Below are 72,089 nucleotides of genomic sequence, written 5' to 3' on the forward strand. Positions count from 1 at the left end.
ATGTCTCCCAGTTAGGCTACTCAGGGGTCAGGGACCCACTTGAGCAGGGAGTCTGTCCCTTCTCAGATCTCAACCTCCGTGTTGGGAGATCCACTGCTCTCTTCAAAGCTGTCAGACAGAGTCGTTTGCGTCTGCTGAGCTGCTGCGTTTGTTATTGTTTACTGTGCCCTGTCCCCAGAGGTGGAGTCTACAGAGACAGGCAGGTTTCCTTGAGCTGCTGTGAGCTCCACCCAGTTCGAGCTTCCCAGCAGCTTTGTTTACCTACTTAAGCCTCAGCAATGGCGGGCGCCCCTCCCCCAGCCTCGCTGCTGCCTTGCCGGTAGATCACAGACTGCTGTGCTAGCAATGAGGGAGGCTCCGTGGGTGTGGGACCCTCCCGGCCAGGTGTGGGATATGATCTCCTGGTGTGCCGGTTTGCTTAAAGCGCAGTATTGGGGTGGGAGTTACCCGATTTTCCAGGTGTTGTGTGTCTCAGTTCCCCTGGCTAGGAAAAGGGATTCCCTTCCCCCTTGCGCTTTCCAGGTGAGGCAATGCCTCGCCCTGCTTCAGCTCTCGCTGGTCGGGCTGCAGCAGCTGACCAGCACCGATCGTCTGGCACTCCCCAGTGAGATGAACCCAGTACCTCAGTTGAAAATGCAGAAATCACCGGTCTTCTGTGTCGCTCACGCTGGGAGTTGGAGACTGGAGCTGTTCCTATTCGGCCATCTTGCTCCGCCCCCGAAGAAAAAATATTTAACCTACTTTAACACACATTCATTATTTTTTTTTTTAATCTCAGAAATACAGGAATAGATAATATCTTTCTTTACTTGATAAAGATCATCTACAAAAATCCTATGGCTAACATACTTGATTGTGAATGACCACATAGTTTCTACCTACAATCAGGAACAAGGCAAGAATGTCCACTCTCACCACTCTTATTCACAGTGGTGGAAGTTCTAGACAGTGCAATAGGCATGAAAAAGGAGATTAAAGGCATACAGATTGTGAAGTAAGAAATAAACAGTTCCCATTTGTAAGTGACATGATTGTCTATGTAGAAAATCACAAGGAATCTACAGAAAAACTTCTAGAATATGTGATTTCAGCAAATTAACAGAATACAGGACAAACAAACCAGTATCAATTATATTTCTACATACTCACAATGAACAGGTAATACCAAAAATATTGTTATTTTTATTATTATTATTTTGAGATGGAGTCTCGCTCTGTCACCCAGGCTGGAGTGCAGTGGCATGATCTCGGCTCACTGCAAGCTCCACCTCCTGGGTTCATGCCATTCTCCTGCCTCAGCCTTCCCAGTAGCTGGGACTATGGGCGCCCGCCACCACGCTCAGCTAATTTTTTGTATTTTTAGTAGAGATGGGGTTTCACCGTGTTAGCCAGGAAGGTCTCGATCTCCTGACCTCGTGATCAGCCCGCTTCGGCCTCCAAAAGTGCTGGGATTACAGGCATTAGCCACTGTGCCTGGCCCAAAAATATAAATATATTATTTCCAATTACTCAAATACATGAAACACTTATGCGTAAATCTAACAAAACATGCAAGACTTGCAAGCTAAAAACTATGTAATGCGGGTGAATGACATCAAAGAAGATCTACTTAGTCTCTATCTACATAGAGAGCAATATTGTTCATGGATTGGAAGACTCAACATACTAAATATGTCAATTCTCCCCAAACTGATATACAAGTTTAACACAATTCCAATCAAAATTTTTGCAAGATTTGTTGATTATAGGTAGGATTATTCTAAAATTTACATGGAAAGGCAAAGGAACTAGAATATCTAAAATATTCTTTTTTCATATTATTATATTTTATTGCAGTATGTGTAGTGTATACTAACTTAAAGGGAAAAAATATAAACAAAATGAAAGACATGGAGGAAATGGCATCTTGCTTTAATCTCCAACTTAAAGTTACCCTTAACAATTCATTTACACCATTATGCCAAATTGTAGTCATCCCTGCAGATCCATCTCTAGAGGAAAATCTAACTTGAATCATATGGTTCATATTTTGACTAGTTCATAGCATATCAATTAGCAACTTATGACTTGAAAATACTTTTTCTCAGTTGCATTTGACTACCTAAAATTCTACCGAGCATGCTGTTTAGCATGTCTTACTCCTCTGAAATCATCATCTACTTTCTAAAAATCAGAAAATTAGTTTGCTTGTGATTTGAAATTCAAAAAAGTTTGTAGAAAACACAAAAATAATAAACTATGTAAAGTCTTATCCTTTTCTTCTCTCTAAAACAGCTACTTCTACAAAAAGAAGAGTAAGTGGATACTTTCTAACAACTCAAAAACAAGAAAACCAAAATCAGAGGGTGCATGAATATATATATGTGCACAGGTATGTACAGACTTAATCTCTATATTCCCCAAAACAGGCTTAAACAGGTAATCCCAGCATTCTAAATTCAGAAAGCAAAAATAAACAGTTTTGTTTCTAAATCAATGGTATTACTAGCTGAAATGTTTAGTAGAATACTGCACCTATAGATCGGCAGTACTTTGATTATATACCATTTAAGAAATCAAAATAATAAGCACATTCTTCTAACAGCAAAGAATTCTCCCACTTGTTATTTATTTTGACATATTGATATTTCCATAAACTTGCAAGTGGAAGATAAGCTGTTCAATAAAAGACTTCTTACATATATAATATACAGAAATTATTTTAGAAGTGTGTTCATATAACAGATTATTTTGGCACTGACAGAAATTGTATACAATCCATCAGTTGTATGGCTAGAAATGAAACCATCACAAAACCAAGACACACAGGGCTTTCCTGCACTTAGTTTCAGGAAAAAGTTCCCAAGTAATTCTTTACTGTGTTAGAAGAATAAAGTACATTTGTCATAGTATACATTATCGTATTCCCTCATAGTAGGGATTAAAGTTTTTAAATTAAACAGTGTTCCCAGGTTTACTTCTGTCTGTACCTTCAGGAATAATCATATCACTGGTTACATACAATTCTCTCCTCATGCAAAAAAAAAAAAAAAAAAAAAAACTGAAAAAACAAAAACCGTCAGTTAGTTGTTTTCTTAAGTCTAATTAAGCCAAGCAAACTAATAATAGCAATTTAATTAGCAAGCTGTAAATCAGAGAGGTATAGAAATCCAGCAGTTAAACTGTATTTCCTGCCTATAGGGTACTGCTGCTACTCAACCTATTTTCTTCATGTATTAGAAGAATTAATAGACATTGATGGTCAAAATAAGAATTTCAATATTGCCGCAAATGACATGAGAGAAAGACTTCCTAATGTGTGACAATCTTAATGATCCTTTAAAAGGTAAAGGATTGTGTGTATATGTGTGGAAAGGAGTAGGAAATAAAAGCAGGAGGTTAAGACAGGTATTTAAAGGGAATGCCGAGATAGCTACATTACAATATTTATTTTTTAAAAAACTGAAGTCTGCCCAGCGTACCAAAAACATTACAAAAAAAAAAAGAGCAAACATCAGTGCAAGTTTAGCCTAATAATTTGTGAGAAAAAAAGCTAGTTTTGACGAGAAAAAGTCCAGTCCTTTCCTTGCAAACACAAAGAAACGCAACAAGAATTTTAAAGGTAGTAGGCCAGAAAATGCAACAGTAACTCTTACAATCCTTTCAATTAAACAGACAAATCAAGTTGAAGACAAGTGTTCAAATACTATTCAGCCTGAAGATTTATCAACTTATATATCCTGTTATTCAATTGGCTTTTGATTTTAAAAAAATCAACAAACTTTATAAGAGCTACCACCACATTTAGAATGATGAAAATAAATTAGTTCCCCCCCAAAGATATTGTTGAACCTCTAAAGCATAAAAAGCTATATAATATACAAGTTAACCAATGTTTTTACAAAAGCAATACAGTTTCGGACTGATGGTATTACACTGTATTTGTAGTAAAGTACTAGGCACAAGTATATATATATATACACACACACACACACATATATACACACATGTCAGGCATTTTCATTTCAGTCTAATCAGTCTCTAAGGTTATCATTTAATTACTGGCAATATATAATAACTGGTATGCATTTTAGTACTTAAGTCATGATTTGCGGAGAACAAGAAGCAATGTATTATAGCAACTGGGTTCATATCTAACAAACAATTGCAGTGTTGAACAAATCTCTTCTATGAACTTCGTGATTTGTTTTGCTGTTGGTCACTTACAGCAGATCCTTGATTTGATTCTTCCATATTCATGCTTTCTCCACCTGCAGGCTCTAACATTTCTTCATCTCCATCATCATCATGTAGGCCTTTTGAAATTGTCCAGCTAGTTCGATATTGAGTCCTTCATTGTAGTGGCGCTTCCTTTTCATTTAAATTGTCTCTTTTTTTCTCGTTCTTCAGATGAGAGGTCACTATCCTCCTCTCCACTGCTTTGTTGTTCCTGAACCCGATACTTTGGCTCCAAGTCTTCAGCAGCAGCCAATTTCTTAGCCAAAATATCTGGTGCCATGGCTTCGGTGGTTTCTGTATCACTACATGCACCTTCATCATCACCCATCATACTATGGTAAGGAGGGCTTGGTTCATCTATTTTCATTAACCATCGTCTTCGTCTGTTGGATGATATGTCGCCAGGATGTTCATTTCATCCCACTTCTGGGATTTTTTGCTCAGCTCCTCGTGGACACTCCCGCGGGGCGGTTCGGCCGACGCCACCATAGAGGGGGTCGTAGAGGTCTTGTCCTTCAGGATCCCCTTGACGGGCCGTTGCGAGGCCATCGAGGCTGCCACTGCCAGGCGCTCCAGCTGTCGGCTCCGGGTCGCTGCTTGGCGTGGGGTCCGCGAAGGGAAGGGTCGGCATTAGCAAGACCAGCAGACAGACGCGGAGCCGGCTCAGGGCTAAAGCGGCTGCACCTGCTGCCTCGGAAATGGGTACGTCAGTGGTTGTCAGGACACAACGACCCCGACGCCAGGCCCAGCGCAGAACGGGTGGAGGCTCCTCGCGCACCCTTAGCGGCCGGCGCTTGACCCACGGCTCGCGGGGAAACGCGGGCCTAGAGCTCCAGGGCGGGAGCGACGCCGACGCCTAAAACATTCTTGAAAAAGAAGAATAAAGTGATTGAAAATCAGTCTGCCCTATTTCAAGTGTTGTTATATACCTACAGTAATCAAGACTGTGTGGTACTAGCAGAGGAATGGACACACAAATCAGCGGAACAAAATAGAGAACGTAGAAAAAGACCCACACAGTCTGCCCAAATGATTTTTGAAAGAGGTGCAAAAAGAAGTCAATGGAAGAAAAATAGCCTTTTTAACAAATAGTGAATTGAACAATGGTGAAATGGAACAATTGGGCATCCATAGGCAAGACAATAAAATAAAAATGAACCTTGACATAAGTCTCACGCCTTATGCAAAAGTTAATTCAAACTGGATTGGATTGCTTGAGTCCAGGAGTTCAAGACCAACCTGGGTAAGACAGCAAGACCCTGTCTATACACAAAAATGAAAAATTATGTTGGTGTGGTGGCTCCTGCCTGTAGTCCCAGCTACTTGGGATGCTGAGGCAGGAGGACTGCTTGAGCCCGGGAGTTCAAGGCTGTCATAAGCTGTGACAGCACCATTGTACTCTACCCTGAGTGAGTAAGCAAGACTCTGTCTCAAAAAAAAAAAAAAAAAATTGTCAGAGAAATGCAATACCTTAACCTTTACCAGATACAATTAAGTAATTAAAATAAATAAAAGATTATGGAGTAAATGTAAAGCATAAAACTACTAAAAGTTTAGAAAAATAGGAGAAAATATTTGAGATATAGGTGTAGGCAAATAATTCTTAGGCTTGACATCGAAAGCATGATCTATGAAAGGAAAAACTGATAAACTGGATTTCATCAAAATGTAAAACTGTTGCTTTGTGAAGATCTGGTAAGTGAATGAAAAAATGAGCTACACAATAGGAGAAAATATTTGCAAACCATACATTGAACAAAGGACTAGTATCTAGAATATACAAAGAACTCTCAAAACTCAACAACAACAACAAAAAAAACACATTAAAAATCCAATTAGGAAACAGGCAAAAGACTTAAGGTGATATTTCACCAAGGAGGATATAAAAATGGCAAATTAGCACATGAAAAGTTGTTCAACATCATTAGCCATTAGGGAAATGCAAATTAAAACCACAATGAAATCTCACTCCACATCTATCAGGATGACTAAAATAAAAGTAGTGACAATGGGTCAGGCACGGTGGCACACACCTGTAATCCCAGCACTTTGGGAGGCCAAGGTGAGTGGATCACCTGAGTTCAGGAGTTTGAGACCAGCCTGGCCAACATGAAGAAACCCTGTCTCTACTAAAAATACAAAAGTAGCTGGGCATGGTGGCACATGCCTGTAATCTCAGCTACTCAGGAGGCTGAGGCAGGAGAATCACTTGAACCCGGGAGGTGGAGGTTGCGGTGAGCAGAGATCGTGCCATTGTACTCTAGCTTAGGCAACAAGAGTGAAACTCCATCTCAAAAAAAAAAAAAAAAAAAAGTAACAATGCTAAATGCTGGCAAGGAAGAGGAGATAGTGGATCACTCATAATTTCTGGTGGGAATATAAAATGGTACAACCACTCTGGAAGATGATTTGGTAGTTTCTTAAAAACAAAACAAAACCAACGACAACAACAACAAATCCAAGAACTAAGCATACTACTACCATCCTGCCCAGCAACTGCATTCCTGGGTATTTAGCCCCAAGAAATGAAAACTTGCACACACAACTACACACGCACACACGATGCCTTCACACAAAACCTTATATGCAAATGTTTGTCTAACTGCTTACTCATTGTAGCCAAAGATAACCCAGATATCCTTTAACAGGTAAATGGTTAAACCAACTATTGTACACTTATGCCATGAAATAATACTCAGCAATAAAAAAGAATGACTGATACACACAACAACCTGCATGAATCTCCAGAGAGTTATACTGAGTGAAAAATGCCAATCCCAAAAGGTTACATACTACAACTGTGATCATGTCACTTCACTCCAGCCTGAGCAATATAGCAAGACCCCATCTCTAAAAATAGATAAACAAACAAAAAAGATGGATTACAGAGTAAATGTAAAGTGTAAAACTATTAAAATTTTAGAAAAATAGGAGAAAATCTTTGAGATGTAGGGCCAGGCAAAGAATTCATAGGCTTGACATCAAAAGCACAATCCAGGCTGGGCATGGTGGCTCACGCCTGTAACCCCAGCACTTTGGGAGGCCGAGGCAGGCGGATCACTTGAGGTCAGGAGTTCGAGACCAGCCTGGCCAACATAGTGAAGCCCGTCTCTACTAAAAATACAAAAATTAGCTGAGCCAGATGGCACATGCTTGTAATCCCAGCTACTTGGAAGGCTGAGGCATGAAAATCACTCGAACCTAGGAGGCGGAGGTTGCAGTGAGCTGAGATCATGCCAGTGGACTCCAGCCTGGGTGACAGAGTGAGACTCTGTCTCAAAAAAAAAAAAAAATAAATAAAATAAACTTTATTGAAAAGCAAAAAAAAAGCACAATCCCTTTGTATAACATTTTGTATTAACAAGCTTGAAATCACAAAAGTACAGAAATAGAGAAAAAAATCATGGTTGCCAGTGGTTAAGGAAGTGATGGGGGTGGGAATGAGGTGAACTGACCATAAAAGGGCAAGATAAGGGATACTTGGAGTGACAAAAATACTGTCTTGACTGTAATAATCGACATTGATACAAATGTCAGTATCCTGATTGCAATACTGTACTGAAGTGTTATAAGATGTTACCATCGGGGAAACTGGATTAAAGGGTAAAAGGTTCTGTCTGTATTATTTCTTACAACTGCATGTCACTCTCTAATTATCTCAAAATAAAAAAGTTAAATTTAAAAAACACGTATGAGGATGTGCATAGTTTTTCAAAATATATTTAAGAAGTTCATGAGTGGAAAGTTTGAGTGAAAAAAATTGTATCTGGAATTCTGGTTTGCAGATTAGCCTGGGAAATGTGGCCTGACTCAGTGTGACTCAGTTCTATACCATTGTTCTCAGCTCTGCTGTTGCTCACTGCTAATGTTGAAGCCAGGTAGCTCTCGAGTTTCAGGGCAACCAAGATCCCATGATCCAATGTTGCTCTCACTCCTCTTGACCTTTGAGAGAGAACAGGAAAGAAGATGGAGGAGAATTTTCCCTTTGCCCCATTTTCCTCTTTTTGGGCTGAACCGTGTCCCCCTATAAATTCATAATGTTGAATAAACCCAGTACCTCAGAATGTGAATTTTTTTTGGAGTTAAGAGTCTTTAAAAAGATAATTAAGTTAAAATGAGGTTATGAAAGTAGGTCCTAATATAGCTAGTATCCATATAAAGAAGAGATGAGGACATACATACACAGGGGACAGTCCATATGAAGATGCAGGGAAAAGACAGCCATCCGCCAGCCAAGGATAGAGACCTCAGAAGAAACCAACCCTGCTGACACCTTCATCTCCCATTTCTAGCCCCCAGAGCCATGAGGCAATAAGTTTATGTTGTTTAAGCCATTCAGTCTGTGGTATTTCTTATGGTAGCCCTAGCAAACTAATACATCCTCCTATATTTGGACATAGGCCTGTCCTTCTTGATTAAAAGAACGTAAAAATAAGACTGTTGTCAAAGTTTTAACAAGACTTTATGAAGACTTGGGCAAAATTGGAAAAAAAAGAAAATAGAAAATTCTTCCATTCTGATCACAGATATTATAGATGTAAGAGATCACAGGCTCCAGCCCATCTAAGGGTTCTCCAACTAGAAACAGACCTGGTGTGGCTGATGCTACTAATACCTGCCATGTTCCTTGGGCCTTACCACTGTAGTGCACACTGGCTGGACATTTGCATCATTCCTGAAGGCTTCCTCAAAGCCAAGAAGGGCCACTCTGCCCGACTCACAGCAGACTAGAAGGGCTGAAGAGTTCACATGTCAGGCAGCAGCCTTCAGCCAATGGGAATTGATGTACAATTGCCCAACTCCCTCCTTACGTGGCTGGGTTAACTCTGAAGCATGTGCTTTCCCAGAATTTCCCCAGGGGATTAAGTTCCAGTCATTCATCCTTCGTTGGCTGTTTTCCCTTCCCAATCTATCTTTCACTCAGCTGATACTGAAGTTTCATGCACCTCCAAAATAAATTACTTTCACTCATGTCCTTGTGTCAGGGACTGCTTCTGGAAGAAACCAAACTAAGGCACCCCAGGCTAGCTTCTAATTTGCTTCACAGCAGTAAAGGTCAACTTTTCTTTGCATTACCCAAGAGAAAACTTAGCCATGACCTCATCGTGATGCTTGGATCCCCAGAACCCTGTCTCTCATGAAACCCTGATTCCTTCCTTTCCTTGTCAAGATCTCTCCTTACCCAGCCTGGATGACAGTCCATTCTATTGAGTACTTAGCAAAGAGAGTGTAGAAACTGTCAGAAATATTTGTATTTTGTTCAATTTTCCGTAGACCAGAAACAGCACACTCTTTGATCCCACCCTTGTATGCCCAAAATATCTGAGTTGGAGGAGGCACTGCCCCTCTGTCACACAGTTTAACTAGATTACAGAGTGCAAGACCCCCAAACCAGTTCCTGACACTCATTCCTCTCTTCAGCCTGTGGATTCTTATCACTTCCACAGCAAGAAAATTGGCTCTAAGATTATCCAGACTTCTTTTCAAATCTATTATTTATGGAACAAGTGCTGACTCCAGATATCTAGTAATCTAAGATTTTTCATCTCCAAAGACCTTTCTTTCATTTTGCCTCTACTGGGTTTTCTATTTATTTATTTTTTTGAGACGGGGTCTCACTCTGTCACCCAGGCTGGAGTACAGTGACCCGAACACAACTCGCTATATCCCCAACCTCCTGTGCCCAAGCGATCCTCCTGCCCCAGCCTCCTGAGTAGCTGAAACCACAACTGAGCGCCACCATGCCCAGCTAATTTTTTTTTCTTTTTCTTTTTCTTTTTTTTTTAGAGACTGAGTCTCATCATCTTGTCCAGGCTGGTGTTGAACTCCTGGGCTCAAGGAGTCTTCCTGCCTTAGCCTCCTAAATGGTTAAAGGCATGTGACCATCACACCTGGCTTACCATGGTTTTCAAATGTAAATTTTTAAATGAAAAATCTTAATATTTTGGTCATTGCTGTTTTCCTGTGATCTGTCCCCCACTGCATGAGGGGAAATGTGTTATCTGCCTTTATTGTAGAAAGACGCAGTTGTAGAAATCTTCAGTTGATGTCTCAGGATGTTTCCTGCCATACACTTGGAATGTGTAAAAGCACAGGAAATATCCTAGCATAACACAAACTACACACAGTTACCTTTGGGACCTAGAATGGAATGGGGAGGAGGGAGAAACAAAGTAGACCTTTTTACTCCATACCCTTCTGTATGGTTTGAACCTTTTTTTTTTTTTTTTTTTTTTGAGACAGAGTCTCTCTCTGTAGCCCAAGCTGGAGTGCAGTGGCGCGATCTAGGCTCACTGCAAGCTCCGCCTCCCCGGTTCATGCCATTCTCCTGCCTCAGCCTCCCGAGTAGCTGGGACTACAGGCGCCCACCACCACGCCTGGCTAATTTTTTTTTTATTTTTAGTAGAGACAGGGTTTCACTGTGTTAGCCAGCATGGTCTCCGTCTCCTGACCTCGTGATCCGCCCGCCTTGGCCTCCCAAAGTGCTGGGATTACAGGTGTGAGCCACCGCGCCCGGCCAGTTTGAACCTTTTACAACAAGAGTGAATCCAGATATTCTCTATGTAATTTTCTATGTAATTTTTAAGAAGAAACACGACTTAAAAAGAAATGAATGAATTTCCACTAGGGGGTGGTAGAGAATCACAATCCGTATCACAGTCTGAAACTGAAGGGCAAAAGGAAATAGTCAAGTTCAGAATCACATGCTGCAGCCCATTTGTAGTTATAAATCTTTATTAACTAGTTCAGTGTGAAATCTAATTTCTTCATAAATGCCAAACAATATATAATATGCTCTTTTGAGCAACGCTTTTCAGATTATGTTCTCATATAGCCTTTTACAGCCCTTTACAGCTTTTCTGTAAACTGGCCTGAGATGTACCACTAAATGAAATTGAATGATAGGGGTCCATTGTGGTTGGAATAGATACACACAGTGATTGATTTAGGTAGATTAGAAGGTGGATGGATGGATAGATAGACATACACACACACATTCCTCTCTTTGAGTCCCCCTGGGTAAGCTGATGGATGAGTACTCTGAAGGAAAAGCAGCCACGAGTGAGCTGCAGCATCCTTACTTAACCTCCAAACTTAACCTTTGCTGTAATATATATAGAAAAATGAATTCTGAACTGAATTCCCTCCTTAACCTCCAACATGCAGGCACTATGCCTCTGCCCAGTTTCTTTACCCATGCCTTTTATTATATCCCATCCCCAACTGAACCCTATCTCTGACCTGGTCAATAGGTGTGAGACCCAGATATTCTCACCCGGGAGATGCTGTTTCTTTTTTTCCAGAGGCCAGAGGTGGTTTCTAGTAAACACCTGTATCATTTTGCAGGGATTTCTTAAAATGGGTGGCCAGACTCACCTCACTGTGCCTAGGTGCCAATATGGCCTCTCAGTTTTATTCCCCTTGCAATCCAAAATCTGCCAGAACTGGACAGCAGTTTGATCCTTGAATTAGACCCTGGTTCATGATGCTTGCTTCGCACCCTCCCACCAGCTGTGCTTTATTTTTCTTTGATTCTAACTATTACAGAAAAGACAAGTCAGACTCCTTCATCGCTAGGCAAAGTTCCAAGTAAACTGCATTGGGAATCCTTGGCATTTTAACAATGGCTCACCGCTCCCCTTGTGACTAATGGGCAACACAGGCCTGTTTATGAATTCAAGTCTCTGTCCCTGAATCACGTAATTTTAATTGTTCTGTTACTTCATTTCGATCCTCGTCACCTCAGCATTTTTCTCACTGTTCATTTTCAAATTTGGTGTCCAACCTATTCCTGTGTGCTTTCCTTAATGCCTAGACCAAGGACTCTCTGGCTTGCTCATTCTCCCACTTGGGCACCCTGGACCCCAGCCAGTGGTGGCCCTTACCACTTGGCTCCTTCCTCAGTGCCCTTGGACCTCTTTGGCTCGCAACTGCTTCTGCTGAAGGTCTTCCTTTTGGCTCCATGATCTTCATGGCTGAGGCTGCTTCATTACTTCTGGAGGGAAATCTTGCTGCTTTCTGTAAACATTATTTTCTTATGACATATTTATGTGGAACTGTGCCATTTCTTTTCCTACTTATTCTGAATGAATTGAGCATTCCTGGATCAGGTATTAGTGGAAGGTTCCTGTTGGATGGGGGTGGGATGATGAGGTGGTGAGAGAAGACATGGGCGATAGTAACCTCCCAGGTTTTACAACCGAAGGATCAATCCTTTATTACTACCACAGTGAACTTTATCTTAAAATATGCTGCATCCATGTTTCTTCCAACTTTGAGAATCTAATCTATTTCAGCAAGGATCCTACCACAGTGTTATAGCTCCCTGCATTCCAGAGGGATCCTTTGTTATCTGCCACCTTGGAACTTCCAAAACAATGTCTGCTCCCCCAACATGTGGGCCTTCTTCTGCCTCCCCCAGCATCTGGGCCTCACTGTAGCTCAGGCCAACTGCCAACAGCTCCAACCTAGGCTGGCTTCTACTCTTACAGAGAGAATATTTTCGGGCCCTTTCCGAGATCCCGCATAACTAGTTTCCTCCACACTTTGATCTGTTGCCACAGCAACATTTTGGCTTCCTGTGCCCAGTTCTGCTGCTCTCCGTTGCTTTAAGCACAAATGGCATGCAATTTGGGATGTAACCATACTTTCTGTTTCCTAGTTTCACTAAAAATGAAGTTCTTGTGTGGTTTTCTTTTTCATTCTCTTTGCTGTACTATACAGAGAAATTAATTCTGAATTCCCTCCATATTCCTAGCAAAAACATGACTCCCTTGAACTGCAATTTTGATTTCCTTTTCAACCCAAAAATTAGTGAGATGTTTTTAAGTTTCCAAGTGGAGGCTTTCTTGTTAGTATTGTTTTGGTGAGGTTTTGTTTTATTTTCGTTTTGTTTTGTTTTTCTATGTATGTATTTTATACTGGTGAGAGAATATAGCCCGTGTAGTTTCTAATTTCTATTTAATTTTACTTTGTAGTTTAATGCGTTATGTTTAGAAAAATATGTATTCACTATTTTTTGAGTACATAATTTTATAAATATTTGACAACTTAAGATCATTATTTGCTTTAGTAAAATATCTTACATTCATATTATTTTAAAATTTGATACAACAGTTTAGTTTAAAAGTATGCTAAAAGCTCTTAAATGTGTCAATTTATCCTTCCTAACAAACCACATTTTTTTCCCTAAATTTCAAAGACTTGTTTAGGATACAAAGGCTTATAACTTATGGGCAGTTGGTGAATTGTACATTTTAGCATAATAAAGTATCCTTCTTTGACACTGAAAAATTTCTTCATAATTTATTCTACTTTGTTCAATATTAGTATTTGCAATGGTTGGAATGTGTCCCCAAAAAAGCATATGTTGGAAATGTAATATTCTATGCAACAGTGTTGGTAGCTGAGGCTTAATGATGACAGGTGTTTAGGTCACAACAACTCCATCCTCATAAATGAATTAGTGCCAATACAAAAAGGCTAAAAGCCTGTGAATTCAACCTATTGCACTTGGGCACGCTCTCTCTCTTTCTCTTTCTCTCTCTCCACTCTCTCTTTTTATCCCTTTTGCCTCCCACCATAGTATGAGACAGCCAGAAGATTTTTGCAAGATGTAGTCCTCTCATCCTTGGACTTGCTAGCCTCTAGGACTGTAATAAATCAATCTGTTCTTTGTAAATTATCCAGTTGGATATTCTGTTATAGCAGCACAAAATGGAGTAAGACGGTATTTCTATCCATAATTAATTTTTGTTAGCAGTTGCCTGAGTTTATCATTGTCCATTGGTTTATTTTAATCACTTGGTGTCATTTTATTTTAGGTCCTTCTTGTTTTTGTTTTTGTTTTGAGACAGGGCCTCACTCTGCCGCTCAGGCTGGAGTGCAGTGGTGTGACTATGGCTTACTGCAACCTCAATCTTCCAGGCTCAAGCAATCCTTGCACCTGTTTCCTGAGTAGGTAGGACTACAGGCAAGCACGACCACGCCCAGCTAATTTTTTTATTTTTGTAGAGATAGGGTCTCGCTATGTTACCCAGGCTGATCTCAAACTCCTGGGCTCAAGTGATCCTCCCTCCTTGGCCTCCCAAAGTGCTGGGACTACAGGTATAAGCCATTGCCACCAGCACTTTTTGAACAGCAAATACACACACACACACACACACACACACACACACACACCATCTTCACTGAGAAGCAGAAAAATTTAGATTTAATGCAGTGATATAAATGGGCATTACAAATGCATATATATCTACCCTTAACATTAAAGTTTCCTGTGTTTGTCTTCCCTTAGAATCTCCCTTCCTCTCTGCAAAATGCAACTATTATTCCAAATTTGGAGTTGATCATTATCTTGCTTTCATCATAGTAAATATTGTCTTTGTTTCTGACAACAAATTAACATCATAATTAATATCACAATGTATTTTTCTGTTACTTGTTTTCTTCATTCAACATGATTTTAAGAATTATGCAAGTTTATTACTGTATCTGTATTCCACTGATCTTGATGTTGCATAGAATTCCACATTATTATTATATCAAAATCTGTGTATCAGTTTACCTGCAAATGGACACTGGGTTGTTTCCAGCTTTTTGCAATTACAAAGAATGCTCTCGTGACTTTTCCTGCACATTGCTCTTGGTGCCTTATTCAATAATTTCCCTAAGGTGCATATATACTTAAGGGTAGAGCTGCTGTGCTTTAGGATATACTCAGCTTCAACTTTACAAAATGCCAATTTTTTTTCCAAGCAGATTATTTCAGTTGGAAGTCCACCATCAGAGTATGAGTTCCCCTCACCCTATATCCTCATCGATTTTTGATAATATTAGACTTTTCAGTGTTTGTCTATTTAGTGATTTTAAAATGTTATTTCAAGGACTGTTCTAATTCACAATTCTGATAACTATTGTGAGTGAGCTTAACTTTTGTATATTTATTGGTCATTTATATATCCCTTTTTGTGAACTGCCCTTTCACATCTTTTGATCATTTTCTTCTGGGGCTATTCTTAGATGTTCTGGATATTGGTCCTATGTAAATTATGTGTGATATAAGTTTAGTTTGTGGCTTTTTTTTCTTTAGAGTATATTTTGATAAAAGTTCCTAATTTTAATGTGGTCAAATTTATTCATTTTTTCTTATACATTTTTGTTTTTAAAATGTGTATCTTTTTAATAAATATTTTTCTACTTTGAAGTCACACAAATATTTCTTTCGCATTTGCATTTAAAAGTTTTACAGTTTTGCCTTCAATATGTTGGTCCTTAGTTCATCTGGAATTTATTATGATGTATATATATCCATTAATCCAGTGTCATAAATTCAAACTTACTGAATTATACGTCCTTTACCCACTGGTCTTTAATGACCATTCTTCATATACAAGGGGTCCTGACGCTCTTTCCATTCTATTCTATTGGCCCAGTCGTCTACTTCCCCTCTCACCAATAACAGCACATGGTCTTAAATCCAGTGGTGTATATATCTTCTCATGTAGTCAGAAAATTCCCCAACTTCCTCTTTATTTTCAATGGTATTTTGGCTCTTCTTGAACTTGTGTTCCTTCGTTTCATTTTAATATCATTGTGCCCAATTCTATAAAACATTTTGTTGAAATTTTTCTGGAAACAGCATGAAACTATAGATCACATTGGGGAAAACTGGCATTTTTATGATATTGATGCTTTCTAACCATGAATATATCTCTCCATCTGTGCAGTACTTCTTCAACTTCTTTTAATGATTTTAATTTTCCCCACTAAGATCTTGCATGCCTTTCCTTTTTGAGAATTTATTCCTGATTACAGTGGACCCTTCAACAATGCGAGGGCTAGCAGTGCTGACCACCTGTGCAGTCAAAAATCTGCACATAATTTTTGACTCCTCCAAAACTTTACCAATAGCCTACTGTTGATCAGAAGTCTTACCAATAACATAAAGTTATTTAACATATATTTTATATCTATATGTGTTATATACTGTACTCTTACAATAAAGTAAGCCAGAGAAAAGAAAATGTTGGCCAGGTGCGGTGGCCCATGGTTGTAATTCCAGCACTTTGGGAGGCTGAGGCGGGAGAACTGCTTGAGACAAGGAGTTTGAGACCAGCCTCAGCAACATAGCGAGACCCCATCTCTCAAAAAAATTAAAAATTTAACCAGGTACAGTGGCATGCACCTACTGTAGTCCCAGCTACTTGGGAGGCTGAGGTGGAGAATCGCTTGAGCCCAGGAGGTTGAAGTTACAGTGAGCCATGATCACACCACTGCACTCCAGCCTGGGCAACAGAGCAAGACCTTGTCTCAGAAAAGTAAAGAAAATGTTATTTAAAAAATCATAAAGAAGAGAAAATATACTTACTATTCATTAAGTGGAAGTGGAGCATCATAAAGGTCTTCATCCTCGTGTCTTCATGGTGAATATGCTGAGGAGGAGGAAGGGGAGGAGGGGAGTTGGTCTTGCTGTCTCAAGGGTGGCAGAGGCAGAAGAAAATCATATATAAGTGGACCTGCACAGTTCAAGCCCATGTTGTTCAAAGGTCAACTGTACTGTAAATTTGTTATATTTTATTAACCAGTTAATCACATTTCCACTTCTTTGTTTTTATAGAAAATGCAATATTTTATATATTTAGCCAACTGTGCCAAACTCTTAATTCTTATGTTTTAGATTATTTTTCTCTGTAGACAATTGTGTCATCTCTGAATAATGAAAGTTTGCTTTATTTCACTCCTATCCTTTCAACTTTTTTTTTATCTGTTGTTAAAAGCCCCCCTATACCATGCCTAAGTAATAAGTAATCTCAATATTATATTCCATCTCATATAATAAAATTTGACTTCCTAAAAGGGCTTGCTTCTTTTTAATTCAATGTCAATGCTGGAATTTCAGTTCTTAGCCTTGAAACCCTGGTGAAAAACTTCTCAGCAAGAAGGAAAAAAATGTTCTCACCTTCCCCTGAAGCTGGGGAGAACAATAAACGAAACCTGTTGTCATAAATGGTTATTTCTAACAATTTTTCCAACCCCTAGACTTCAGATATTTTGGACAGGACCTGACAAAATGACCCTTAATCTGTAAAACATCTATACTTTTGACCACTCATCTTTCTTAATAATTTAGTTCTCTGGTGATAATGTTTGAGTTTAAAATCTCACGCTTCAAAAGGTAACGTGATTTGTGAATTTTCTATCAAATCAGAAAAGAATCACTGGCATTGCTCTCTTCCCACACATGCATAGGATAAAAGAGCTCTACTGGACATTTTATTAATCAAAGAGCCTGAGAGACGGCTGAATGGCTGAACCAAGCAGAGAGAGTGGGGGGAAGGTAATTCCTTGCTGGGCCTTAAAAGGAGCCCACGAGATGGGGAGAAAAAAAAAAAAGCCAAATAAGATGAACCTCTATTTAGGCCCCAATGAGAGCCTGCTTGACTCTGATCTTTCTTTAGCTGGCTCAACATTTTGTTCTTAATTATTTTTACTCAAAATCAAGAACTATTAGAAAATAAGAACAATTATGGAGTTTTGTTGTTGATTTCCACCTCTCTACATATATACATGGAATATATATCTCCTCCCGGTACACATGAACACATGCAAAAACATATTTAACTGAAACAAAAGTTTCATGAAACTATAGTTACTCTCATCACCTGTGATGCAGGCAAGTATTTTCAATTCTATTTTATTCTATTTCATTCTACTTGGAAAAAAAAAGTCTTTTGATCTCAACATAAATGGATTCTGACCTGCAGTTTCAAGCCAATACGTTACAGTAAGAGTAAATGTAGGGTTTCTCCCAGTTTTATCTGGCAGTCCCAAAGCCAGGATCAGAGTAACCGATGGAGCATCATCTGTACGGTCCACATCTGAGGAGGAGGTCTGGGAAAAGATCCAACATATAAGACGGGCGAGGAGACTCAGGCCTGTAATCCCAGCACTTTAGGAGGCAGAGGCGGGAGGATAACTTGAGGTCAACAGTTCGAGACAAGCTATGCAAACATGGTGAAACCCCGTCTCTACTTAAAATACAGAAATTATCCAGGTGTGGTGGTGCGCACCTGTAGATCCAGCTTCTCGGGAGGCCGAGGCACGAAAACCGCTTGAACCTGGGAGGCGGAGGTTGCAGTGAGCCGAGATCGCACGACTGCACTCCAGCCTGGGCGACAGAGGGAGACCCTGTCTCAAATAAAAAATAGTAATAATAATAATAAAATGTATCCCTAGTCTGGCTTTCAGGGTCTTAGATGAGATTCGGAAGTGGACTTACGAGCCTTAGGAGCGCAGTCAGTGCTGTGGATTCCCACATCCATGGGACCTGCGATTTCGGGTTATTCTGTTCAGGGACAGATGATGTCCCTCGTTTCTACCTACCAATGGACTGGTCAAGATTCTCATTTATCAAGTCAGTTGGAGTGGGCTTAAGTAAGTTCTCAGCCAAGGCTGTGGGGTCTGGAGGACCAGATATCCCGACCAAAAGCCCCTCCCTCCCACTTCTTTCACACGCCTGCCGCAGAGGTGTACGGGTGGGAGTGGGTAACTGAGGCAAGAAGCAGAGGAGGCGGGACCGAGAGAAGACAAACTATCCTAGAGGAAAAGCTCGAGCTGTTACCCCTCCCCACTTTTTCCGCCTTCCCTCTTCCCCCTCTTTCCCTTCTTGCCCCTCTCCAGCTTTTCTGGTCCAACCCTCTTCTGTGCCTAACACTGGCACCTCCTTTTCTTCCGGCTGATGAATAATTGTTGGCACAGCAGCCTCCCTGGGGCACTGAGGGGCGGGAAGGTTAGAAGGAGCCAGGGCTAGAGTCCTGGAAGGTGGCAGTCAGGTCGCAGGGCCACAGCAGTCATTCTGGGACTCTCTCTTCCGGGTGTTTCTCCAGCGCCACGCAGGAGAAGACGGAGCCTGGGGGCTGCGACTGGAGGAACGGGAAGCGCAGTATCGGGATCACGGCCCTGGGACCAGGAGCAACGCAGACTCTCCAGAGCCAATTCCTACTTCAGCCAGCGCAAGGGCGCGACGACCTGGCGCGGTGCATCTCAGGCCGCCGCGGGGACCCCCCTAAGGGACTCGGAGGCGTTTGCCTACCCTAGAAGAGGCAGAGAATAACCCAGCAGGGAGTTAAGCAGGCTCGGCCCGCGGCGTTCGTCCCGCCTCCACGGCGCCGAGCCCTGATTGGCGTTCAGCCAGGCCAATCATAGCCTCAGCGTCAGAGGCGCACGGAGCTGGAGCGCCCAGGCACGTCCGCGGTTCCCAAGGATGCAAACTCTCTGGCGCGGCAGCCCGGGCTGCAGTACCCCTGAGGGGGTCCTCCCTGTCTGCGCCTCCCGCCGCCGGCCCTGAAAGGTCTGCACCTGAGGCTGGATACTTGGACAGAGGCAGACACTGCGGCTCAAAACCCCAAGGGCGGGGTGCCTACTGTACAGAGTCCGGGAACGCCTGCCTGGAAGAGTTCCGGCGGCTCCCCGAACACTTGGAGAAAGCGCTTGGATGCAGTTGCTGGGTGAGATTTGGGATGGTGATTGTGTTTTCCAGAAGGCGCTGGGGCGGGGTGGTGAAGGAGGGATACAGACCTCTAGATTCCTCTCTCTTTGGGGTGAGGTGGGGGACAGCAGTGAGAGTAGTTCTCGTCCCTGACCCTCCTCCGGGCCGGCCGTTGGAGGAGAGAGAAGGGGAGGGAGAAGGGTCTGCCCAGGCCTTCAGACACTTTATACTTTGTGGGAGATGTATGTATTCTGAGTGTCCCTGCTCTGGAGGGATTGTTAAAGAATCCAGGTTCTTGGAGAGGGTCTTAGGAGAACACTCCAGGTGATATCCTTATTCTTCCTATTTTCACTGTGTTTTTTTGGGTACTTGTTCCCTTTAACCCAAGGTGGTCTTGGTGTCCGGCAGCTGTTTTCTCTGCCAGGCACCACCCTCTGGGCCTCACGTCTTCATCCCTCAAGTCCGCTGCCTCTGAGCTGCTACTTACATCTGGTCTGTTTCTACCTCTGCTGGACCAGAAGTTTGCATTAACACCCCCACCCCATCCTGCAAGACCAGCGCTTCCAACCAAGCGCGCTCTCCTCTGAACCTAGAACCTGCTTGGAAATCTGAGTATTTCCTGTACGCCCAGGTGAAGATTGATGTCTGAGTTTCACATCTCCCGATTCTGTTGTGTACTATATCGTTTCTCTGCTTGGTTATATATGCCTCCATTGAGTGAACCACATCTCCAGAATTTCTCCTAACCCTCCCTGTATACTCCCCGGCAATCCTCTTTCTTTTTTTTTCTCCAAATCCTCCTCCCCCCACCAGAAATAACTTTACCCCTGTGCCACTTCTTCTGGCATGGAGCACTAAGGAGCCGTACCACACCCAGTGCCAGAGGTGGAAGAGAAATGAGGTTTGAAATGTGGGGAACAAGAAGCTAATCTGTGGGAAATTCTTCCACTCCTCAGACATGTAAAGATGTGTTGGAGACTCTCATAAATATATATTCAGTAATGCAGCATATGCTATGATGACTATGTATTCATTTTTTATGGGAATCAAGAATTCAGAAAGATCAAAAATCCCTGTGTGTAGAAGACATGTACAGGAATATCACACATAGTGAGCACAACTGTGAGTGAAATCCCATGTTTCATGCTTCCCAGCAGTCCCAGAGGGAACCTCCAAATGTGTACAAGATTCAGACTCCATGTAACCTGCATCTGTCTATGCACTAGCTATGTGAGCTGTTACTTCAATCTTGATGAGGTTACTCTGGAAGCCTGGGATCTTGATTTTTGCCTGTCACTGATCACCTGGCTACAGGAAAGGAGACCTAAATCCAGAACTTAAATTTATGAACACCAGGTCTGTGGGCACTAGACCTCAGAAGTAGGTGGCTATTGGCTGGTCCCTTCTGGAGTGAGGCAGACATACCTATGCCGTATGCAACATGAAAGGTTGCCTGAGCCCCTCAGCCTGGAGAGGGACTTTCTTCTCAGACCAGGGAAATCAGAAGCCATCAGATGCCTTCAGTAGAGAATCCAGCACAAAGAGGATCATAAGTCATCTCCTCTCCACTTCTCTATAGTCATCATGGACATAATTGCTAGCCTACCTTTCCTTGGTACTCTGGTTAGTAGAGTGAAGTTGAGATAATATAGGTGAAAAAACTGAGCAGAAAGGAAGTGAGGATGCGGGGCCTCTACAGTTTGCCTCATGGGTTTCCCACTCTAAATAGATGAGGTACACAACATTCTGGCAGTGTCACACTAGGGCCAGAGTTGGTAGCTCACAGATGTACGACAGAGGATGGAAGGAGTATGCCTCTCAGGCAGGCAAGTTTAGCCTGGGAGACAGAGGATGTGGCTTAAAAGTTACTGCCTACAAGACCAGTGCATGCAAGTGAGTCCCTGCTGCTGCTTGGGTCAGAGGAGACGAGACAGAAGGCTGGTGAAAACTCACCAACTGGTGGTCAGCCTGAGAAGCAGTCAAGATGGAGAACTGCAAAATTAACAGCACAAGTTTTTCAGGAGTCTCAGTGCCCAATGTGAGGTCTACCAGGGATGCCCAGCCCCTATGGTCTGAGCCCCAGGAGCCTGGTCTGGATGTGGATGCCCTCTGCTTATTCATAGAGACCTGGGAAGCTGAGCCAGGAACCTGGATAGTGACCAGAAGCTCACCCAGACACCTGAGAAATGCTTCCCTTATATCCAAGAGATCCCTGTGTGTAGAACACATGAATCTATTGGAATATCACACACAGTGAGCAAAGTCTTCTTACACTTACTAAACTCTCTCTGTAGATTTACTAAATTTTTCATCAGTGATTTAATGGAGGGAAACCAGGTCCCAGACTCAATTAAAAAAAAAAAAAAAAAAAAAAAAACTAGGTGAGCGTGTATGCATGTGTAAATTGTAGTATACAGTGGTATGATTGGATAGTCAAAGGAATATCTAACCCAAGTGTACCTAAGGAGTAAATTTGGAGTCAGAGGAAGTTGGTCATTGTAGGAAAGTAACTGCTGCAAGAAAGATTTCTTGGAATGTAATTATCTAATGTGAGGCATTTATGCCTCTTTCCCTCCATGTTTCTAGTTTCTGCCTTGGGTTTGGCATTTATTTATCCTGCTTCAAGTATAAGACTAATGGTTTATTCGAGGGCCTACAACTTCCACTTCTGCCCTGGCTTCACACAGATCATTTTTTTCTTCTCAAGTCATTGTATTTTCACTGGTAGTAAAAGAAGGTAATGTCTTCATCTTCAAATAAATTAGGGGGAGGGGTTCAAATTATGAGGGAAAAGAAAAATTGGTTCTTCTGCTGTGGGGAAGAGTTGCTGAAAATTAAAGGACAACCTACTGAGCTGAAGAGAGCTTTGGGGTTTGGTAATTTGAGGTGTGAGGTGGGTCTTCAAGAATGCCATGGGCTTCAGGACTACTGTGTCTCTCCCTTAGTATTTTCCTCCTCAGTTTGAGAGGACTTCCTGGTAAAGGACTGAAAGAAATGTCCACTCCATCGTGTCTCTGCTGACACCTAGCTTCTCTTCTCCAGTTATAGGTCCATTTTCCTATTGGGGTAACACAAGAAGGAGGAAGAATAGCTCAGGTCTTCCCTTCACATCTCTCCTACAAGGATTGTGAAATGTCATATGCCTCTTCCCATAGACTTAGATAGACCTAAAATTGTCAACATGTGTCCAGATAGTTGCAAAAAAATATGATTTCCAGCATATTCTCCATATTAACACTTTACAGTAAAACTGTTAGTCACTCATATGTTCAATTCAATCTAAATATCATAATGTTTTGACACCCATTATCATTAATTTTAAAAATATATAAACAACCTCTTTCTTAATGGTTGGAAATTTTACATTGTTCTTTTTTTTCCCCCTTTGAATCCATATTTTTATTTTCCCCCTCCCTGCAGAATTTTTCTTTTTCTTTTCTTTCTTTTTTTTTTTTTTTTTTTTGAGTTCTCAACCCTGGTTGCATCCTAATATAATTTTTTCTTTGTTCTTGGAAATCTTTTATTGAGCCACCTATTATACTTCTTTGCAACAAAATATGTTCTTACACTGCATTTTTAATTTCTTGTTCCAAGTGTTTAAAAAGTTATATGGGCTGGGTGCAGTGGCCCACACCTGTAATCCCAGCACTTTGTGAGGCGGAAGCAGGAGGATTACTTGAGCCCAGGAGTTCAAGACCAGCCTAGGCAACATAGGGAAACCTCATCTCTACAAAAAAAAAAAAAAAAAAAAAAAAAAAAAATGCTGGACATGGTGGCTCCTGCCTGTAGTGTCAGCTACTTGGGAGGCTGAGGTAGGAGGATCACTTGAGCCCAGGAGGTTGAGGCTGCAGTGAGCCATGATCATGCCACTGCATGCACTCTAGCCTGGATGACAGAGTGAGATGCTGTCTCAAAAAAAAAGGTATATGGATTAAGATAGGATTACCAACTGTTAGAGATCAAAATAATGTCAATACAGATTGGATATGCTTTATTTGAAATGCTTGGGACCAAAAGTGTTTTGGATTTCAGATTATCTTGGATTTTAAAATATTTGTATGTATATAATGGGATACCTTGGGGCCGGGACCCAAGTCTAAACATGAAATTCACTTATGTTTCTTATATACATTATGCACATAGCCTGAAGGTAATTTTATACAATATTAAAATAATTTTGTATGTGAAACAAAGTTGTGTTAAGTACAGTACTTACGTGTGGCATCATATTGGTGCTCAAAAAGTTTCAGATTTTGGAGCATTTCAGATTTTCTGATGAGGGATGCTCAATCTGTAATACACATTTTGGTAAATAAAAGTATAAGTTTGTAAAGGTAAAATTTAACTGGAAATGCATCTCTTAATGAGATGGATAGGGACTTTATTTTCCCAATTTCATGTTGACAAATGTTACTTATTGTTAATGAATCTGGGCTGTATATTATTTCAATTTAAAAAAATTTAACATGAAAGAACTAAGGAATCTTGATCATATAAATGAATGAGAAAATAAAGACTTGTTGAGGCAACTTGACTCCATTTTAAAAATTTCTTCTTAGTCATATGCAAAACTCATGTAATGGGCTATTATTAAATAATATTTTTAATAATCTGTCAGCTGACAACTCAGGTATAAGGTTCTTCTTCAATTTTGTTGAAAGCAAAGAATTAGAAACCACTTGACTTGCAGAACTATTTTTATACATACACTTTTAGTTTTTAGAACCATACCAAAGACTTCACAAAGTCTTATAAAATAACTAATAATTATACCTGCTGCTCTTTCACTTAGAGATACCTTGTTCATGAATCTCAAATTGGATAAAACTAGGGTGAAAGAAAAACAACCCCACACACACAAAATTGGAGATAAAAAATCAATAGATTCTTAATAAATATCTCTTCATTTTTTATGTCATCTGGAAGTGCCTTTTAAAACTATGACAGAGATAGTGCTGTATAGTTTACAGTACGTGTGTATGTGTTTAATTTCATTATTGTACAAAATGGTTAATTTTATAATCATGCATTTGATAGATGTAGAACAGTGTGTCAACCTCCAAGCAGGAGAAATTAATCCAAAATAAATGAAACTGGATTTCTAAAGTTTAGAACATCACATCCAAGATTGCATTTGGGAACATTTTGTTTTGTATCCATACACAAATGAATTTCTGTTTTTAAGAACATAATTTAGTCTACTTAATGGAAATCAACAGCAAAATGAAGATAAGGTATTGGATAATTAATAAATATAGGTTTACAGAAATTCTATTACTGACTGCTATTATGTGCATTAATTACAGCAGAATCCACAAAATATTTCCATCAAATTAAATCTTACTCTAGGAGGTATATGATAAAAATAAATAAATGAACAGAGAAATAACAACATACTGTAAACTGTTACCCAAGTAGAAAAATACATTTACATGATCCAGAAATCTTTGGTAAAAATTAATGAAAATATTTCCCCTATTAGTCAGAAGAAGTTCAAGAAAACATACATTAAAATACCTTCAATATGTGTTTGTTTTACTCCATGATGTGATGTTGATCTGTGAGAAATTAATGTTGAGTGTTTTGCCTCCACTGCCTTGAAATAATGCAAAATAAGCAACTGAGCTGGGGGCAGTGGCTCATCCCTATAATCCCAGTGCTTTAGAAGCCAAGGAGGGAGAATCGCTGGAGCCTGGGTGACAGAATAAGACACTCTCTCTCTCTCTCTCTCATATATATATATATATATATATATATATATATGCGCAACTGAAGCGCAGATGGGACACAGGTAAGTGGGAGAATTCACCAAGCTCTTTGTTAGTATTTAGAGTGTTTCATAGAAAGCTAATATTTCTTCACTTTTTTTTTTTTTTTTTTTTTGACAAATTTAGAATATCCTAGCTCTGAGACAAAAATTGGGAACCTCAGCATGAGTTTGTCACCTGAATGAAATTTTAAAAAAAAAAAAAATCACGTTGAAGGCTGGGTGCAGTAATACATGCCCATAGTCCCAGCTACTCTGGAGGCTGAGGCAGGAGGATCACTTGAGCCCAGAAGTTCTGGAATTCGAGACTGGCTTGAGCAACATAGCAAGACTTCATTTCAAAACAAACAGGAAAAAACCCACCACCTTCAGTATTTCTTGCCAAAGCAAAGGAGCCATTCGTTCTTTACAGTGGTCAGGAAAGGAAGCATCAAGGCCATCAAATGAAAAATTTTCAGCATTTCAGCTTCTTTGCTCAGGGAAATATCTGAATCTAGAATATCACAACATAAGCCAGAACTGCCCCATTTCTCATGCCACATGTCACTCTTAAGGTTACTCAACCTCGAGCATGGTTGGCATTTGGGGCTGAATAATTCTTTATTATAGGGGGCTGTCCTGGGCATTGTAGGATGTTCATGAGCTACCTCAGTTTCCACTCACTAGATGCCAGTGGCATTGACCCCTGATCCCTCTACCCAAGTTGTGACAACTAAAAACGTCTCCGGATAATGGAGGAACCTTAAATGCATATTGCTAAGGAAAAGCCAATCTGAAAGGATTACATATCGTATGAGTCCAACTATATGGTAATCTGGAAAAGGCAAAACCATGGAGACAGTAAAAAGGTAGTGGTTACCAGTGGTCCATGGCAAGGGCTGGATGAATGGGTGGAGCACAAAGGATTTTTAAGGCAGTGAAACTATTCTGAATGATGTTGTAATGGTGGATACATGTCATACCTTTGTCAAAACCAGTAAAATATACAGCACAAAGAGTGAACCCTAGTGTAAACTGTGGACTTTACTTAATAATGTATCAATATTGACTCACCAGTTTTAACAAATGTACCACACTAATGCAAGATGTTACTAATAGTGGAAACTGGAGGGAAGAGGGCATGAGGGGACATATGGGAACTCTGTAATTCCTGTTCAATTTTTCTGTAACTGTTAAACTGTCCAAGAAAAGTCTGTTTTTATAAATGGAGGCGTGGTTTTATATGGATCAAAATACCATGATTGCCTTTTTATTTTACACATGGTGAAATTAGAGCAGGACATATTTTAAACTCAAAATTCACAAAATTAATTTATGAAAATGTTTACCCAGGTCAAGAATATTAAAGAAACTTAGATTAAGATTAATATTGTTACCTTGAATTTATTTTACTAAGTAATCCTCTAAGACTCCTCTACACATTATTAATCTAGAAGGATTTTTGAAGTCATTTAATGACAGTTATTGGTCTACAGTCAAATTGCATATCTCCATTAAACTACAGTTGTATTTTTTTATTTTCTGATCCAGAAACTTTTTAGGAACAGGAAATATTTATTTTAGAAAACAAGAACACTTCTTAAGCATTTGCTGTTAACAGTTATTTTCACATGTGCTTGTACTTACTTTACACTTGTCAGAACATAGTATTTACCTTTGAACCAAGGTTTTATAATAAGCAAGCACTTTTTTTATTTAAAAGGCACATTTTCCAAGTAAAAAAAATCATTAAAAATTCAGTCCTTTGAGGCCAATTTCTTTAAATCATTTAACCTACTTGTTTAAGGTATAGATTGGAATTTTTCTCAGCACTCTCTTGAAAACAGGTGACAGTGGAACCTTGTTAGGTTCACAAATCCTAGACTTTGATTATATAGCCCAGGCTCAAATTTTTCTCGAATGTTATGAACATTCAAAGCATTAGGAGTCTTGGTTTCATTTCTTAATTTTTTTTCTTTGAGTATATTTGAGACTCATCGTGGATTCAAATAAATTAATAATAATTTCACAAAACTGATAAAAATGGGAGCTCCGTTGAACATAAGAGACATTGATTAGTATTTTCTAACATCCTCCAAATGAGGATCCCATCGCTAATTTAGATGCTTCTTTCAAAGGAGGCTCCTTTCCTTCGTTATCCATAATATAGTCACACCAGTCCTGAAAAAAACATGCAACAGACTCCAGATCTTTATATTTCATACTCTAAAGTCATACAAGCAGATCTGCGTTTCCTCTGGTGGAAACTGTATAGCTGGTCATCTTTCCAGGACCCTTTTATCAAGAAACAATGCAGCTTCTACATTTGTGCTGCTTCTACACCAAAACAGCTGGAATCTATATGGTATGGTTCTGGATGCTCTTGTATACCTCACTCTTCATTTCTCACCTAACCCATGTGCTATGGTTTGAATGTTTCTCCCCTGCAAAACTCATGTTGAAATGTAATTGCTATTGTAACAGTATTAATAGGTGGAATCTTTAAGAGGTGATTAGGGTGGGATTGGTGATGTTATAAAAGGGTGAGTTCAGCCCCTTCTCGCTCGCGCTCTCAGCCTTCCACCTTCCTCTGTGTGATATGCAACAAAAAAGCCCTTCCCAGATGCCAGCATCTTGATTTTGGACTTCTCAACCTACAGAACTGTAAACCAGTAAATTTCTGTTCTTTGTAAATTACTTAGTCTGTGATATTCTGATATAGTAGCACAAAATGGACTATGACACCATGTGTTTGCACAGAAAGAAAAAAATTTCATACGATAATTGCCCCTCAATCTGCAGAGAATATGTTCTAATATCCTCAGTGGATGCCTGAAACTGCAGATAGTACCAAACCATATATACACTACGTTTTTGTTCCCCATACATACCCATGATAAAGTTTAATTTATAAGTTAGGCAGAGTAAGAGATTAACAATGACTAATAATGAAATAGAAGCGTTATAACGATGTGCCGTAATAAAAGTTACGTGGCTGACGCTTCTTTTTCTTCCTCTTTCTCTCAAAATATCTTAATATTTTTAAGCCATGGGTAACTGAAACTGCAGAAAGTGAAACTGTAGATAAACTGTTAACTCCATTTAAACAATAAAAGAAATAGTTATATTCTTGGGAAAACTGACAATTATCCAGCAGCCCCTTTGCAAAGGAAAAAAAAATGCATGTATTGGAAAAAATCTCAACAGGGTTCCCTAAGCTTTGCAAACACCAAACAGCATCCACCTATCCATCTTCAGAGAGCAACAGTTTTACTGTTATTTAGAAAAAGCAACCATTTCAGGTGCAGTTTTTGCACCTCAGCACTTCCCAGCTCTCTATTAATATGAGACAACTCACTATCCCTGACTTCAGTTTTTGTGAACCTAGATGCCTCACTAGAGACTAAACTCAGGCTAACTGGAGATCATAAAATTTTAGATGCTTGCTAGAGGTGGAACACAATTTTGATTGGAAACTTTCCAGCAACCAATTCTAAAGGTGTTAATGGTGACTGTTTTCTGAAACAAATCTGAAGAGTAACTAATATGATAAGACCAGAAATATATTTCTCTGGTAAGTCCCTATAAAAAGAAAGCTAGGTAATTAAATAATCTCTCAACAATATTGTTTTAGGAAACCCATTAGAGAGTTTCACAGGCCTGTTTCTTATGGGATTGCTCAATGTAAGTAAATACTATCAAACCAAAAAGTAACTTTGTAACAGGAATTCTACAGAGCCCCCATACCTTACAGAATGATGAGTACAACAATAGAAACAAATAGAAGATAACCTAGAAAAATAAAGCGAATAACTCTTAATGGCATGAGTTAGGTTAAGAAAAGCTTCCTGGAAAAAGATATCTGAATAGAATTTTAATAGAATTTAATAACATCTGAATAGATGTTTAATAAATTTAATAAATATCTGAATAGAATTTTAATAACAGCTAGGAATTTCCCAAGCAGGTAGAAGAAGGGGGACATTCCAGGCAAAGGAAACCATGTGAATACAAAGGTAGGGAGTCATGAATCAATATGTTCGTTTTTGTTTTTGTTTTTGTTTTTGTTTTTAAAAAGAGCTGTAATAAGCTGGGCGCGGTGGCTGTAATCCCAGCACTTTGGGAGGCTGAAACAGATGGATCACTTGCGCCCAGGAGTTCAAAACCAACCTGGGCAACATGGCAAAACACTGTCTACAAAAATTAAAAAATTAGCCCTGTGCAGTGGTGTGCACCTGTGGTCCCGGCTACTTGGGAGGCTGAGGCGAAAGGAGCGCTGGAGGTGGGAGTTGGAGATTGCAGTGAGCGGAGATCATAGCACTGCACTCCAGCCTGAGCGACAGAGACTCTGTCTAAAAAAAAAAAAAAAAAAAAAAAAAAAAAGAAAGAAAAAAAAGCTATAATAAGATCTGCTTTCTAGACAATACAGTGAAATGAGGTAAGCTGAAGAGGTGGGCAGTAGCCTCTTACTCTGTGTAAGAGATTTGACATTATAAAGTAAGTTGCCAGAGTTCTGAATGAGGGCATTAGAAATAGTAATGAACAGGAGAGCATACACTTCAGAGCTGTCTGCTGTCTGGGAGGTGGAATTTACACTAAGTACAAGTAATAGAATGAAGGAGTTGGGGGAATGGTAAGAATCTAGGGTGAGTGTAAATCTTCTGGTTCAGGGGATAAACAACAGGAAGTCATTGAAATCTATTGGCCTATCTTGCATTTTGAAATGATTTTTACTCATGTAAGATTCTGTAACATTACATGGTCATTACGAAATATCTGTTTACTGAATTATGCAGGTATTCGAAATGTTCAAACATTTCATGCAATATCAAAAACTCAGACTGGCTGCAGTGGCTCATGCCTGTAATCCCAGCACACTGGGAGGCCAAGGCAGGAGGACTGTCTGAGCCCAGGAGTTCAAGACTAGCCTGGGCGGCATGGCAAGACCCCATCTCTACAAAAATTTTTTATATTTGCCAAAAGTGGTGGTGCACATCTGTGGTCTCGGCTACTTGGGAAGCTGAGGCAGGAGGATCACTTGCGCCCATAAGGTCGAGGCTGCATTCAGTGAGCCCTGGTCATGCCACTGCAATCCAGCCTTGACAACAGAGCAAAACCCTGCCTCAAAAAATTATTATATTCATTACTGTTGCTGCTGATATCAGAAAAAGTTCTAAGTACCCCACAGTAGCAGATACAATCTTTTCAAACTTCCAACTTCTACTTTTAAAAGCTTAAATTTTAGCACTGGCAACAAATATAACTAGTTGTTTTCCCTAAAGTGATAGTATCACTGTTTATTTTCAAGAAAATGTCTGCCAAATTCCCAAGTCTGAATAATCAATTTTCTGTCACTTTTTTTTTCCAAGTGAAAAGATGGTGTTTCCATTAAAGAAAAGAAAAAGTGGCTAATTCAGCTTGCAACTCAAACAAGTGTTTTTCCTAGAGACAATTACATTTCAGCATGCAGTAGAAGTGTTTTATGGGTACATCGCATTGTGTCACAAAGAATATTTTTTAAATGTGCTTAAGGGTTGAGATTTAATAAAAAATAATTTTTACAGCTTCATCAAGGACATTATTTTAGTAAAACTGATTTTTTTTTTTTTTTTTTTTTTTTTTTTTACTACAAATGTGTGGTAGTGAAGAATACAATGACTAATAATAAAATTTGGTGCCATTGCCTTAATTCGTGCTGAGACACCAGTCATTTTACCCACCACTGGATAAAATCCACCATTTTTGCACCATCAGTGCAAATGTTAACACAGTTAACACAGTTGTGGAGGATAAACCACCAGATTCAAAAAAGTCATATAACACTTTTAATGTTTCAGAACCTCTGTTGCCCAGAATTCACATAAAAGATCATCAGTGGTCAGTTGGTGCCGATACCTGACGAATGAAAGCAAAGCAGGATGTATAGCCATCTGTAGATCAGTCCCTTTGTAAGGCTAAGGTACAAATCTTTAGATGACTTTTTTTTTTTTTTTTGAGACGGAGTCTCACTCTGTCACCCAGGCTGGAGTGCAGTGGTGAGATCTCGGCTCACTGCAAGCTCTGCCTCCAGGGTTCACGCCATTCTCCTGCCTCAGCCTCCCAAGTAGCTAAGACTACAGGCACCCGCCATCAGCCTGGCTAATTTTTTTTTTTTTTTTTAGTAGAGACGGGTTTTCACCGTGTTAGCCAGGATGGTCTCAATCTCCTGACCTCGTGATCCACCCGCCTCGGCCTCCCAAAGTGCTGGGATTACAGGCGTGAGCCACTGCGCCTGGCCTAGATGACATATTAACTCAGTCTTTATGTTTGCAGTTAAATCTTTAATTTGGCAAGTTATTGCATCATTGGAAAATGCCAGCACTATGCATTCTTGTGATTTTTCATCCAGCAGGTGTTCAGCAATGTCAACTGTTCAAGCCTCTATTAGTCTCTTTGATTGTGTGTGCTCCTCCAGTCAATAAAATATGATGGCTTATCCTGTCAGAAGCTTTTAAAAAGTGTATTACATCTACATTTAGGTTATTTAATTCTTTTTTTAATAAACTTTGAATGATTAGTCCCAAAATGATACTGCAAATTTGTTGGAACCATATTAGTGTTTGAAAATGTTTTACTGTGCAAGACACAATATGATAAATTATTAACATCTATAAAGCTGAAGGAAATATCACTTTCAACATATTTTTGTTATGTGTAGTTGCACTCAGTTTCTTTGGAATAGATTTCTCCTTTTTATGAGGAATCAGATAACTTGCTGATATATCAGTGTCATCCTTTTCAGCATCTCTAGATATAGGCAATCTAGACACCAGAAAATGTGTTTTTCTCATCTCCCTTTTTAAAGCCAACCATCCACCCTATTCAGATAAAATTTTTTTAATTAAAAACGTTTTTGAAAAATATATTATTGCAGAACAACAAAGTAAACATACTTTTCGTTATGTTTCTGTGTAAAAGCAGAAAAAACTTTAGGATTTAAAAATGATTTCTTGGAAGATAATGAGATTACAAAGATTATAATAGGTATAACTGAAGATAGTTGGTAAGAGCACCGTAGAAAATAAACAAATAATTTCTGAAAACTACATATTTGTACCGTAAACTCACTACCTTTGAAAACTCTAGAAAATACAATACACAGGCATACAATCTGTTAGGTGTCAGAGAAATAGTCATCACTATTCATCACATGCCATTGTAGTCTTTGGTGAACTCTTCTGTACACTTACGAGAGTCAGAGTAAAAAAAAGGCAAATAACATCTTAGTTTTCTGAGTATTTTTGACCTTGTTGATCCTCTAAAAGGATCCAAGGGATCTCTCCCTCCCAATATCCCCAGGAATCCTCTGATCACATTTTGAGAACTGTTGGATAAGTCAGTTAATATTGCAGGAACATAGGCTATCTCCATGGGGAAAAAATGAAATCCCCAGATTTCTACCTCACACCATCACTAAAATAAATTGTAAATGAAATAAAGGGCTAAATGTGAAAAGGTAAAGGTTTAAAGCTTTGGGGGGAAAATGTAGAATAACTTTATTATTTCAAGGTAGATACCCTAACAACAGCACGTGCTGAAAAAGAAATGTGAAGAAATGGGAATTTGCATAGAATCTTGGTGGAAAGGTTAGTTTTCCCACTTATTTCAACTACTTATTTCACATATGCAGTGTTGTACAAATTTAAAGAGACAAGTATCCTACAGACAAGTAATTCTATGTTTATGTGCCCTAGAGACCTGAAGACATTCTCAAATACATAAACAAAGAAGTATACATAAGGATGTTCATTGCAGGTTTGCTTATAATTAATGGAAAGTCAGGGGATGCCCATCAGTGAATAAAAAAGCAAATAAAATTGTGTTGCCTTTCTACAATATATTGTGCAACCATTAAAACAAACTAAATATCCATATTTCACAAGGACAATTCTCACAACATAATAACAAATGATATGCACTAACTTTAAACTAGTAATTGCATCTGGGGAGGGAAAAGAAAGGTGGACCTGAAGTCAGGTGCAAACAGCACAACTGTATTTGAGTAGTGGTTGCATGAGCATTGTTCCATGTATTTTCTGTATGTTACAAATATTTACTATTAATTATAACAACATAAGATGTACTCTAACTCCTTCATGCTGCTAATTATAGAATATCTACTTTGTTGACTAAACCCTTTGGCTGTGTATATATATATATATATATATATATATATATATAGCAGAACAACAAAGTAAACATACTTTTCGTTATGTTTCTGTGTAAAAGCAGAAAAAACTTTAGGATTTAAAAATGATTTCTTGGAAGATAATGAGATTACAAAGATTATAACAGGTATAACTGAAGATAGTTGGTAAGAGCACCTATTTCCGTTCATGGTTCTGTGGGTAAATAACAGTTGACTTTTTTCCTCTGCTTAGTATTTTTAAAAATCTATTAGTTTATCGATCTCTTACTGATTTTTAGTTTTAATATTTGTATTGTTAAGTATTTTAAACACACAGAAAGACTAGTGAACACCCATTACCCAAACACCCAGCTTTATCAAATCTTAGTATTTTGTCCTATTTGTTTCAATAGTTTTCTTATGAATCAGTGACTATAATAAAATTGATACCTCTGAATCCTTCCATTTTCTTTTTACCATCCTCAAATATAACCACCAATGTGAAGTCAGTTTTATTTATCATTGCTATGCATGTTTTTAATATTTTTACTAAATGTTTATGAATTCTTAAGCATTATAAAGCATTATATTATAGAGTTTTTAAGTTTTATAAAATATTATCTGATATCGTTACTTTAAGGAAACCTGCAGTAACCCCTTCTGAAAAAGAATAATCACACATAATTTGTTACATATTAAAATAACTGCTCCTAAATAGTGATGTGGCCTTGGGCAAGCTTTTTCAAGTTTCTCTGAGCTCCAACTTTTCCTTATCTGTGTGATAAAAGAATATGAGACTATGTCTGCACTCTCTTTCAGATTATAAGTCTGTATAAATTATTCAACCTAAATGTTCCCATTGGTTTACTTAAAGGATAGTTTTGTCCACTTATGAACAACTCTGTTTCATCAAAATTAGAATTTACTGAATGTTCATTAGTTTTAACTTTTTTAAGTGGTTTATCACAGAATTCTTTCAATGCTGAGATTTTCAAATATATTGCAACCATCGAGAGGACATTCTTGAATATTCACTATGAGCCTGATGCTATGCGAGGTGCCAGAGATACAAGAGGGAACTTGACAGGTACAGTCTGTCCCCCACAAAGCTTATGGCTGAGTTTTTAAAATATAATTCAAGCTTTTCAGGAACACAGTCAATCCATAAAGCAATAGGGAGAAACATTTCCAATATCAAGAGGCACTGATGAATGAATGTGTGAATGCCTAAATTTTATAACTATTTTATTTTTTGTAGACATAAAAAATAAGCATTCACTGTATGATCCTTAAATAAAATCATTGGCAAAGTGTAGCCTATAAATGTCTGCAAACACCTCACCAAAGGCTAGAAGACATTTTGCCAGAAGGAAGTAATGTTTACATTTCTATATTGTGTTTCTTTTTCCTCTACATATGCATTTTGTCCTATGCCTATGTCTCCTTCTTAATAGGCTTTGACATCAACCCAAAGCAAATGTTTCCTATTATTTTATCTATTTATTGAATATACATTGTTTTCTGAATGCTATTCCTTTCGTTTACCAGTTCTAGTAATCTGGGTTTGCTCTTATTTCTCTTTACTCTAAAATGGTTTTTTTTTTTTAATCTGTAACATAAAACTTAGTGCTTGGTTATATACAGGAAGGCATTGTTTTCTAAAAACACTGGTTTACAAAATGGAATGTGCACACTACAAGGAATGTGCAAATGATCCTTGAGGATACAGGAAGGAAGTGTTAAAGTTTCTATTTATTTTGGTAACTTATAAACTTTCTATTTGTTATGGTGTGAGTTTTGATGTATATAGTCAAGCCATATACTAGTACATGGGATAATGTATAAATAAACATGTAAGTGTCGATAAGTACTCAACTATTTTTTACTGAGAGGGCTTTAGGCTTTTTTTTTTTTTTTAAGTTTAAATACCACAGTTCAAATGTGTGTGTTGGTCTTATCTTTGTAATTGTTGTGTGTGCTCTTCCAGGGAATGGTGGTGTCTTATGTCTCTTACTCTGTCCAGAGGACCTTGTATGTATAAATGCTAATAAATATTTATTGAACTCCATTGATAAATGATTCCATTCTTCAGACCATCAAGCTAAGGACTACCCCTTGAACATACTTTGGAAACATTTTCATTAAAGTTAAGAATGTCTCAGAAATTTTTAATTAAAAAATAAAATTGGCCGGGCACGGTGGCTCACGCCTGTAATCCCAGCACTTTGGGAGGCCGAGGCTGGTAGATCACAAGGTCAGGAGTTTGAGACCAGCCTAGCCAATATGGTGAAACCCCGTCTCTACTAAAAATACAAAAATTAGCCGGGTGTAGTGGCAGGCGCCTGTAGTCCCAGCTACTCATGAGACTGAGGCAGGAGAATCACTTGAACCCAGGAGGCGGAGGTTGCAGTGAGCTGAGATCACGTCACTGCACTCCAGCCTGGGCAACAGAGTGAGACTCTGCCTCAAAATAAATAAATAAATAAAATTAAAAGGGAACACAAAGATATTTTTCTTTGTACCAGTAGAAAGAAGATTTAATGAAAAATAAACTGCAATAGTAAATTTAGAAGTAATACTGAAAGAGCAACTGGGAAGTCTTAGATGAAGTTGTCACCAGCTTCTTCAAAGCAATGAAATATCCAGTTGTCTCATTTAATTCTCATTTGGTATAATTTTTCGTTGGTAAGAATAATTCATAATTAACCAGCTTACGTATGCTTCTTAAATTTTAGTGTACATGAGAATTACTAAGAAGTAGATTTAAATGCAGATTCTCAGGCTCCAGCCCAGGGATCCTAATTCAGCAGTTCTAGAGGGGATTCAGAAATCTGCATTTTCATGAAGTACCCTGGATGATTCTAATACATGTTGTCTGTAACACAACTTTGAGACAAATGTCCTATATACCCATATTCTATCTTGCCACCAGCCATGAGAATTTAATTAAAGAGACAAGTCTAAGAACCCAACTACTAGTCTATTACTCCAACCTTTCCTTATTGCCAACTGTGATCAGAAGTATGAAAAAAACAGCCCATGTTCTTCCTTAGAGGAAGACCATATCCCAACTGTGAAATTGTCCAGACATCTTGGAACTGAATATGGATTGTGATCCTGATACTCCCAACCCTCACTGGTGTTCATATACCAGCTGAGCATTTCATAATATTTATTTGATAAACCTCTCCTTGGTCCGGAGCCTCCTTGCTTCCTGACCTACTCCGTGTAGCCTGGCTACTCTTCTTTCCATGAGGTGGGCTGTCTTCTGGCCCTCTCATCATCTCCAACAGATGTGACCATGAGGGACCTTGGAGTAGGGGTAGATGCCCCAGTGCAAAAATAGTGGAAACTCACCTCTTCTAAGGCCTTTTATAAATCGTTCTCTAAACACCTCTCAAACATACCCTTCCCTTGTATTGCCTCTTTCAGTGGATTAAACCACTGTCCACTCAACTGTCTGAGTGAGAAGATTGGATTCAGTGAGTTTTCAGGTGCTACCAAGTCTATTTCAAAGTGTCATTTCAATGATTTTCTTTCCTTTGCTTTTAAATAGTGGCATACATGGATATCAAGTACTATAGTGGGTTCAAAATTGGAGAAATGGATTTTGAAGTCATCTTTTTGCAGGTACAAGAGAAGCCATATTGAGTCAGTCAGAGAAGAGAAGATAGAGGAAAAGTAGAATCAAATCTTTAGAATATTCAAAGCATTACACAAATGTAATGTTTTATTATTAACTGTGACTTCATTTTGGTTCCAATTCTGTCCAGAGAAATTTGAATGCTGGAGTTTTGGGAATTTTAAGGCTTTGAGCAAAGAACATTTTATGATCCTCTACTTACTACTTGTTTATTTACAATAGAATTTCAGCAATGAAGAGAAAGTTATTTTTGTAGGAAAAAAAAACCTGCAATGCTTACTTCATACAAATTAGCTGTGCCTTGGGTTCAGATTAACATACACACTCAAAAGATTTAGTGGGCTGTTATATGGCACCTTATTTACTTAGCTTCGTAGAAGAATATTGGATATGGAAACATAGCTTGTCAACCTGACGCATTAGACATCTTCATCAGGAGTCTTTACATATTCTAGGTGCTGATTCTCAACCCTCTCATCTCATGGGAATATACATGGTCATAGCAGACAAGACCACAGGAGTAGGGGAGAGGCGGCAGGGGAGCCATTCTAGGATGGAAGAATCTCTCACATGACAGGAACCACATCTTATACCAACCCCATGAGTGAGTATTCCAAGATAACAGGCATATTCAGATTCAAGAAGCACCATAACAAAATCCAGGACCTACATTTCCCAGCAGGATTTCATACAGGTCTGGTCATATAGGTCCAGCAAGTCTAAATGCCTGCCCGCAGTCTGCCCAGCATAGATGTAGTTCACCAACCAGGGGTCATTTCCACAGTTAAAAATAAATTAAATAAATAAATAAATGTGATTTGTTAATATAGCTGACATTTCACATTTATCTAAACAGTACATTTCAAAGAAACAGTAAGTATAAGATAAACTTGAGTTCATCTTCCCATGGGAAAAAAAGAGCTTAAAAATGTTGTTAACCCTTTGACCTACCAACAAACATTGCTTACTCCCACTCAAGAGCTCATTCCAGTTAGGACACAACCTGATGTTGGCCCTTCCTGGTAGCAACTACTGAGCATTGCAAGGAGAAGAAATTGGGATGGGTGTCTATAAAGAGAAAAACCCTCTTTTTAACCTTCAAATCTAAAGAAAATCAATTTGACAAGCATTTGCTGCAAACCTAGTGCCAAACACTGCCACACAGGAAGATGCATCTGCCATCTGTCAAGACAGACTGAGGGAGGAATGGGAGAGGAGAACAATTAGAAAATAGGAAAAAATGAGACCAGCTAGGGACAGCTGCAGCAAAGCACCCTGAGGATACTAAACGCCCTCAGTATTTAGCTAGGATGGCCTAAAAGAGCTAATCTGAAAGAATTCATAAGTTATACGGATGCTTCTATTATAAATTAGAGGAAAGGCAGATTTATACATCATAAAGACTATAAGGTAAATATTATCTAGCAGTATGAGCATAGCTTCATGACACAGCGTCCTGAAAATCTGTGGATACCTTCCTGAAAAGAACCCCTGAAGGCATTCCTCCTGGATTCTGTGAAGTAAAATAGCCCTCAAGGTGTACCCAGCAAGGGCTCAATAAGTACACAATAAATGCTCAACACACATCTACCTCCCTCCCTCCCACTATCCAAGCTTCACGCCTACCTCGTGAATCTCCAAGTTCCTTTCTCTCCTGTCCCTGGAGCATAGGCGAATCAGAATCCCTGCTTGCCACCCCATTGGGCACCTTGAAGAGAGACCCTTGGAATGGCTATGACAGCACATCAGTCCTGGCTACGAGGGTAAGACCCTGGGCATCAGAAAGCCTCAGGCCATGAGTTATTGAATATCACTTGTCACTTTGCCCTTTGGCGACCAGAAATAAAGCTTCCAGTTCCTGTGAAATGGCAAATAGGTGGGTTCAGGCTTCCAGCTCCCTCACGCAAAATTAATTTTGTAAAGGTGGAGAAGCAAAAGGAAGTAAGGATCTGGGGAGTTGGCAACACCAGAAATAAGTATAAGGTGTTTTTATATTTGCCAGGAGAGATAGAACTACTGTCTTGAACTGGTGTGTGTAGGGAATGGGCAGAGCTGCATCCTGGGAGATAAGCCACACTGGGAGAACAGGCTGCATTGGAAGACTTTTTAATTTCTGCACTATGTCCTTCCCAATTGCCTTGGGACAATTGTTGCCTCCCCTTCATACATAAACAGGCTGCAACAGGCCAAGCTGCTTGTATCTTCGAGGTAAATCGGTAGGGAACTGATGAAACCAGGTGTGAGCTTTTGGGTATTCTCTTCTCCACTACTCACAACCACTGCCCCAACTCCCAGAGCTGGTGAATTCCAACGTGGAGCACCTTCCTACTCCCAGCTGTGCTTTTCCTAGGAGTCGCCTGATAGAGCAGTGGCAGATGGTGAGATTCATAGTGTTTCTGGGCTCTCCATCTAGAGGGACACAGACCAGTACTTGACTTTATCTCTTCCCCATTACATATTACCCCACAGAGTAGCAGGTACCCTTATGGAGACATGAGCTCACAGATCAACATAATTATATGGCTAAGGAACAAAAGTATTGCAAAACATAGACAACAAATTAACACCATATACTCTCTAATGCAGAATTATGAAAAAGATGAAGCAAGAACTTAAAACAAAATGGCAAGTGTACTTAAGATAGTAGAAGATACCAGCGACATAAAGCAAAACCAATAACTCACAAAAATAAAGACAGAATATTAGATGTTAAAACTATAACAGTAGAAGTTGTAAGTACTATAGGTTAGACAAGTACCAGGATGGATATAGCTGAGGAATAATTCACAAGGTAAAAGATAAGATGAAAGATAATCCCAGAAGACAGTAGGAAAGAATAAAGACATCAAAAATATAAAAGAAGTTCAGCAAAATGTAGGCTGGAAATAGAAGTATCAACATCTGAATCATAAGAGAACTCACAGTGAAAGAAAAAAATACATACTTGAGAAAATAATGACTAATAAATTTACAATTTTTTTTTTTTTTTTTTTTTTTTTGAGACTGAGTTTCTCTCTGTTGTCCAGGCTGGAGTGCAGTGGCGAGATCTCGGCTCACTGCAAGCTCCGCCTCCTGGGTTCACATCATTCTCCTGCATCAGCCTCCCGAGTAGCTGGGACTACAGGCGCCCTCCCCGACGCCCGGCTAATTTTTTGTATTTTTAGTAGAGATGGGATTTCACCGTGTTAGCCAGGATGGTCTCGATCTCCTGACCTCGTGATTCGCCCGCCTCGGCCTCCCAAAGTGCTGGGATTACAGGCGTGAGCCACCGTGCCCAGCCACAAATTTTTTTTAAATGATGAAAGACCTCAGAGTAAAGGCTTCAAAGGATACTTAACATGAGCTTCAGAAAAATCCACAACTCTGCTCGTTATATTGAGACGAATAAATATTTTTAAAACTTAGAAAGAAGAGTTTATCAACTGGGCACAGTGGTTCACGCCTATAATCCCAGCACTTTGGGACTTTGGGAGGCCAAGGCGGGTGGGTCACTTGAGCACAGGAGTTTGAGACCGGCCTGGCCAACATGGTGAAACCCTGTCTCTACGAAAAATACAAAAATTAGTCCAGCCTGCTGGCATGCCCCTGTAGTACCAGCTACTCGGGGGGCTGAGGCAAACCGTACAGGTGGAGGTTCCAGTGGGTGACAGAGTAATACGCTACCAGATTAAAAAAAAAAAAAAAAAAAAAAAAAGAACAGTTTACAAAGGAGTAAGATCAGATTGATGTCAGACTTTTCAACAGCAATGAATGCAAGAATAAAATAAAATAATATTTTTATAGTAGTGAAGGAAAATAAACTGGGGTTTAGAACTTTATATGTATCAAAATTGCTATTCAAGTGAGATGGCATAACAAATTTATTATCATGCATACAAAGTCTTAGAATCCAAAAGCTCATATTCAAAACACTCTTGGACTTGGTAAAAAAGAACAAACAAACAAAAACACTTTTAGAGGAAGTACACAAAAAGAGAAGTAAATCAAGCAAGTTACAACAAATATAAGGGTGATTTGTCAACAAATCCAGGACCATATTTTTAAAAGAGGGTAAATGAGTGTGTGTGTGTGTGTGTGTGTGTGTGTGTTACTCCAAAATTAAAGTCCACATAAAGGTAATATCTACTTGGTAGGAGAATTGACATTAGGGTGAGGGAAGTAGAAAATCAAAAGGATAGAAGAGTATGCTAAAGAACTTAGAGGGCAAGATATACATATTAAGGTAGTTAAGACATTTTAAAAGGTAAATGCTCACTGTTTGTATTAAATTAAAGGCAAGCACCATAACAGAATCAGTAACTTTTAATATGGCAGAAAAAAAATCAGTCTATCAAATGGAAAGCAAGAAAAGGGAAGAAACATTGTACAGTAAAAACAGAATGTGAAATGAGTTGCAAAAGTGAATCTTTACTTCAGCAGTTACCAATAAAAAAAGCAAAGGCTCTAATCGTGGAGGAAAAAGGGAACAAATCAAGTGTGATTTATAACAAATACTCTTTTTTAACGTTTAAGTTCAGGGGTAAATGTGCAGGCTTGTTACATGAGTAAACTTGTGTCAGGGAGGTTTGTTGTACAGATTATTTCATCACCCAGGTATTAAGCCTAGTATGCATTAGTTATTTTTCCTGATCCTCTGCCTCCTCCCACCTCCACCCTCCAATAGGCCCGTGTGTGCAGTTGCCCAGTGTGTCCATGTGTTTTCACAATTAACCTCCCACTTATAAGTCAAAACATTTGGCATTTGGTTTTCTCTCTCTGCATTAGTTTGCTAAGGATAATGGCCTCCAGTTCCATCCATGTCCCTGCAGAGGACATTATCTCATTCTTCTTTATAGCTACATAGTATTCCATGGTGTATATGTACCACATTTTCTTTATCCAGTCTATCATTAGTGGGCATTTAGGTTGATCCCAAGTCTTTGATATTGTGAATAGTGCTACAGTGAACATATGTGTGCATGTGTCTTTATAATAGAATGGTTTTTATTCCTTTGTGTATGTTCCCAGTAATGGGATTGCTGGGTCAAATGGTATTTCTGTCTTTAGGTCTTTGAGGAATTGCCACACTGTCTTCCACAGTGGTTGAACTAATTTACTCTCCCTCCAATAGTGTAAAAACGTTCATTTTTCTCCATAACCTAGCCAGCATCTGTTATTTTTTGACGTTGTAATAGTAGCCATTCTGACTGATGTGAGATGGTATCTCACTGTGGTTTTGACTTTCATTTCTCTAATGATCAGTGATGTTGAGGTTTTTTTTCATATACTTGTTGGCCGCATGTATGTCTTCTTTTGAAAAATGTCTGTTCATGTCCTTTGCCCACTTTTTAATGGGATTGTTTGTTTTTTTTTTTTCCTGTAAATTTGTTTAAGGTTCTTATAGATACTGGATATTATACTTTGCTGGATGCGTAGTTTTCAAAATTTTCTCCCATTCTGTAGGTTGTCTGTTTACTCTGTTGATAGTTTCCTTTTTGGTGCAGAAGTTCTTTAGTTTAACTAGATCACATTGGTCAGTTTTGCTTTTGTTGCAATTGCTTTTGGCATCTTTGTCATGAAATCTTTGCTGGTATGTCCTGAATGGTATTGCCTAGGTTGTCTTCCAGGATTTTTACAATTTTGGGTTTTACATTTAAGTCTTTAATCCATCTTGAGTTAATTTTTGTATATGGTGTAAGGAAGGGATGAAGTTTCAGTCTTCTGCATATGGCTACCCATTTTTCCCAGCACCATTTATTGAATAGAAAATACTTTCCCCATTGCTTGTTTTTGTCAGGTTTGTTGAAGATCAGACAGTTGTAGGTGTAGTTTTATTTCTGGGTTCTTTATTCTGTTCCATTGGTCTATGTGTCTGTTCTTGTACCACTACTATGTTGTTTTGGTTACTATAGCCCTGTATAGTTTGAAGTTGAGTAGTGTGATACCGCTAACGTTCTTTTTGCTTCAGATTGCCTTGGCTATTCGGGCTGTTTTTTGGTTTCATATGTATTTTTAAATAGTTTTTCTAGCTCTGGCTGGGCACGGTGCCTCACTCCTGTAATCTTACCACTTTGGGAGGCCGAGGTGGGGGGGATCACTTGAGGCCAGGAGTTTGAGACCAGCCTGGGCAACATGGCGAAACCCTGTCTCTACTAAAAATACAAAATTAACTGGGCATGGTGGTGCATACCTGTAATCCCAGCTACTTGGGGGGCTGAGGCAGGAGAATCGCTTGAACCCGGGAGGCAGAGGTTGTGGAGAGCCAAGATCGCGCCACTGCACACCAGCCTGGGCAACAAGAGCGAAACTCCATCTCAAAAATAATAATAATAGTAATAGTTTTTCTAGCTCTGTGAAGTGTCTCAATGGTAGTTTAATAAGAATAGTATTGAATCTATTAATTGCTTTGGACAGTATGGCCATTTTAATGATATTGATTCCTCTTATCCATGAGCATGAGATGTTTTTCCATTTGTTTGTGTCATCTCTGATTTCTTTGAGCAGTGGTTTGTAGTTCCGCTTGTAGCTATATTTCACCTCCCTGGTTAGCTATATTCCTAGGTATTTTATTCTTTTCATGACGATTGTGAAAGGGAGTTCATTCCTGATTTGGCTCTCAGCTTGACTGTTGTGTGGTGTACAGGAATACTAGTAATTTTTGCACATTCATTTTGTATTCTGATATTTTGCTGAAGTTGTTTATCAGCTTAAGAAGATTTTGGGCTAAGATGACGGGGTTTTCTAGATATAGGATCATGTCATCTACAAACAGGAATAGTTTGTCTTTCTCTCTTCCTATTTGGATGCGCTTTATTTCTTTTTCTTGCCCAATTACCCCAGCCAGGACTTCCAATACTATGTTGAGTAGGAGTGGTGAGAGAGGGCATCCTTGTCTTGTGCTAGTTTTTAAGGGGAATGCTTCCAGCTTTTGCTCATTCAATACGATGTTGACTGTGGGTTTGTCATATATGGCTCTTATTAATTTTGAGGTATATTCCTTCAATACCTAGTTTATTGAAAGTGTTTAATATGAATGCATACAGCAAATCCTCTTAAAACAGAAAGATATGTAAAGATTGGAATTTAAAAACAGGGAAAAAAGATTTACCTGGTGGCAAATATGACTCAAAAGAAAGTTGGGCAACAGTCTCAATATGTAACAAAGTAGAATTTTTTTTTTTTCGTGAGGGGAACAGAGTCTTCCTCTGTCTCCCAGGCTGGAGTACAATGGCACAATCTTGGCTCACTGCAACCTCTGCCTCCTGGGTTCAAGTGATTCTCCTGTCTCAGCCTCTCGAGTAGCTGGGATTACACGTGTCCCACCATGTCCGGCTAATTTTTTGTGTTTTCAGTATAAACAGTTTCACCATGTTAGCCAGGCTGATCTTGAACTCCTGAACTCAGGTGATACACCCGCCTCAGCCTCCCAAAGTGCTAGGATTACAGGTGTGAGCCACCACGCCCAGCCTATGCACTTTATTTATTTATTTATTTATTTATTTATTTTTGAGACAGACTTTCACTTTTGTTGCCCAGGCTAGAGTGCAATGGCGCAATCCTAGTACACCGCAACCTCCGCCTCTTGGATTCAATCGATTATCCTGCCTCAGTCTCCCGAGTAGCTGGCATTACAGGCATGCACCACCATGCTTGGCTAATTTTGTATTTTTAGTAGAGATGGGGTTTCACCATGTTGGTTAGGCTGGTCTCGAACTCCTGACCTCAGGTGATCCACCCACCTCAGCCTCCCAAAGTGCTAGGATTACAAGCGTGAGCCACCACGCCCAGCCTGCACTTTATTTTTAACCTTAAAACCTATTTTGGGCCAGGTGCGGTGGCTCACACCTGTAATCCCAGCATTTCAGGAGGCTGAGGAGGGCAGATTACCTGAGGTCAGGAGTTGGAGACCAGCCTGGCTAACATGGTGAAACCTTGTCTCTACCAAAAATACAAAAAAATTTGCCGGTTGTGGTGGCATGCACCTGTGATCTCAGCTACTTGGTAGGCTGAGGCAGAAGAATCTCTTGAACCTAGGAGATGGAGGTTGCAGTGAGCCAAGACCATGCCACTGCACTCCAGCCTGGTCAATAAGAGCGAAACTCCGTCTCAAAAAAAAATAAAATTAAAAAAATAAAGTGCATAAAGGACAAAAGAAAAGAGGCTCATGTAATTTTTAAAGAAACGAGAAGATATAGTAATCATGAATATATATAAACTCAACAATACAGCCTCACAATTTATAAAGCAACAAGTGAAAGAACTACAGTTAGAAATTGAGTTTTTTAAAAAATACATTTGATGATTTTTACAAACCGTCTCGCAAAAACTGATAGATAAACTAGACCAAAAAGACAAAAAAAAAAAAAAAAAAAAAAGCAGAGTTCTTGAAGGGCAAAACAATAAAAAATTATGTAAGTTCAAGCTAATTAATAAAACCTGAATAAATAAGAAACTGATAGACTCTCTCACATTAAAAATTACCAAAGAGATATGAAAACTTACTGAAATGCTTGATTCTGGATTGCAGGACAAGAGAGTGGGAGTGGCTGGAGTTATAAGGTTCTTTTTTGGGAAAACTGGTAAAATTTGAATATGTACTGTGGATTAGCTAATATTATATCCAAGTTAAATTTTCTTAATATGACTGTTTTTCTGTGTTTATGTAAGAGAACGTCCTTGTTCTTAGGAAATACATTGAAATACTTAGCAGGAAAGGGGCATGTGTGTGTGTAACTTCAGACTTCGTAACCATTTTAAAGTAAACCATTTTTTCTCTCTAATGTTCTTTCATAACCATTTTAGAATAAGTCCCTAAAATGGACTTAGGAATATTAATTTTTTTAAGGAAAAAAACAGAGTGGAAAACAGAGACAGAGAGAAAAAGAAAGCAAATATGCAAAATGTTGCAAATCATTGAATTTGGACAAGTGTATGTAAGAATTCTTTGTACTACTCTTATAAAATTATTTCAAAATAAAAAAGTTTTAAATGTCACAATAACCTGTGAGTTAAAAGAAAAATACAAAGAATACATACAATTAAATAAAAATTACAACACTGCATATCAAAATGTGTTAGATATGATTAAAGCAGAACTTAGAGGGAAATTTTTTACCTTTAAATACACTTACTAGGAAACACAAAAAAAGACCAAAATCAATGAGCTGAGTGTTCAACTCAAACGCTAGGTAAAGAGGAACAGAATACACCCAAAGGAGGAAGGAAATAGTAAAGATAAGGAGCTCAATGAAATAGAGAACTAAAAACAATAAAATAGATGAACAAAAACAAAAGCTGGCCTTTGAAAATATATTTCTATTCATTATTCCAGGAAACAGAATGAAGAACAAAATCTGCCTAGCTTGTTGTTTAGAGAAATTTTTATTACAAAAACAAACAAAGAAATACAAGAAAGGCAAGTTTTACGTGCATGCTTTATAAAAGTAAATACAACACCCTCAGTAAAAATTAACCAAATAACACCAACAGTAAATGTGTAACTATAGGATGAACAAATAGGGTTTATCCCAGGAATGCAAAGATGTTTCACATTTTAAAAATCTCTCAATATAATTCACTATATTAGGAGATTAAGAAGAAAAATACAATGAAATAAGTCAATTCTGTTAAACTATTTTTTAAATGCAAAAATCCATTTATGTTTCAAAAATAAACTTTTAGAAAACCAGGAATAAAAGGAAACCTACTAATTGAGTAGAGGTTGACAGCAAAGACTTCTGGAAAAATTGAGTAGACATACTTTTTCCTATTTGTCTCAGTAAGTACAACTATAAACTCTGGACATTATATATAAAACAAACATAAGACGACTCTAAAAGGTGGAGATGAGCAGGCAGAACAGCTAGAATCTCAGGATCTGAGGAATGACATACTGGTGAGTTCCCTGAGCTTTCTTTTTACCACATATATGCCAGGCGTGGAGCTGAAGAAACTGACAATTTGGAAAGACCAACTGGCACAAACAAACAAACAAAAAGCCCCAATGACACTAACAACAAAAGCCCTGATATCACTAGCCAAAAGACCAAGACAGAGGCAGCCTGTCGAGCCTACAAAGTACATGCTCAGTTCTAGGCAAATACCATAGCAGTAACTGTGACTCTACTGCTGCTCACACCAGAAAGACCAAGTGGGAAACCTAAGCGTTCACCCTCTTGAAGCTGTAACAAGGTGCTCCAACATCACTCTGCAGTGGTGTCCAAGAAGACCATTTAGGAAGCTAAGAATTTCATTGCTGCAAGCCAGTAATGAGGCCCCCTCTCTAAGAGGTCAGTGGAGATGGGGGCGGGGGAGAACACCTGCCCAGAAATAATGAAAATGGCTAAAAGAAGTTATCTAAACAGAATGGAAATGATAAAATAGGAACGTTGGAACATCAAGGAAGAAGAAAGAACAAGGTAAGCAAATAGATGGGTAAATACAATAAAATTTTTCTTCTCCTCTTAAATTTTCTAAAGTATGTTTGATGGTTGAAGCAAAAATTATAACACTGATGTGGTTCTAAATGTATGTAGAGGAAACATTTAAGACAATTATATTTTCAGTGAGGAAGAAAAAGGGATGGGACATAAATTAGGAAGGTAAGATTTTTATTATTTACTCAAAATGGTAAATGATGACTCCAGCACACTGTGACAAGTTACATGTATATGTAATACTTAAAGCAACCACTTAAAAGTTATGCATCAATATACTCAAAAACACTATAAATAAAAGTGGCATTACAAAAAATGCCCAAGTAGGCCACAGAAAGTCAGAAAAAAGTAAACAGAGATGAAAACTGGAAAGAACAAACAACATAAATAAAAAAGAATTAAGCCCTTCATGTTACTACAGGCTGGATTGTGTCCCACAGAATCCTATGTTGAAGCCCTAACCACTAATGGGACTATATTTGGAGATAGGGCCTTTTTCAGAAATAATTCAGGTTAAATGAATTCATAAGGGTAGTGCCGTGATTCAATAGGATGAATTCAATAGGAAGAAAAACCAGGGTATGCTCTCTCGCTCTTTCTCCCTCCCAGCCTTCCTCTCTCTCTCTCTTTCTCTCTCGCTCTGCCCCCAGAAGATGGCAACTCTCTATAAGCCAGGAAGAGCCCTTACCAGAAGCTGACCATGCTGGCACCTTGATCTCAGGCTTCCAATGTCCAGAACTGTGAGATAATATATTCTGTTATTTAAGCCACCTAATTTTATTTTGTTATGGCACCCCAAGCTAATACATATATCAATAATTCCATTATTCTTAATACAAAGAAATGATAAATCCTTGAGGTGATAGATGCCCCAATTACTCTGATTTGCTCATTGCACATTGTATGCCTGTAATTAACATCACATGTACCTCACTATATACAACGATTATGTACCCATAATAATTAAACATAAAAATTAAGAAAAAATTACATTAAATACAAATGGTCTAAATACGTCAATGAAGAAACCCAGTTCAGGTCAGGCATGGTGGCTTACACCTGTAAACCCAGCACTCTACAAAAGAAAAAAAAAAGAAACCCAGTTAAATATAACAGTATAGTCCAGGCTTAGTGGCTCTCAGCACTTTGGGAGGCTAAGCCGAGTGGATAATTTGAGGTAGGTTAGGAGTTCGAGACCAACCTGGTCTACATGGTGAAACCCCGTCTCTACTAAAAATACAAAAATTAGCCAGGCATGGTGGTGCACACCTGTGGTCCTAGCTACTCGGGAGGCTGAGGCAGGAGAATCACTTGAACCCGGAAGACAGAGGTTGCCGTGAGCAGAGATTGTGCCGCTGCACTCCAGCCTAGGTGACAGGTTGAGACTTTTTCTCAAAACAAACAAACAAAGACACAACAACAAAACCACACAAATATAAGCAGCTTGAAAGTAAAAGGATGGAAAAAGATACAACATGTTTTCCTTAATTAGAGGACTACAAGAGTGAGTGTACTATTCTCAGATAAGGTAAACTTCAGAGCCAAAAAAAAAAAAAAAATTACCAGAGAAAGATAGGGACATTTTATAATAATAAAAGGGTTGGTCTACCAAGAAGATATTGCAATCAAAAATGTGTATGCCCAAAACACCAGAGCTGCAAAATATGTGAAGCAAAAGCTGACAGAGCTGAAAGAAAAAATAGAAAATCCACATTTATAATTGGAGACTTCGACACAACTCTCACAACTATTAATAAAACTAGAAAGAAAATTAGCAAAGATATAGAAGAGTTCAATAACACCATTAACCAACAGGATCAAATCCACATTTATAGGACACTCCACCCATCAATAGCAGAATACACATTGGTTCCTTTTTTGTTGTTTTACTTTTCTGGTTTTACTAGGTGCAAGGGGTACATATGCAGGTTTGTTATAGGGGTAAATTGTGTGTCACAAGGGTTTGGTGTACAGATAATTTTAAAAGAATTTGAATTATACAAATTGTTCTCTGACTGTAATGGAATCAAATTAGAAATCAATCAATAACAGAAAGATAACAGAGGAAAGATGATCAGCATAATACCTGATAGATACTTTTTCAATGGTCACCCTCCTCCCACCCTCCACCCTCAAATAGGCCCCAGTGTCTATTTTTCCCGGTTGTGTCCACATGTACTCAATTTAGCTGGGTTTCTGCTCCTGCGGTAATTTGTTTAGGATTATGGCCCCCAGTTCCCTCTATGTTGCTGTAAAGGCCATGATCCCATTTTTCATAGCTGTGTAGTATTTCATGGTGTATATGTACCACATTTTCTTCATCCAGTGCACTGTCGATGAACACCAGATAAAGAAATCTAGGTTGATCCCATGTCTTTGCTATTGTGAATAACGATGCGATGAACATGCACGTGCATGTGTCTTTATGACAGAACAATTTCTATTCCTTTAGGTATATACCCAATAATGGAATTACTGGGTTGTATGGGAACTTTGCTTTAAGCTCTTTGAGAAATCTCCAGACTGCTTTCCACAGTGGCTGAACTAATTTACATTACCACCAATAGTGTGCAAGTGTTCCCTTTTCTCCAAAACCTTGTCAGCACCTGTTGTTTTTTACTTTTTAACAATAGGCATTCTGACCGGGGTGAGATGGTATCTCGTTGTTTTGATTTGCATGTCCCTAATGATTAGTTATACTCAACATTTTTTTCACATGCTTGTTGGCTGCACAGAATATACATTCTTTTCAAGTGTACATGCAATATATGCCAAGTTGGACTGTATCCAGGGCCATAAAACAAAAGTTGATAATTTAAAAGAATTTAAATTATACAGAATGTGTTCTCTGACTACACTGGAATCAAACTAGACAGAGGAAAGTCAAGAAATTAAGCAAACACTTTTAAATAATCTACAAGTCAAAAAGTAAATCTCAAAGGAAATTTAAAAATACACTGAATTGAAAGAAAATAAGAATACAATATATCAAAAATTTCTAGGAGAGATAACCCACAGAATGAGAGGAGATATTTGCAAACTACCCCTCTAACAAAGGATTAATAACTAGAATGCATAAGGAGTTCAGACAACTCTATAGGAAAAAAAGTCTAATAGTCCTAACAAAAAATGAGCTGATTTGAATAGACATTTCTCAAAAGAAGACATACAAATGGCAATCAGACTTATGAAAGGTGCTCAACGTTATGAATCATCAGAGAAATGCAAATCAAAAGTGCAATGAGGTATCATCTCACTTCAGTTAAAATGGCTTGTATCCAGGCTGGACACAGTGGCTCACACTTGTAATCCCAGCACTGAGGGAGGCCGAGGCAGGCAGATCACCTGAGGTCAGGAGTTCAAGACCAGCCTGGCCAATACGGTGAAACCCTGTCTCTACTAAAAATACAAAAATTAGCTGGGCATGGTGGGACATGCCTGTAGTCCCAGCTACTGGGAAGCTGAGGCAGAACTGCTTGAACCTGGAAGATGGGGGTTGCAGGGAGCAGAGATTGGGCCACTCCACTCCAGCCTGGGCAACAGAGTGAGACTCTGTCTCACAGACAAAAACAAACAAACAAAAATGGCTTGTCTCTAAAAGAGAGGCAATAACAAGTACTGGTGAGTATGTGGAGAAGGCTTTGTACACTGTTTGCAGGAATGTAAATTAAGTCACTATGGAGAACAGTTTGGAAGTTCCTCCAAAAAAAATTAAAATTGAGCTACCATATGATCCAGCAATCTTACTGCTGGTTATATACCCGAAAGAAAGAAAATTAGTATTTCAAAGAGGTATCTGCACTCCAATGTTAACTGCAGCATTGTTTACAATAGCTAAGACTTGGGGGCAACCTAAGTGTCTATCAACAGATGAATGGATAAAGAAAATGTGGTACATACATACAATGGGGCACTATTTAGCTAGAAAAAAGAATGAGATCCAGTTATTTGCAACAACATCAATGGAACTGGAGATCATTATGTTAAGTGAAATAAGCCAGGTACAGAAAGACAAACATCACATGTTCTCATTTATTTGTAGAATCCAAAAATCAAAACAATGGAACTAATGGACATAGCGAGTAGAAGGATGGTTACCAGAGCCTGGGAAAGGTAGTGGGTAGCTGAGCGGGGAGGTGGGGATTGTTAATGGGTACAAGAAAGTAGAAAGAATGAATATGACCTACTATGTGATAGCACAATAGGGTGACTATAGTCAAAAATAACTTAACTGTATATTTTTAAATAACTTAAAGAATGTAATTGAATCATTTGTAACTCAAAGGATAAATGCTTGACGGAATGGCTACCCCATTCTCCACAATGTGCTGATTTCACATTCCACATCTGCATCAAAACATCTCATGTACCCCAGAAACATATACACCTACCATGTCCCCACAAAATATTTTCAAAATAATAAAAAACATTATAAGACACAGCTAAACCCGTGCTGAAAGGGAAATTTTAGCATTAAATGCACACATTAAAAAGAAGAAAAACTGGGTGCTACTTGGGAGGCTGAGGCAGGAAAGGATCACTGGAGCCCAGTAGTTCAAGGCCAGCCTGGGCAACATAAAGAGACCTTGTCTCTTAAAAAAAAAAAAAAAAAGAAAGTACTCAAATTAATAATCCAAACTCTCATCTCAAGAACCCAGAAAAAGAAGATCAAAATACACCTAAAGAAGAAAGGAAGACCGAGCGCAGTGGCTCACGCCTATAATCCCAATACTTTGGGAGGCCAGGGCAGGTGGATCACTTGAGCTCAGGAGTTAGAGACCAGCCTGCCCAACATGGTGAAACTCTGCTTCTACTAAAACCACAAAAAATTAGACAAACGTGGTGGCAGGCGCCTGTAGTTCCAGCTACTTGGAAGGCTGAGGCAGGAGAATCACTTGAGCCCGGGAGGTGGAGGTTGTAGTGAGCTGACATTGCACCCTGCACTCCAGCCTGGGCCACAGAGTGAGACACAAAAAGTTGCTTCTCTGAAAAGATCAGTCAGCAGATGAACCTCTAGCAGACTACACTGAAAAAGAAAAAAAGAAAGAAGATAGAAATGTCCACAGGGAATATCACTACACACCCTGCAGACATCAGAAAAACATAAATGGTGCTGGAACAATTGAACATCCAAGGGCCATAGGAGGAGAGAAAGACAACGAGGAGGAAAAGAAGGAGGAACAGCAGCTTAACCTAAGGCTCATACCTTCTGTAAAAATTGACTCAATATGGATTACAAACTTATATGCAAAATGTAAAACTATACAACTTGTAGAACAAGATAGGGGAAAATCTTCTGAATCTAGATCTGGGCAACAAGTTCTTAGATTTGACACCAAAAACATGATCTGTAAAATGAAAAAATTGATATATTAGACCTAATTAAAATTCAAAACTGTTGTTCTGTGAAAGACTTGTAAAGGAATGAAAAGGCAAGCTACATAATGGAAGAAAATATTTGCAAATCGTGTGCAACGAAGGACTAGTATCTAGAATATATAACAAATTATCAAAACTCAGGCCAGACCCCTTGGCTCGTTCCTGTAATCCCAGCACTTTGGGAGGCTGAGGCGAGTGGATGACTTGAGGTCAGAAGTTTGAGACCAGCCTAGCCAACGTGGTGAAACTCTGTCTCTACTAAAACTACAAAAAGTTAGCTGGGCATTGTGGCATATGCCTGTAATCCCAGGACGCAGAGGTTGCAGTGAGCCAAGGTTATGCCACTGCACTCCAGCCTGAGCAATAGAGTAAGACTCCATCTCAGAAAAAAAAAAAGTTAAAAAATTCAACAGTAAAAAAGAAAAAAAAAAAAATTTAATTAGAAAATGGGAAAAATTCATGAAGAGACATCTCATCAAAAGGATATACAGATGGCAAATAAGCACATGAAAAGATGTTCAATATGATTAGCTATTAAGGAAATGCAAATTAAAACCACAGTAAGATCTCACCACACAAGTATTAGAATGGCTGAAATAAAAAATAGTGACAATAAGCCAGGCGTGGTGGTTCACGCCCATAATCCCAGCACTTTGGAGGCCGAGGCGGGCGGATCATGAGGTCAGGAGATCAAGACCATCCTGGTTAACACGGTGAAGCCCTGTCTCTACTAAAAATACAAAAAAATAACTGGGCATGGTGGTGGGCACCTGTAGTCCCAGCTACTGAGGAGGCTGAGGCAGGAGAATGGTGTGAACCCAGGAGGCAGAGCTTGCAGTGAGCCGAGATCATGCCGCTGCACTCCAGCCTGGGTGACATAGCGAGACTCCGTCTCAAAAAAAAAAAAAAAAAAAAAAAAAAAGTGACAATACCAAATGCCTGTGAGGATGCAGTAAAACAATCACTCACACATTGCTGGTGCAACCACTCTGGAAAACAGTCTGACAGTTTATTTAAAAAACTAAAAATTAGAAAATGGGAAAAATTCATGAAGAGACATCTCATCAAAAGGATATACAGATGGCAAATAAGCACATACAATTCAGCAACCACCATACAATTCAGCAGGTATACTCCTGGGCATTTGCTCCAGAGAAATTAAGACTTATGTCCACATAAAAACTTATATAAGCCAAATCTGGAAACAACCCAGATGTCTTCAATGGGCAGGTGGCTAAACTAACTGCTATACCCATACCATATAATACAACCAGGCAATAATAAATTATTCATATATGCAACAACCTTGTATGATCTCCAGAGAAATACACTGAGAGAAAAAAAGTCAATCCCAAAAGTTTATATACTATATGTTTCCATTTATTAAACATTTGTCTTAAAATGACAAAAAAAATTTGTCTTGAAGTGACAAAGTCATAGAAATGGATAACAGATTAGTGACTGCTAGACATTAAGGGGGATATGGGATGGTAGGGAAGTGGGTGTATCTAGAAAAGGGCAAGGTGAAGAATCTTTGTGATCATAGAAGTGTTCTGCATTGTGGCTGTATCCATGTATCCTAATTGTGATATTGTACCATAGTTTTGCAAAATGTTACCATCAAGGGAAACTGGGTAAAGGATACACAGGATTGTTTTTATTATTTCTTACAACTGCATGTGAATCTACAATATACAGCAAAATGTATACTTAATAGAGAATATTTAGGTTTATTTCCTTTAAGAGTAATGCTCATTATCACCCTCCTGTTTGACACAGCATTGGAGATCCTAGTCAACAACATGAAAAAGAAAACACTAAGGATTAAGAGGGAAAACACAGAACTCAGTGTTTGCAGATCATACTATTATCTACCTGGAAAAAGAGAGAAACAGAGAGAATATCAATAACAACGACAACAACAACAACAACAACAACAAAAATCCCACTAAAACCAATAAGAGAATCCAGCAAGGTTGTCCCATATAAGATCAACCTATAAAAACTGATTAATTTCTAATACTTGAAAACATATATCAATATTTGAATATCATATATCAAATAAAGGGTTAATATCCAGAATATATAAAGAACTCATAAAACCCAACAACAATTGTTTATACAAACAATTAAAAAGGGGGCAACGAACTTCAATAGACATTTTTCCAAAGATGATATACAAGTGGCAAACACACATATGAAAAGAAGCTCAGCATTACTTATTATTAGAGAAGTGCAAATTAAAACCATAACATCATCTAACACTCATTAGCATGGCTACTATAAAAATGAAAGGAAAAAGGAAAGAAGAGAAGGACTGAAGGAGGGAGCAAATGAAGGAGGAAAGGAAAGAAGGAAGGAAGGAAGGAAGGGTTGGTGAGGATGTAGAGACATTAGAACCTTTATATGCAATGTTCGTGGGATTGTAAAATGTGTAACTGCTATGGGAAATAGTATGGCAGTTCCTAAAAAAATTAATAATAAAACTACTATATGACCCAAGAGTCCCACTTCTAGGTATAAACGCAAAAGAATTGAAAGCAGAGACTTAAGCAGGTATTTCCCTCCATATTCATAGCAGCACTATTCTCAATAGCCAAGAGGTGGAAGCAACAAAAATGTCCATAGACAGACGAGTGGGCAAACAAAATATGGCATATACATACAGTGGCTTATCATTCGGCCTAAAAAGGAAGGAAATACTCTTACACGCTGCAACAAGTATGAATTTTAAGGACATTATGCTAAGTGAAATAAGCCAATCGCCAAAAGACGAAAACTCGGTGATTGCACTTGTACAAGGTATCTAAAGTAGTCAGATTCATAGAAGCAGAAAGTAGAGTGATGGTAGCCAGGGGCTAGAGGAAGAGAGAAATGAGGAGTTGTTGTTTGATGGGTGTAGAGTTCTGGTTTTGCAAGGTGAAAAAGAGTTCTGGAGATTGGTTGCACAAAAATGTGAATATACTTAACATTGCTGAGCAGTACACTTAGATTGGGTACATTCTTCTACATCAGAAATTACTGATTCAAAAGTAGAATTGCAATAAGATACCAATCACAATAGCAGCAAAAGCTATAACATGTCTAAGAATTAACTGAGCATACTCAGGACTACTATGAAAAAGTAAAATTTAAAAACCATAATAAAGAGCAAACAAAATGATTTGAATAAATGAGAAGAGAGTCTGTTTTTGCGTGGTATGATTTGGTAATAAAAACAAGTCAGTTAACCCCAAATTTCTATAAATTCAGTATAACCACAGTCAAACTTCAAGTGGGAAAGACAGAACAGAAGTGAGTGTCCTCCCAAATTCCCCAATAGGAAACTGCAAACTTAGTTTCTGTTGCTACTATGCGTTCATCGTTGTCCAAGGCCAAAAGAAGCCCAATTTTTGCACCTCTCTCTCCACCCCGCAACATTGACATTTTTCCTTCTTGTAGTGAATGTGCTTCCTGTCCTCCATCTGTGCTTCTGGACCCACTCTCAATACTTCTGCACCTGGGTTCTGCCTCAGGCGCTGACCTGCATGGCATTAACTGCCTCCCATGCTCCCTGGCTGCTTCTTGCTTCCAGCATCAGCCTAAGAGCAGAGGGAGGAGGGGAGTGAGGTCAGTGTTTCTAATCCCTTGGCTTCCTCCCTACAAGGTCACCTTAAGCTGTTGTGCCCCTTGACTGAAGGGCACTGCTCTTGGCAAGGTGGTGACTGTACAGGGCTTGCCGTCCTTCTGACTCCTGATAACCCCTTCTGTCCCTGGCCTCTTTGGACCTTGGGGTAGTAACAGCTATCCTCCACCCACTTCTTTGTAAATACTTTCCTAATGAATAAACTCTCCTTGAAATGTCCTACTTGAGTATGCCATCTGTTTTCTGTTGAGACTGTGATACAATAAAAGCCATTTCTTTATTCCCTGCCCCAGACCAGCGTGGTCAGGGGCCTCTTGGAAGCCTCATATGAAATGGAAGAGGAAGGGTCTGGAGAAACAAGGAGCCCCCCCATCTGGGAGTAGTCTCCATAGGTTTGGGGCCTCTCCACTCTCTGAAACACCTGGAGACTGGTCTGGCCAAGTAGTGGCAGAAAGCATCATGGAGAAATCCCCCACGCCTTGCTTCAAGGCAGTTGGAGGGCTCTTGGGAATGACAGACACTCAAGCCAAAAAAAAAAAAGACTTGAGGATGAGGTTTAACTCCACCCTCATTTGCATCTGATTTGCCCAGTTTTACTGTGGAAACAGAAAAACTTGAGAAAATGGCCTAAAGATAATTTTCATAAATAGACACTGGGATTAAATGTCAACCTTGTCCGTTTCTTTCACACGCATGTGTGCATGGGCCGGGAGGCAAAGAGAACCTGGAACCCAGGAGCATACTCTCCCTCAGGGAAAAAAAAAATGCCAAGGATACCACCTCCCATGGTGTATTTGAGATTTATTCTCACTGTCTTTAATGGTCAATAGAAGCAGCTCAAATATGGGGTCAACACATTTCTGTAAAATATTGTTACCTGCCCCAAGTGTTGGAGGAACTCCCCGCACTGTGTGTGCCCTCGTTAACACAGGCCCAGTTCTTTCACGGGAGGGGAGTGGGACTAGATGACCTTTAAAACCAATTCTAGCTCCAAGTTCAGCTTTTAAAACAACAAGACATGGAAGGGAGAAAACAATTCTTTGTGCAGCTTGGATTATGTATAACCCAAAAGTCCAGCTCTCTCTCTCTTCCCTCCTTCCCTTCCCTCACTCCCTCTACGTGTCTCTCCTTCTTTCTCCTACTCCACTTCTCTCCTCTCGCCCCTTTTCTCCCTTTCTCCTACTCTCTTCCACTCCTTCTCTTTTTTTCCTTTCTCTCACATGTGCTCAAGTGCGCGCGCGCACACACACACACACAGGCATGCACTCCTTTTTTGGCAATCCATGTTTGACATTCCATTCTCTTCATGCGGCATCCATTTTCCTCTCCTCATCCTCCTACAGTTTAGTCCGCCATTACCCTTCTTCCACCTTCCTTTCAAGTACCACTCATTCCCCTGTGTAAAGGCTCCCCTTTCTATCTATAGTATTCTGACTGTCTGGATCGTAGGAGACCTACATATACTTTTCCCTAGTCCTTACCTGGAATGGTACAGCCTTTCCTATAAAACAAAAAACCTACAAAGTTAGGGCAGAGAAAAGCCTGCACTGGGAATTTCTAGAAAAGGAACTGGAAGCCGTCCCGTTAGCTAACTCTCTACTTCCTTCCTCTGGGGTCCTGTCACTTTTATTCTCACTGCTGTGACTAGAACTAGACCCTTCAGATCTGCAGCTTCGCCTTTAAAACTGTCCAAATAGGCCGAGTGCGGTGGCTCATGCCTGTAATCCCAGCACTTTGGGAGCCGAGGCAAGTGGATCACTTGAGGTCAAGAGATCAAGACCAGCCTGACCAACATGGTGAAACCCCATCTCTACTAATAAAATACAAAATTAGCCAGGCGTGGTGGTGCACGCCTGTAATCTCAGCTACTTGGGAGGCTGAGGCAGGAGAATCGCTTGAACCCGGGAGGCAGAAGTTGCAATAAGCCGAGATTGCACCATCGCACTCCAGCCTGGGCAACAAGAGCAAAAACTCTATTTCGAAAAAAAATAAATAAATAAAATAAAAATAATAAATAAAACTGCCCAGTTATAGACAAGGCCCAAAGCCCCATTCCTAGACTAAACTAGAATTTAAAAAGGAGTTTGCTTTGTCAAACGAACAAAAATAAAAACAAAAACAGTGAATAGAAAAAAATGAATATGAAACATAAAAATGATAAAATATAGACATTAACGTCCTTCCACTGACTTCTTGTTAACCCCTTCCAGAAGAGATGCTCTAATTCCAAGGATCCGTCTGAAGAAACTATGGATGTGTTCCAGATCAACTCATTTCTGGTTTCTTTTTCTTACCCACATTCTAGTACCTAACTCTAATTCCAAAAACAATTCCACACCCTAGCTTTCTGTGTCCAGCAGGTGTCGCCTTTCATGGGACAACAAACCACCAGCCAGCATCCTTTCTTCCATGGCGTGGAGTCCATTCCCCCAAAGGGTTCTCCTTGGGCTTGGGTTAGAAGGGAATAGAACGGAGGCCCTGAAGAGATGTGTGCTCACCAGCATGAGGGTCTTCAGAATAAAGTAATCTGCTACTTCCAGCTCAGGTAGACAAACATCCTACAGAAATCTGTTCTTTGACCTTGGACAAGTCACTTAAATGTCTCTGAGCCTCATATCCTTTGTCTGTAACATAGAGGGAAGCAATCTGTCCCTTGTGGGGTTATTGTGAGAAGAGAAGGAGCTACAAATATAAAGGTCTGAGCCCAGTGCCTAAGATAAAATAATCACTCAAGCTATGTTCCCTTCTGCATTCAGGGTATGGAAGAAATAACTGTCTAGAACTCAATCCAGAGTTAAGCTCTGTTCCCTGAATCCTGAGGGGTCTGAGGGGTCTGCCTTACGGTTGTGATGAGGATCAAAGTACCTGGTACAATGCCTGGCCAGAAAGTTGAATAACTGAAAATAGCTAACGTCACTATTGCAGGCTGGCTGTGTGTCTGGCAGTGTTCTTAGCCATTTACAAGTATGAACTCATTTAATCCTTATAAGATCCTGTATGGGGTGAGTAAGCTGTTAATCCCCTTCCTTGCCCATACTCCGTGACTCCATCCCACCACAGTTTAATTTCTCCTTATGAATTATTAATCAGAAAACGGCCCCCAAATTCTGTCATGTCTAAGTGGGAAAATGGAAGAAGGCACTGTTTCTCCCCCACTCAAGTAGAAGAGAATTAACCTCAGCCCCTGCTTTGCCCATATTCCTTCCCCAGGGCCCCAGGAAGAAGACATGGAAAAACATTATTTCCACTAAAGTTTATTTCTCCGAAACAATCACCAGTGACTTGCTGTCCTCTATGGCACACTGAGGGCCCCAGGAGGGTCTTTAACTCCCTTCCTCAGATTATATCCATCCCAGAAATACAGCCTTGGACGATAATTTGGTTATAGCATAGTCCCAGGAATGAGGTTCCCCAAGTTGCTAAGTTTTACATAGGGGAGACTGGGAAATTCAAATAATTGGATGGAGAAACCATAGGATCCAAGATAATGTCAGAGTGTTGAAGATGTTGGAGAGGCATGGTAGCATCATTGAGTCTGAATCTCCTTCTCACTTGGAGTGGAAGTTGTAGGATTCTGCCTCTAGGAAATGTGCCGTCCTACAGAATAAATAAAAGGGAGATAATGAGGCTTGAACTCAACTTGCCCCCATCATTTGCCACTGTAACTATCCCATGCCTTAATACAGTGATATTGAGAACTCCAGGGCACCAACAACTAATACAAAGGAAACACCTTCATCCTCCTGTCTGCAGACACCCCACTTAGTAGAAGAGAAGGATGCTCCTTCCTGCTCTTAATCCTAGCAATGGCAGCTTAAATCATGCCCTTGGCTAGATCCTCATGGAAGCTCACCCATATAATAAGCAAGATTAGTTGAACCCAACACTGACCCTCTAACCTGCACCCCAACCAAAGGACAAGTAGGGAAGTAGACCAACAGAGATGTTACCTTCTGGATAATTGGACCCAGGAAGAGGAGTGTAACCTAAGAGAGGAAGACACTTGATTACACCAGTCTTTGTGGATGAAAGTATCTAGCATTATTCATAGCAAAGGGGGTAGGAAGGAGAGAGTCAATCACAAACAGAAAGTAAGCAGAGATTGGGACCAAGAGTGGGGATGGGAATTCAGGGAGTCACTCACTAGAGGAGCCAGCTCTCCGCCAGCTGATCAAACCAAGAGAGAAGATGATGAGGCCCAGGCCCAGAGTCACTGCAGACACAGAAACCTTCAGGGTCTGCATGGGGGACAGCCCAGGTGCTGCAAAAAATAGAAACTTACTTGAACCAATTTCTGTTGCTCACCCCCAGGGCAATTCCATTTATTGCAGCCACCTCTCAGTGGGTTAAAAGGTCCTTTATCCCAGCTCCAAGGGTCTAGCTCACACCACCCACTCCCAAGAAAATGATCTTTCTCAAATCAAACCCTTGCCCCATGGGCCTCTACTCCTAGAGTAAGCCTGGAGAACCCATCTCCCCAGAATTAGTATCCTGGCTTCCAGGTCCTCTCTAATACAGTAGCGCCTCTCAAGGCATCCTCTTTCCCTTCTTTACCCAAAAGGCACTCTTATCAGGATAAAGGGCTCCTCACTGTCCTCTCCATTGCCCCCACGGTGACAATGTTTGCTTCCTTACTTTCTCCGACTGAGCAGCTTCCTGTTACACTGTCTTACCACGTGTCTTAACCTCCAGTGGATCCATCCTGTGAGTTATCCTACTACTTGTGTACCTTCTACATCTAGATGTCCCATGGAGCTTGTCTCCATCCCACTCCACAGCCCCTGCACTTCCTTGGGCTGGTCCTGTTCTGAATCATGTCCCACTCAGATTCTTCTCCCATGATAAAATGAACACTCTATTACCAAAGGGAGGTTCTTGTACACCCTGTGAGGAGATGTTCCCCAGGAAAGTTCAAGTGAGCATGTGATTTCCACTGTCTTCTCTGTTCTCCATTCCCTTCCCAACTGCCCAGCAGGAAACAGCACTTCCCACAAGGGGAAAACCTGGTTACAGCAGCTGATCTGAGATTCTGTTCTCTGGCTTTTGTAGACACCCTTCCTCTTTCTCATTTCTTTCTCTTTCTTTTCCAAGAATACCCAAAGCTGTGTGCAACTTCTCACAATACCTTTAACTACTCCCGACAGTGTTTGAACTGTAATTCTTTATCCATTAGCCCCTGAGCATGCACGCCAAATGGTCTGCCAGCCGTGGCTTGACTACTCCCCTATGCTTGGTAGAGCAGGCCAAATGTAGTACTGCCCCACACCAAGAAATGTCCCCCTTCTTCAACCTTCATCATTCCTTCAGCTCCCATCTGCTTCTGGCACCAGAATAGTTGAAATCTAAGGAGGCTAGAATAGTGTATTACAATTTGGGGTTCTGAAAATACGATTGCCAAATTTACATCCTCATTTCAAAGCAAGCACGCTCCCCTCCCGCCCTCAAATATAGATGCAGCAACATCAACCACACCACCAGAGCAACAACAGCACAGTCTAAATAGAAATATTAAATTGGTGCAAAAGTAATTGCGTTTTTTGCCACTAAAAGTAATGGCAAAAACTGCAAATCCTTTTCACCAACCTAAATATTTCCATTTCTTTATCCCATTTCCCAATTCTGGTCCTAAGCCCCCCATAAATTCCTCCAGACTCAGTCCCCATTTTCAGCACCTTGCTGTCTACTATGTACCATGTATCGATCCACATCTCATTTTCTCTGCTTTGACCCTAATTCCATCCATCTGCCATACACTTACTCCAGTCCCGAAGGATGGGCTCAGGAGCCCCAATGTGCTCCACCACACAGGTGTAGGTGTCCCCGTAAGAGGGGGTTAAGGCTAAATAGGAGAGGGTCTGGTACGTCCAGTCTCCATTGGGCTGGGCAGTCTTCTGGCCACTGCCGTGAGGGATGACAAGATTCCCGTTCTTCATCCACGTGATGGTCACATCTGCTGGATAGAAGCCCCACACATAGCAGGCCAGCATCACAGGCTCCCTCGTGTTAAAAGGAGTGGTTTGGGCTACTTGCACAGATGGTGGCCCTGCATAGGAGAAAAAACATCTTTAGGAAGGAGGGTGACATTCTGGCTTCTTCTCCAACCTGGTTTCTTTTTCTAACACAACTCTTCATAGATTTTGCAACCCACTTCCCACCCCAGCCCCCCTGCCATGCTGCCCCTTGAAAGGGAATCGTTAGAATATATTCCTGCATTCCTCTTTCTTCTCTCATATTCCTTCATTGCCCCTTTCTTTCTTTCCTCCTCCAGAGTTATGTTTGATTACAATTAGTAAAAACCAGATCTGAACTGCAAGCTGTTCTGGAAGTCATTGTATTATATTTCAAGTACGTAAGCTGGAAAGTATTTGAAATAAGTAAGCTAAGAGTAATCCAGAGTTGTACATTGGGTTTTTTTAAGGTGGAAAAGGAATTTTTCTCCAAATCTTGTTTAATACATTAATTTGCTAGTTAAAGCCTTTTCTCCTCACATAGTTTAAGGAAACAAGCCTAACTTAAGATTCACTCTTAAATTTGGAATGAATGTAGTCAAATTAATGAGATTGCTAACACTGCCATATTTTACTGATTTACTCTCCTAGGTGACCCTCTTGCTTGCCTCTATCTTGACATTTTTCAAACACAATCTTAAATAAAAATCGAAGAAATTATGAGTGGTACCAAGGGGCTTGCATATTTAACAAGCACCTCCTCCAGGCAATTCTGAGAAAGGTGGTTCAGAAACCACCCTTGAAACACACTATTCTGTACTGTGGAGAGCTTCAAGTTTACTTTTACAAACTTCAAGCCATTGTCAATGCAAGAGTTTCAGTGTGAGAAAAAACATCTGTCAGGATCCCCTAGGATTCCGAATATTCCCATGCCTAGGCCCACCTCAGATCTAGAACACCAAAATCTGGGATAAGAAGGCATGAACATCTTGGGTGCCCATCCTGAGATGCCCCAGCCTCTGCATAAGCTTCCCTCATGATTCCTCGCGGTTCAAACCTCACCTCCCCTTCTCTACTCCTGTTCCACTCAGGTCAGCCACCTTGTTCCCCTTGAGGTTCAATCCTCCCTCTTTCTACATTTCAGATCCACACATTTTCTCTTCTTTGCTGCTCAAATCTCAGACCCCTGGGCCACTGTGGGATCCTCCCTGGCCTGCCCTCCTAACTGCACTTCCTGGCAGCCCCTCTGCATCCCTCTCTGCTCACGTGTCCTGTGGGTCAGTGATCCCCAGAAGGGCTGGGTGTGTGTGGTACAATTCTGAAGCCCATTGCGCAAGCGCTGCATCAGGGTGTCCTGTTGGTTGAGGTAATGTGAGAGGCCATTGGCCACGGGATTCAGCACCCCAAATTCGCAAGGGACCATCTTGTTCTCCTCTGGATCCCAGCAGGTCAGCAGATCCTTGTTGAAGGAGATACAGTATGTGAAATCCTTTGCAGTCCCATCATCATCCAGTAGACAGGTGCTTTCCACATGGGCCACGAAGCCACCTAGAGGAGTCAGGGAAGGAAGAGCAGGTCAATGTCTTCTATTGGCCTGACAATAAATAAATAATAAATATACATAAATAATAAATATATATAACATATAGACATATATTTAGGAGCTCTGCACTGAGCTCTTAAAACCCTTGTAATTTCCTGAGTGATAGGGATGCTAGGTGCATCTTTTGTTTTTGTTCTAATATTTTGTCTTTGACCCTGATTCCTGAGATAGAGTGCCTAATCGCTTAGAATTTCCTAGATAACAGGAGTGTCTTTTGTTCTAATGGGGTAACTCTTGGTGGGCTCCTAGAGGAGGGGCTGGTCACCAGAAAGACCAAGCCATGATTAGAAGCCTGGAACTCTTAGTCCCTTCCCCCATCCTCCCTGAAGGGGAAGGGGCTGGAGATCGAGTTAATAATCAGTCATGCTTATGTGATGAAGCCTCCATAAAAATCCTGGAACTGTGGAGTTCAGAGAACTTCTCAGCTGGTAAACACATCCACGTGCCAGGAGGTGAAGTACCCCAATTCTGTTGGGACAGAGCTCCTGTGATTGGGACCCTTCCAGACCTGGTATTTCTTCATCTGGTTGTTCATTTGTATGCTTTAAAATATCCTTTGTTAAAGGATGCAAAATTACAATCTAGTGTTCTATACCACTGTGGGATGACTATCATTAACAATAATACATTATATCATTTCAAATCACTAGAAGAAGGATATTGAATGTTTCCAACACAAAGAAATGATAAATGAGATGATGGATATGCTAATTACTCTGATCTTATCACTGTACATTACATGTACTAAAACACCATTATCCACCCCAGGAATATGTATAATCATTATCAATTAAAATAAAATATCCCTTATAAAAGTCTACAATAGTAAGTAAACTTTTCCTGAGTTCCATAAGCCACTTTAGCAAATTATCAACCCCAAGGAGGGGGTGATGGGAACCTCTGATTTGTAGCCAAGTTGGACAGAAGATGTAGGTAACTCGGGAAGCTACTACTTGTGATTGGTGTCTGAAATGGAGGCGGCCTTATGGGACTGAGTCTTTAACCTTTGGACTCTATGTTAACTCCAGTTAATGTCACAATGGAATTGAATTATAGGATATCCAGCTAATGTAGGATAATTGGTTGCTATGAGTTAAAAAAAAAAAAACAAAAAACCCACACAATTTGTCAAAGAAGTGTTGAGTGTGAGCATATAGAAGAAAAAAAGTTGATTTTTCTTATATTCAGCTGAGAACCTAAGCCTTGGTGACATCCAGTTAGTCTGGCACAGATTTCCTGCTCAGGGACCGTCTACTGACCAAGCTCATACCCTGAAGTTTCTGAAAGCCTGATTTGAGGGAGTCGATAGAAATAGTAGATAAGTTTTTAGATCCAATCTCCTCTTTATGCAAGACTAAGCACAGGGATAGGAGTGGCCCCCCGAGATTATTTGCATATTTGAACATGACAAGCTGCCCAGAACACAGACCTTCACTATGGCAAATTATTGAGAGAGAATAAGGGTCAAGAGAAAGAGTCAGCCTTGTACTGTGCTGGAAATATTAAATATTCAGTTTGCACATATTTGCGAAGCACTTGCTGCATGCAGGCACTGGGCTAGGAGCTGAGGATGCAGCAATAGATAAGATGAACAATGTCCTTGCCTATATTCCAGCAGGGAATATACACTGCACAGATAATTATACAGATTAAGTACATTAAAATTGCTACAAAGATAAAGTACAAAGTGCTATAGGAATATATACCAGGGAGACAAACTATCCAGGGGGTCATATGCAATTACAAAACGGAACACCTTTATGCTGAAACAGGAGCAGGGGAAGGGAGAGTCCCCGGAATAAGTGTCCTTACCTGCTCTTGTGCAGCCCAGACTGAGCCCCAGCAGCAGCGGCAGGAATATGATCATGCTCTGCTCTGTAGAGATGCCGGGAGTTCAATCCCCTGGACCAGCTCTTCCAGGGTCCGTGGGTCCTCACCTGTCCCAGAAGCTCCAGCCTGGGTAGATGATCTCCAGACACTGAGCAGAATACTATATTGCCCGGGTCCCTTGATCCCCCCAAATGAGTGATTTGGGGATACCCAGCCCCTAGATATTAAACCTATTCCTTCCAGCTCACGGGAGTCCAGTGTTCCAAACAGGGACAGATTTGCTAGGTAGGCGGGGACAGATGTAGAGACAAATCGCTGAGTGCCTCAGCCTAGCGTCATCAGTTACTAGGTAAACCTCATCCTGCCTTAGGCTTGGACAACAGGCCTCCTGTTCTCTCTTAATTCTTTTTCTGCAGAACAACCAGTAGATTTCCCTAGATTACTGGAGAGAATAATCGCAATATTCCCAGGATGTATGCAGCCTGGGCTGCCCACTGGTTTAACTTTTTCCTCTCAATGCTCTCCCAAAAGACCAGGACCAGATAACCTCTCCTATTCCTTACAGGGAGGTTACCCAAGAAGATAATTACAAAAACCTTTGTCTGTCCTGAGATGAGAGGACCCAGAGCCCTTCTGGGGCAGGTGGCAGAGGCAGGGCTGCTGAGAAGGAAGGAGGCACAGACAGAGTACAGAATTGTCTGGTCTCAAAGCAAGACTGCAGAACAAGGGAAGCAGCGCCACTTTAGAGATCAGGAATAGGGGCCTGGAAAATCCCTCCCTGGGCCTCCATTGTTGCTTCTGTTCTAGCCAGTCAAGCTTCATTTCCTCCTCAATTATAATAGCTGCTTTCTGGAGCCAGTAAACCGTATCCTCCTACACTCTGAGCAATCTCACGGGGTAGACTGCGGGTTAACACCACTCAGACTCCTTGAAAAATAGCTGGTGACGGGTCAGTGCCCAGAGCTCACCTGCCTTCCCCCAAACTCTAAACACCCCTATGTGTTTCCTCTACTGTACCCTGTTCCCTGGGGGCAGGTCCCTGCATTATGAAGCCACTAGGAAAATGAGATAAAGCTTTCCTACTTTTCTTCCCCTAAAAAGACAGATTTTGTTTTTTATTTTTTGAGAATAGCAAGTAAGATTTTATATTTTATTTATTTTTAATTATTTTAACCTTTGTTTTAGGTTCAAGGGTACATGCGCAGGTTTGTTATATAGGTAAATTGTCTGTCATAGGGATTTGGCATACAAATTTATTTCATCACCCGGGGAATAAGTATGGTATCTGATAGGCAGTGTTTTCATCCTCTCCCTCTTCCCAGCCTCCACCCTCAAGTAGGGCCCAGTGTCTATTATTCCCTTCTTTGTGTGTCCATGTGTACTCAATGTTTATAAAAGTGAGAACATGTAGTATTTCATTTTCTGCTCCTGTGTTAGTTTGCCTAGGATAATGGCCCCCAGCTCCATCCATGATGCTGCAAAAGACGTGATCTCGTCTTTTTTTGTCTGTGTAGTATTCCATGGTGTATATATACCACATTTTCTTTATACGATCTACTGTTGGTGGGCATTTAGGTTGATTCCATGTCTTTGCTGTGATGGATACTGCTGCAGTGAACATTTATGTGCGTATGTCTTTATGGTAGAACAATTAATACTCCTTTGGGTATATGCCTAATAATGGGATTGCTCGGACAAATGGTAGCTCTGCTTTAAGTTTCTTGAGAAATTGCCAAACTGCTTTCCTCAATGACTGAACTAATTTATGTTCCCACCAGCAGTGTATAAGCCTTCTGTTTTCTCTGCAACTTCTCCAACATTTGTTATTTTTTGACTTTTTAATAATAGCCATAATGAGATATCTCACTATGATTTTGATTTGCATTTTGCTAATCATTAGTAATGTTGAACATTATTTCATATGCTTGTTGGTCACGTGTGTGCCTTGAAAAGGCAGATTTTATGTATTTGCATATTTATTTTTTCACGGCTTTTTAAAAAGAGTCCCACTCTGTTGCCTAGGCTGGAGTGCAGTGGAATGATCTCGGCTTACTGCAATCTCTGCCTCCTGGGTTCAGATGATTCTCATGCCTCAGCCACCGAGCAGCTGTGGTTACAGGCATGTGCCACCACGCCTGGTTAATTTTTGTAATTTTTTTTTTTTTAGTAGAGACGGGGTTTCACTATGTTGGCCAGGCTGGTCTTGAACTCCTGACCTCAAGTGATCCACCCACCTCAGCCTCCTAAAGTGCTAGGATTACAGGCATGAGCCATTGTGCCTGGCCTGAAAAAGCAGATTTTAAATGGCAATTCATTCTTCTATCCCACTGTGAACTATACAGTTGATGAATTTTCCATTACTAACTTGAAACTCTAAATTGGCTTCCTTCTGCTCCTCAGTAGGTTTCAGGGCTGCCTCTCCACACCTTAGTTTCTGAGGACTCTTGGATTTCATTAAGTAGTGAGCTAAACAAAAGAAGATGTGGAGGGGTCCCCTTGACACCACACTTAGCTGCCCTCCCCCAAAGTCCCCAATCTCAGGAAAATCTAATACCTACGGAGAAAATGGTTAGAAAAAAATACATACAAAGGTCATTACCAAAAACAAAAGACTCCTCGTGTAACTAATTGAGATTAACTGAAGCTCTGCCATAGCTCCCAGCCACTGCCCCCACTCACCTTGATTATATACTCTAACTCTGCTAATGAACTGTCAAGTGTGTTGGAGTGGGCAGAATATGGGATGGGGAGTGCATAATTTGTAGAGCTTCTACTTTAGAACAGATACAATGGTAGGTAGGTCCATTATATACTATCTCATCTCATCTTAAAAGACTTGTTGGCCAGATGTGGTGACTCACACTTGTAATCCCAGCACTTTGGGAGGCCGAGGCAGGCACATCGCCTGAGGTCAGAAGTTCGAGACCAGACTGGCAAACATGGTGAAACTCTGTCTCTATTAAAAATACAAAAATTAGCCGGGCATGGTGGCGCGTGCCTGTAATCCCAGCTACTCTGGAGGCTGAGGCAGGAGAATCGCTTGAACCTGGGAGGCAGAGGTTGCAGTGAACCAAGATCGTGCAACTGCACTCCAGCCTGGGTGACAGAGTGAGACTCGTCTCAAAAAAAAAAAATCACACACACAAAAAACTTGTTAATTGTCCTCATTTCCCAGCTTGGAAAACAGGTCCAAAGATTCACACCCAAGGTCTAAAGGTTGTAACTCCTCTTCTTATACAGCTCTTACACATGCATGTGCATGCGTGCGTGCGCGCACACACACACACTTGAGCATGCCCACACACTCACTACATCCTGGAACTGGGATGGCTCAGATAAAGGGAGTCAGTGAGGCCTCTGCTGAGAAAGGGAGAAAGAGAAGAGTCACAATCCATAACCCAGTTCACCCAAGTCTTATCTTTCCTGTCCTCAGAGTTCCTTCTGCTCTGAGAACCACCGTCCCTTCCACTTTCTCTTTTGACAAGTTTTAAAACTGAATTTTCCCCCACGCCCCCGACTCCATACATTTCCCCCTCACATTCCTCCCCATCCTGTCCAGGTAAGCTGTTATCGTAACCTTATAGGAACCAAGTCCTGGGATCCTTTTCAATGTCTACAAAGCCTAGCCCTGGCAAGGGGGCACTGGCTGTGTGGTCCTGTGCCAGCACTGAACATGGCCGTAGCCAGTAACAGTGAATGTAGTTCCCTCTTATGTCTAGATCTCTGCTCCAGCAGTCAAAGGAGATGTGAAACCTTCTGTGAGGCCACAACAGGAGATGACAAGAGAAGATTTCACTTCTCTATTAATTCAAACACTGAGGGAGCTTTTTAGAATAAAGAAGGACAGAAAACCCAGACACCTGTGCTCAGCAGTGTTTTCCTTCCTCTCCTCCTCCCAGTCCTTCCATTTTTACAGATATAGCTCTGTCTTCCCACCTCCAGCCAATCCAAAATAACATCTCAATTGCTCTGTCCATTGTTGCTTTTTGTTAATTATTGATATAGCACCAGGACTGAAGAGGCATGGAGCCCCAACCGGGTTCCCACATGTTGCCTTTCTTTTACTGACTCTACACAACCACCCAAAGAGTGAGTCCTCTCCTTTCCCACTGCCTCTGCCCTTAGCCTGGCCACCACATGCCTGCAGGGGACTAGTCCCAGGGTTTGTGTGCAAAGCATTACTGGGAACATTCAGAATGAGAAGATATGGATTCTGCTCCCGTATCACTTTGCTTGTAGGTCAGTTGGGGAGTGAGAACAAACACTTAAAATAGTTTATATTAAAGCAAGTAAGCAATAAGAGAGCAATAAGGCCAGTGGTCTTAAAAAAGAAGAGAGAAATCACCATGGGCATGGTAGACAGGGAGTACTCTCAATCAAGAGGACCTGGAATGAGCCTTGAATACTGGGCTGGATTTGTGCTGGAGAGGACGAAGGCAGTTGGCATCGTAGGTCTGGTGTATAGCTTCACAAGCTTGACAATGCTGTGAGGTGCCATCAGGGAGGAGGTGTCCTATGAGGAGCTTGGGGTAGCTAAAACAAAGACAAGCTACAATAACATCACTGGCACTGCACATTGGAGGAAGTCACAAATGCAATCTCTTGTGTTTTTCTGAGAGTATGGCCATAATAATAAGTCTCTTCTAGGCACTTCCTAAAGTTGCTCCATGTCAGTTCTCAGGTTCCTCTTTGGGGCAGATGGTTTTAACTGAAGTCTCCATTTTATAAACACAAAATTGCTCAACCAGTTAATCATACCTCATAGCATAAGACCACATTCGTGACTTTGGTGTCTTTTCAAAACTACACACACCTACATCCTGCCAAGATTATATTACTTGCCCGATCTGTCCAATTCCCACCGCACTCCTGCCATCTACGCCTTACCTCACCTCCGCCCACACACACACCCTCCTACCCTGTCAGGATTCACTGCTCTAGATCTGACCTTTGGATTATAGTTTCTGTAGTCAGTTCACCATCCTTCCATCCTACAGCCAAATTACTTGAACTACTAGGGGATAGTCTATCTGATTTGCCACCACAACTATTTTTCCTTTTTTATTTTTATTTTTTAACACCACAACTATTGAAGAATGCTATCTTCATCTTACCCATGAGAAAATGGAGGCAGAGGGAGGTTAAGTGGTTGCTGAGGTTTACCCAGATACTAAGTAATAGAATCATTACTTGAACTCAGGATTCCTTACTTTAAATCCTGTATTGCTAATAATCAATTGGAAAATAACTGCAAATTGCCTACCTTTTATAATAACAATAAAAACCATAGCATATTTATGAATTAACATATCAAATATAAGAATTTTAAGAAAAAAGAAAACTTTATTGAAGTGCACAAAGACCTGAGAGGTGTAGAGATATACCATATTCATGGATAGGCCATGCTAACATAATGACAACCTCTCCCCACATCTCTAACCTAAATGCTACCCCAATTAAAGTAACAGTAGGATTTCAGGAGAATTTAACAAACTGATTATAAAATGTACATGGAAATATAGTCCCAGAGTATCTTAGAATATTTTGATAAAGAAAAGAAAAATAAGATTTTTGGGAAGATAGTAAAGGAATGGAGACTAGTTCTACTAAATAGTAACACATATTAAAAAGCCAAAATCATCAAACCATGTGATACTGATTAGTAATGAGAGAAAAGCAAATTAAAACAACAAAATACCACTCTATACCCACCATGTTGCCAACATTTAAAAGTCAAATAATTACAAGTATTAGTGAGCATAAAGGGAAATGTGAACTATCTTGCTCTGTTGGTGAGAGTATAAACTGTTTATGATCCCTGAATTATAGAAATTATAAACTAGTTGGGTGAAAAAAAAATTAACATAGGAAATAAAGCGGCATATCCCAATCCTTAGGTTGAGTGCTTTAAGTCTTGGAAGATTTCAGTAAAGAGAAATTAGGGGGAGGTTCATGGAATAAGTTGAACTGGAGTTGGACCTATAGAGTGGGTTAAGACAGGAACAAGATAAGCAGAATAAAGAAG

At 39.9% G+C, this 72,089-nt stretch overlaps 1 protein-coding gene, 2 long non-coding RNA genes and 1 pseudogene across 9 annotated transcripts; 1 reads left to right on the top strand and 3 right to left on the bottom strand.

Annotated features, from left to right (window-relative positions):
- Positions 1–725: 725 nt before the first annotated feature.
- Positions 726–4,848, bottom strand: LOC140708875 (protein phosphatase inhibitor 2 pseudogene; annotated as a pseudogene).
- Positions 4,849–10,935: 6,087 nt separating this feature from the next.
- LOC103222355 (uncharacterized) lies at positions 10,936–22,074 on the bottom strand. Of its 7 annotated transcripts, none has more exons than XR_012089132.1 (4): positions 18,500–22,074; positions 17,979–18,408; positions 16,589–16,652; positions 10,936–12,346 (listed from the first exon to the last, which is right to left on the bottom strand). It is a non-coding gene; the product is annotated as an uncharacterized lncRNA (long non-coding RNA). The 7 variants fall into 7 exon arrangements; XR_012089130.1 differs by having other exon boundaries at positions 17,979–18,111; positions 18,291–22,074; XR_012089129.1 differs by having other exon boundaries at positions 10,936–12,237; positions 17,979–18,995.
- On the top strand, positions 19,375–29,518 carry LOC140708876 (uncharacterized). The gene is made up of 2 exons (XR_012089136.1): positions 19,375–19,727; positions 20,097–29,518. It is a non-coding gene; the product is annotated as an uncharacterized lncRNA (long non-coding RNA).
- A 30,403-nt stretch (positions 29,519–59,921) lies between these two features.
- Positions 59,922–66,332, bottom strand: MHC-DMB (major histocompatibility complex, class II, DM beta). Its single transcript, XM_007972986.3, has 6 exons — positions 66,047–66,332; positions 63,898–64,179; positions 62,442–62,726; positions 60,828–60,944; positions 60,634–60,669; positions 59,922–60,280 (listed from the first exon to the last, which is right to left on the bottom strand). Exons 1-6 carry the CDS (start codon positions 66,099–66,101, stop codon positions 60,264–60,266), a joined length of 792 nt encoding a protein of 263 aa, XP_007971177.1. The 5' UTR covers positions 66,102–66,332; the 3' UTR covers positions 59,922–60,263.
- Between the last annotated feature and the right edge of the window lie 5,757 nt (positions 66,333–72,089).

This window comes from Chlorocebus sabaeus, chromosome 17, assembly GCF_047675955.1.
Source record: "Chlorocebus sabaeus isolate Y175 chromosome 17, mChlSab1.0.hap1, whole genome shotgun sequence".
NCBI classification, from domain to species: domain Eukaryota; kingdom Metazoa; phylum Chordata; class Mammalia; order Primates; family Cercopithecidae; genus Chlorocebus; species Chlorocebus sabaeus.

Coding starts and splice junctions, on each gene's coding strand:
- MHC-DMB (XM_007972986.3), bottom strand. CDS start 66,101: ATGATCATATTCCTGCCGCTGCTGCTGGGGCTCAGTCTGGGCTGCACA. Junction 64,180..66,046: donor TCTGGGCTGCACAAGAGCAG/GTAAGGACACTT, acceptor TGACTCCTCTAG/GTGGCTTCGTGGCCCATGTG. Junction 62,727..63,897: donor ATCACTGACCCACAGGACAC/GTGAGCAGAGAG, acceptor TCTCCTATGCAG/GGCCACCATCTGTGCAAGTA.